The 72,089-nt window shown below is 28.5% G+C and overlaps 9 protein-coding genes across 10 annotated transcripts; 3 read left to right on the top strand and 6 right to left on the bottom strand.

The window, feature by feature from the left end:
* Positions 1 to 5,177: 5,177 nt before the first annotated feature.
* Positions 5,178 to 5,741, top strand: Phum_PHUM426130 (uncharacterized protein; the record flags this gene model as incomplete). The annotated part of the gene is made up of 2 exons (XM_002429231.1): positions 5,178 to 5,276; positions 5,520 to 5,741. The coding sequence occupies 2 exons, from the start codon at positions 5,178 to 5,180 to the stop codon at positions 5,739 to 5,741; spliced, it is 321 nt and encodes a 106-aa protein (XP_002429276.1).
* A 19,287-nt stretch (positions 5,742 to 25,028) lies between these two features.
* Positions 25,029 to 26,425, top strand: Phum_PHUM426120 (uncharacterized protein; the record flags this gene model as incomplete). Its single annotated transcript, XM_002429230.1, has 3 exons — positions 25,029 to 25,273; positions 25,346 to 25,513; positions 25,585 to 26,425. 3 exons carry the CDS (start codon positions 25,029 to 25,031, stop codon positions 26,423 to 26,425), a joined length of 1,254 nt encoding a protein of 417 aa, XP_002429275.1.
* A 1,334-nt stretch (positions 26,426 to 27,759) lies between these two features.
* Positions 27,760 to 30,532, bottom strand: Phum_PHUM426110 (uncharacterized protein; the record flags this gene model as incomplete). Its single annotated transcript, XM_002429229.1, has 6 exons — positions 27,760 to 27,814; positions 27,894 to 28,166; positions 28,365 to 28,602; positions 28,723 to 29,193; positions 29,261 to 30,118; positions 30,187 to 30,532. 6 exons carry the CDS (start codon positions 30,530 to 30,532, stop codon positions 27,760 to 27,762), a joined length of 2,241 nt encoding a protein of 746 aa, XP_002429274.1.
* Positions 30,533 to 33,553: 3,021 nt separating this feature from the next.
* Positions 33,554 to 38,710, bottom strand: Phum_PHUM426100 (uncharacterized protein; the record flags this gene model as incomplete). Its single annotated transcript, XM_002429228.1, has 17 exons — positions 33,554 to 33,813; positions 33,902 to 34,043; positions 34,128 to 34,296; positions 34,376 to 34,576; positions 34,660 to 34,901; positions 34,983 to 35,330; positions 35,396 to 35,583; positions 35,655 to 35,931; positions 36,010 to 36,143; positions 36,226 to 36,365; positions 36,449 to 36,907; positions 36,973 to 37,145; positions 37,216 to 37,377; positions 37,453 to 37,559; positions 38,157 to 38,305; positions 38,394 to 38,582; positions 38,661 to 38,710. 17 exons carry the CDS (start codon positions 38,708 to 38,710, stop codon positions 33,554 to 33,556), a joined length of 3,390 nt encoding a protein of 1,129 aa, XP_002429273.1.
* Positions 38,711 to 42,032: 3,322 nt separating this feature from the next.
* Phum_PHUM426090 (G-protein signaling modulator, putative) lies at positions 42,033 to 45,360 on the bottom strand (the record flags this gene model as incomplete). Its single annotated transcript, XM_002429227.1, has 9 exons — positions 42,033 to 42,275; positions 42,386 to 42,624; positions 42,763 to 42,964; positions 43,372 to 43,539; positions 43,624 to 43,888; positions 43,975 to 44,214; positions 44,310 to 44,452; positions 44,557 to 44,925; positions 45,310 to 45,360. 9 exons carry the CDS (start codon positions 45,358 to 45,360, stop codon positions 42,033 to 42,035), a joined length of 1,920 nt encoding a protein of 639 aa, XP_002429272.1.
* A 382-nt stretch (positions 45,361 to 45,742) lies between these two features.
* Positions 45,743 to 48,385, top strand: Phum_PHUM426080 (ubiquinone biosynthesis protein, putative; the record flags this gene model as incomplete). 2 transcript variants are annotated; one of them, XM_002429225.1, is made up of 3 exons in its annotated part: positions 45,743 to 46,162; positions 46,285 to 46,508; positions 48,229 to 48,385. In XM_002429225.1, the coding sequence occupies 3 exons, from the start codon at positions 45,743 to 45,745 to the stop codon at positions 48,383 to 48,385; spliced, it is 801 nt and encodes a 266-aa protein (XP_002429270.1). The 2 variants fall into 2 exon arrangements, with proteins under 2 accessions (XP_002429270.1, XP_002429271.1); XM_002429226.1 differs by lacking the exons at positions 45,743 to 46,162; positions 46,285 to 46,508; positions 48,229 to 48,385 and adding an exon at positions 46,725 to 48,068.
* Positions 48,386 to 48,455: 70 nt separating this feature from the next.
* Positions 48,456 to 49,655, bottom strand: Phum_PHUM426070 (Cyclin-B1-interacting protein, putative; the record flags this gene model as incomplete). Its single annotated transcript, XM_002429224.1, has 5 exons — positions 48,456 to 48,464; positions 48,704 to 48,847; positions 48,889 to 49,034; positions 49,121 to 49,331; positions 49,434 to 49,655. The coding sequence occupies 5 exons, from the start codon at positions 49,653 to 49,655 to the stop codon at positions 48,456 to 48,458; spliced, it is 732 nt and encodes a 243-aa protein (XP_002429269.1).
* A 2,324-nt stretch (positions 49,656 to 51,979) lies between these two features.
* Phum_PHUM426060 (uncharacterized protein) lies at positions 51,980 to 53,907 on the bottom strand (the record flags this gene model as incomplete). Its single annotated transcript, XM_002429223.1, has 2 exons — positions 51,980 to 53,320; positions 53,857 to 53,907. 2 exons carry the CDS (start codon positions 53,905 to 53,907, stop codon positions 51,980 to 51,982), a joined length of 1,392 nt encoding a protein of 463 aa, XP_002429268.1.
* A 13,020-nt stretch (positions 53,908 to 66,927) lies between these two features.
* Phum_PHUM426050 (uncharacterized protein) lies at positions 66,928 to 68,463 on the bottom strand (the record flags this gene model as incomplete). The annotated part of the gene is made up of 2 exons (XM_002429222.1): positions 66,928 to 68,134; positions 68,414 to 68,463. The coding sequence occupies 2 exons, from the start codon at positions 68,461 to 68,463 to the stop codon at positions 66,928 to 66,930; spliced, it is 1,257 nt and encodes a 418-aa protein (XP_002429267.1).
* Positions 68,464 to 72,089: the final 3,626 nt, after the last annotated feature.

The raw sequence follows: 72,089 nt of genomic DNA, 5'->3' as shown, positions 1-72,089 counted from the left end.
AAGAAAGAGAGGAGAAAAAGAAAGAGGAAAAGAGAGAGAGAGAGACAAGGTAATAAAAGTGAAACAAAAATCAAAAAAAATTTCGGATGCCATATTGTGATGACGTCACACGACAGGTATTGTTTAATTTTTAAAGAAAATATTAAAAAAAATTTTTTTTTTTTTAAGTACTTCCGAAACAAATTTTAAAAAAAAAATTCGAGACACGCACTCATCTCTCTCTCTCTCTCTCTCTCTCTCTGTCTTCAACGCCCTTAATTAATTATTATTATTATCATCATCATCATCATCATAGTCGTAATAATTATTAATTTAAAAAAAAAAGAGAAATTGAATTTCCTCCCTGTTTTGTTTTTCATGTTTTTCTTCATACTTGGTTTCCTTTTTTTCTTTTTTAAATTCTCCCCATGACGAAAATTTTTGCGTTAATGCGTGCATACGTACGTACGCCATTAAATAAAAAGTTTTTTCTATTGTTTCGTTGCCGATTTTCACTCTTTGTAATTTTGTTTGTTGTTATGCCCGTTGCGAAAGACAAAATATATAAAAATAATAATAATAATAATTAAGAGGAGATGGAGAAAATAAAAAGTCTTCTTTTATCTTTAATGATGGAAATACGTTGTTGTTACGTTTCCCGATCGATGATGATGATTTTTTTCATACGTTAAAACAAACAATGAATGTTTGAAACATTGTTGCGGCGAACAACATTGTTTGTTGTTTGTTTGTTTGTTTGTTTAATGGCTGTCGTAGAAATTTGTGACACACGTAAAATTTTTAATATTTTTTTTCGAATTCGTAAATATATACCCGTAATGCGGTTATTACGGTCAAGGAATAATTTAATCTTACGTACTCTCGTTGTAAATTATTATTATTATTGTTATTACTTTACGAAATGGCGGATATTACGATAATTATCTTGAAATTTTACGCGTTACGGTTTTATTTATTTATTTTTTTATTTGTTTGTTTGTTTGTTTGTTTGTTTTCTTGTTGTTAATTGGGACTCGTAATTAAAAAAAATAAAAACGGAAAATTTGATGGCGTTCATTTAATGTTAGGGCCGTTCGCCGCGAATTTTCCGAGGGAAATTTGAAAAAATTTTGTTTAAATTTGTTCTTCCCCCTCCGCCCCCCTTTTTTTTTGGCTCCCCCGGCGAGTTTTTCCATTTTGGGTTTCGTTCGATGTTTGTCGCGTTCGATATAGAATCGAAAAAATAAGTTTGTAGGGTTGATGGAAAATTAATAAAACGTATCGAAAGAATTCGTCGCACAATAGAGCGTAGTAATGAATGCAAACAAACAAACAAACAAACGAACAAACACGATAGTATTATGTTTATTCGGTTAAACGAATGAAATAATTATATAAATCAAAGGGTAACCACCGTTTGTTTAAAATATTTTTTTTTTTCCTAGGCGTTCTTGTTCGTTTTTAATGTCAAACCGCGGTGTTGTTCGTTTGTTCGTTTGTTTGTTTGTTAGGTTTGGGGTCAATATTGCTACTTACCTTCAAATTTTTTATTAATTCTCTCTTCTCTCATTTTTTGTTTTTTACTTCTCGTAATTGAATTTTTATTTTTAGCATGGATTATTTCCCACGGTTCGTCCGACAAGTCATTTTCATATTAGTCGTCCTCCATTTTTATTAACCTTCTCACAATTCGGTACATAAAACTCTTATGTATAAAAGAAGGTGTGAGAGAGAGAGAAAAAGAGAGAAAGATGAACGCGAATAATTAATAAGTATGACGATTATAATTAATATTAAAAATTATTATTATTTTGATTGAAAGAAAATTTAAAAATTCACTAACGAAAGATTTTCGATTAATGGTCGGCCATTTTGTTTTTTTTTGGTCGCAGGTGGAAATGAAAAAAATTTATATCGGAGACGTATTTGAATGAAAATGGAATCCATTTGTTTGTTCTATTTATAAAAAAAAAAAAAATTCTTTGTTTTATTTACGTAGAGAGAGAGAGAGAGAGAGAGAGAGAGAGAGAGAGAGAGACCAACAACCGCGTGCAGAATGGTAAACCCTAAAAAATGGCGACACTCCAACCGTATCTAACTTAATTCAGAAAACCGTGACGACAACGCCCAACAAAATCTCTTTGACCAAAATATTTTAAATATTCCCATTTTTTTTGTTTTGTTTCTTCCCTCCCCTCCCCTCCCCCCAAAAAATGATAACATCGATAGATGGATAGATGGGAATAGAGAGGGACGCGGTGCGAAAGGTTAAAAAAAAGAATTTTTTTCCTGTAAATTGAATGATAAAAACGTGTCAGCAGAAAATTTATTTTTCAGATACATTATTCGAATGTCATTTTAAAAAAAAAAACAAAAATCGTATTTTGAATTCGAATTCGAATTCGAACGTGGCGTCAGATATATAAATTTATTAAAACGTATCTTTTGAAAAAACAGAATATGAAAAGAATATCTTATTTAAATTATCTACTGACACGGCAATAAATTTATATTTAACGAAAAAAAAATAACAATTGAAAATGAGTTATTTATTTTCGTACGTGAATCACACGTGAAATCGTTATTAAGTTTGACTGTTTTTTTGAGTGACACGTCAAATTTTTTAGTTTTTCCCTCGGTGTGTTCTTACCACGCTGGAAAATCGTACGAAAAATTAATTTTTAAAAAATAAATTTTCACTCTTTTCACCTTTGACCTTTGTTGATTTTGATGAGTAATTAATTCGTTAGCAGACGACGTAGATTTCGCGTCTGAGAGATTTTTTTTTTTTAAATGAACGTTCGCATAGAATTAATCGAACCGTTACGACCTGGGAGCGGCCATTATAGTAATAATATTATTATTAATAATAATAATTGTTGAATTAAATGTCAGATAAAAACCGGAAGTTACATTATTAAAATAAAAAATTTATTATTATTATTATTATTAATCATTGTGAAAGGTTTGTTTTAAATTGACAGTAGTTGAAATGGAAAAAATTTAAAATCATAGAGTAATAAGTAATTCATTTGCGAGATTGTGAGAAAGGAATTTTTTTTTAAAAATGTTTTTATTATTATTATTATTATTATTATTATTATTATTATTATTATTATTATTATTATTATTATTAATACTTTTTGAAATTTAATTTAGTCGCTAATTAAATTTCATTAAATAAAATTTTAATAAATAAAAAAAAGAACGGCAAGTGCAGGGTCAATATAACTATAAACTCGAGGTCATAGAGTGTTAAATAAGTAAATTCCAATGAGTTAATTTTTCTTTTTATTTCGTTTCGAATTTATTATCATCATCATAATCATCATCATCGTCATCATCATCATCATCGAAGTCGGTATTGATTAACGTTTTTTTTTTTTTTGTTAAGTCACAGAGTAAAAGAAAATTTTTTTCACTTTTCATTTTAAAAATTGAACACGCACAATAAAAAAACATTAAAATTTTAATAATAAATATTTTGACGTCGTCGTGGTCGTAGACGAAGAAAAATCTAATCTAACGCCACGTTTGGTTTCGGGTACGAAAAAATTGATCGAAATGTAAAAATGAAATGATGATTCAAACGTCAATTAAGTTCAAAATCGCACGCTAATTTTTTTGTTTTTATTAACATAAGTCATAGAGTAATTAAACAATTTTCATATTATTATTATTATTTTGAAATTTCGATTCGTATTCGATTTAGTAGAGTAAAAGGGAATAAAAAGGAAAAAAAGTAAAACAGTAATTCAATTGTAACGAAATGAAATGTGTGCGTGTGCGTGTGTGTATGCGTGTGTGCGGGCGCGGGTGCTCTCTTGTGATCGTTACAATCGTGAGATTTTTTCTTTTGTTTTATTAAAATCGATTTAATAAAATGGTGGGAAAGCCGTCGGCAGATTTTATTACATTTTTTTATTTCATTTTCGCAATTAAATTTATTATTATTATTATTATTATTATTATTATTATTATTATTATTATTATTATTATTATTATTATTATTATTATTATTATTATTATTATTTAAAAGGGGATATATGGTTAACTTTCTTTTCGTAAGCGAAAGTAACGATCATAATAATAATAATAATTTTTCATTTGTTTATCCGTCACTTTTTTATTTGCGTCGCGTCGTCTGCCTTTGAATGACTTTTTTTTTTGTCAATTTTTTAAATGGGTCACGCACGCCAAAAAAAAAAAAAAAAGAAAATCGGTGGTTGTTGTTTTTGTCGTTGTTTGTTGTTTGTTTGATTGTTTTTGATGAGGTTTCATAGTCAGTTTGTTACAGATTTGATTTCTTTTGTTTCACGTGGTTATTCGATCTGAAATTTCCATGAAATTTTAAAAACCACAAAAAAAAGGAAGAATGAGAGGAATTGTAAAGTGGGAGGAGTAATAAATGCCATTTTTTTTTTTTTGTCTAGAGACACAACCGATCGTGATTATAATTTATTCAAGGCTAGAAGTAGTAGTAGGTTACATCCACGTAATTTTTTTTTTTTTTTTAAATTTACATTTACTTTATTTGCTTCAACATTGTTGGTGATTTTTTTTTTCTTTTTCTTCATCCCCGTAATAATTAAAATGAAAATAACAAACGTGTTTGTTTCGCGGTTGTTGTTGTTGTTAATCTTTTTTCCTTTTTCAGAAGGTTAAAAAAAAATCGATTAGCGCCCAAACTCATTTTTTTCATTTCAAAGGAAAAATGAATTAGTTAAATAGCTTCTTGTTAAATAGTTAGTTTTCTATCATTATTATCATCATCATCATCATTATTATTATTTGAAATCGTTGTAACAAGTTTACCTTAAATTTTTTTAACGAGAAAATAATTTCAGTTGTTTTAAAAAAAAAAAAAAAAAACCGCCATTTTTTTTTGTTTGTTTGTTTGTTTGCATACCTTATACATATGTATAATTTTGCATTTTTTGCAGTTTAGCTTCTTATTTTTTTTTGTTGTTGTTTGTTTGTTATACGTCCTTCAAAAATAATTTCGTAAGGTTTCGTTTGTTTGTTTCGCGGGTTTTTTTTTTAAATATGAAATTCGTAGACTGTTACAACCCCGAACGGCGGGGTCGCGTTTGTTAGGAGTTACTCTATTACGCCCATTCGTCGTCCTTCATCGAAATGAGACAAACGATTTCTAATTGTTAAAACAAACGCGTCGAATTAATGACAATTAAAAGAAAATGTTTAATTTATTCGGGTCGAAGGGTCAAGGTCGAAACATTTTATGTTTTAATATTAAGAAAAAATCAATCCGGGCTGGACTCGTTATGACGGCGAGGGTTTAAGGGAGAAGGTAGAAGGAGAAGGCGGCGACGTAAAAACAAAAAACATTTTTTTTCTCCAGGTTTGAAACCTTGAAAATTCCAAAAAAGAAAAGAAAAAATGTAATTTACACGTTTTTTTTGTCTGTGGGATAATAATATGTGTGTGTGCGTGTGTGCGGGTATAGGAAAAAATGTTTCTCTCATCATTCGTAACGTATTGTGTTTAAAAGGTTTAATTTTTTTTTTTTTCCGTGTCAGAAGAAAAAAACCAACGGACGAATCATTCATTCGAATGAAACTTCTTTTGATTGTTTTTTATTTATTTATCGGGTTTTTGTCGTGGTTTTAAATCCATCGAAATCGTATTTCAAACCGAATTCTTCATCTTACTCGTATTTATTTTTCATAACTTTTTTACCCTTCATAAATTCCATAGATTTATTTATGCGTATAGGCGGAGATTTTTTAAATAAAATTTAACCGATTTGGGGGGCGGGTATCGCTCCCCCCCCCCGAATAAATAACGCCCAAAATATTTGAAAACCTGTTACGTAATAAAATTTGCGGTTCTCTTTATTTATTTATTTATTTTTGTGTTCGAAATGTTTGAGAGTAGCAAATTTTCTTCGTACCAATTAAAACGACGGCAAAAATTTTGTTTGTTTTTTTTCTCTCTCACTACCGCACGTAATTTTTCATTCAACAGTTGGCAACAAACGAAAAAAATTTTTATTTAAATATGGCGGCGTAATAAAATTTAAACCTCAAATATTTAATTACTTGTTCGAGATAAAGGGAAAAAAAAATTATTATTAAATTACGTTGCGTAAATAGAAAAATTAAAGTTTTAAAAATTAATCATAGATAAAGTTCTAATTGATTAATAAATAAATAAATAAATAATTTAATTATTTTGTAACGGTTTTATTTACTCTATGAAAAACTTACACCTCGAGTACGTTCGTTCGTTTGTAATTTTACCGGGAAAATAAAAATGAAAAATTTTCCTCTTACCAACTTTACACGTTTAAATTAATTTATTATTACTATTATTATTATTATTCTTTTTGTTGTTGTTACAGGTAAGAATGATTTTCGTAATTGTCGACAAAATTTCAATGATAATTTATTACCGTAAATGAAAAAAAGTGCGTTCAGGCGTTCGTTCGTGCGTGCGGTCAATCGGAAATGATTCGAAAAAGGTAAAAAAAAAAATTTTTTATTTACTCTATGATATATTCCATAAATTCAAGGTTTCGAAATTTCTAATACGGTAAAAAAATTATTATTGTTATTATTATTATGATTATTATCATCATCGAATGATGACGATCACGTGCTATTTATTTCGTACCGGAAATCGATGACTGATAAAAAAACAAAAAAAAAATGAAAATTCAATTACCAAACGGTGATAAACGAAGGTAATTTTTAATGTTTTGTAATTTTGTATTTCGCGCCATTTTTTTGGAGTGAGAGAGAGAGAGAGAGAGTGATGCGATATTTCATAAATAATTGTGTAACCGAAGGATTTGTTTAAATAATTTTATATCCGATTTATATTTGCAAAACGGAAACGGGTTTTGTTATTAACTATATTTCGTCGACGCGAATTCAAACGTGGAAATTTCAAAACCGGAAGTACGTAAGCCGTTAAAATCCTTTTTAAACGACTAATATTTCATTAAAAGAAATTGTTTTTAATTTTTTTTTTTTTGTGGTTGGCAGTAATGTTTCACGCAATTTAAAAACAATCGATACGGAGGGCTTTATTATTTTCAATTTTTATTTCATTCGTTTTTTTGTTTATTGGGGAGGGGGCGGTACGGGAGGGGAGGGGAAATTTTATCGATTTATCGATCCAGTCTTGTAATCTTTTTATCGATTTCGACATGTTTCCACACCCCCTCCCCCCGATATTCGCAAAAAATGTTGTTGTTTCACAAACTTTGACCTTTTTTTTTTTCTTCATTTTCCTCCCGGTTTTCTTTCTTTTTTTTTTTTTTATAAATTTTTTCACGGTTTGATTATAAATAATTTTATTAATATTATTATTATTAAGAAATAAGTTTGGCGTTTATTTATATATTCAAACAAGTTGAATTTTTTTTTATTACGTCCCGGGGTTAAAAATCTTTAAAAAATTTCTATATTAATTTTTTCCATACCTTTTTTTTTTTTTTCATTACGCTTTGAGAGTGTAATTAAATACGCATTAACGGTTTTAAAGTTTTTTTTTCTTTTTTAAATGCGATTATGAGGATGGAGGAATTAAGTGGAAAAATAATTTTTTTTTTTTTTTATTAATCAGAATCTATAAATTTTTTTAAAAAGAAGTTTATGTACTCTATGGAAATCTTAGAGATTTTTTAGAATTTTTAACTTAATGATTGAGGGGGTTAAAAAAAAAAAAAAGTTTGGCTCTCTTTCCCCGATAGAAACGACTGAAATATTTTCTGTCTCTCTCTCTCTCTCTCTCTCTCTTTCTCTCTCTCTCTCTCTCTCTCTCTCTCTCTCTCTCCCCCCCCCATTGTCTTCTCTCTCTATTTTTTCTCCCTTCTCTCTCTCTCTCTCTCATTCACTGCCTTGTTCTTTTTGTAACTCTGTTTTTCCTCCATTCTTTTTCTCTCTCTCTCTCACTGTCTTGTTCTCTCTCTTATTCACTGTCTTGTTCTCTCTCTTATTCACTGTATTGTTCTTTCTGTCTCTCTCTCTCTTGTTCTCTCTCTCTCTCTCTTGTTTTCTCTCTCTCTCTCTCTCTCTCTCTCTTTCTCTCTCTCTCTCGCGCGCGCGTAGTCCTTCGAAATAAAAATAAAAAAAACAGTTTTAATGACTCAAAAATATTTTTTTTTTTTTCGTGATCTGTAAACAATGAGAATTTTTTTTTAAATTCTCTTCTCGGTATTATCTATCTTTTTCAAATCGATAGATCGATCGATTAATCGATAATTTATCAAATGATAAATCGAAAAAAAAAAATTTCCCAAATTTAATTCAAACATAAACAAAAATTTTGCGGTAAGAAAAAAAATTAAAAAAAAAAATAACGCTCGAAAATTTTCTAAACTGAATCATTCGTAATAATTCGGTTATGATAAAATTTACGAAAAAAAAAAAAAAAAAAACTAGATTATACAAACAAACAACATTTTACTTAATTTGTTACGTGTTTAAAAAAAAAAAAAGAACAACCGAAAATTCTAGAATGAACAAAAAAAAAAAAAAAAAAAAACGAGTTTATTTATATATATTTAACTATTTATCGTATCACATCTCGTAAATTTTTTACCTTTTTTTTTTTTTTTAAAGTCACATAACGAACCGTTATTAACGATGATGATGATAATCTTAATAATGTTAACGTTTAAAAATGACGAAAATAACGATCGACAACTGCAACGACGACAACGACAACAACAACAACAACAACCGACATCGTTTGTTTTCCACACAAAAAATAAATAAACGTGAAACGCGCGTGTTAGTTAAAACAAATTTAAAACGCCAGTAAAAAAAAAAAAATTATGTCACAGGAGGAGACTTTTTTAAATTAATTTTTTACACGACAAAATAATTTGTTTTCATAACAAAAAAAAAAAAAGTTATGAAATAAATAAAAACTAATTGATAATTTTTTTTCTAACGGAGAAAGTTACGATTGGGAAATGCGTAACCCGCGTGCGTGCGTGCGTGCGTGCGTTTTTCCTCGTGTCAGATAAGTATAGAGATTAGGGAGGGCGTGAAATCAATTGGGAATTGTGACGTTAAAAACCGTTAAGAAAATTGATAATTGGGTAATAAAAACGTAACGTTGCAGGGGGGCGTTGATAAAACGGTAATTTTTTCACATTCTGGAGAAAATCCTGAGCCTGGAAATTGTTATTATTATTGTCAATTTCGAACGCTACGAAATTCCAGAAAGTTTTATTTTGTAAAGTTTTCCAGATTTTATTCCAGGTTTACTTCCGATTCCTTAGAAACAAATTATTATTGTTATTATTGTTATTTATGATATTATTATTATTATTATTATTATTATTATTATTATTATTATTATTATTGTTGTTGTTGTTGTTGTTGTTGTTGTTTTTGTTGTTATTATTGTCAATCTCGAACGCGACGAAATTCCAGGAAGTTTTTTGTAACTTTTCCAAATTTTATTCGAGGTCTCTTTACTCGATTTCTTAGAAACAAATAATTATTATTATTAGTATTATTATTGTTGTTGTTGTTGTTCTTCTGATGACGTTTCCGTAATCGTAGCGGATATGATTTTAAAAGCAGACGACGATGAAATAATTTTTTTTTTTTTTTTTTTTGTTTGTTAAATTTATTCCCGCGTGTAATAATTTAAAAGAGCCCCTCGTCGGCCATTTTTTTTCGTTACACGAGAGATGTCGTTGTAATATTATTATTATTATTATTATTATTATTATTATCTTCATCATAATCATCATTGTTATTTTATTGTTCGCGAAGATTAAATTTAATTCTAATTACCGCGAAACGTGAAAAAAAAAAAAAAAAAATAAGCGACCTAAATTTTTTTTTTTTTTTTTTTTTTTTTAAAAAGAAAAAGTAAAAATGTAATTTTTTTTTGTTGTTGCGAAATTTTTCATTTTTATCATCATTATTATTACTAGTATTATTATTATTATTATTATTAATTTTTGAAAAATGGCGCGAGATAAAAATTAAAGCGAAAAGGAAAAGGAGGGAAAAGCAAAAGAAAAATTGTTAGAAATTTTTTTTATTTTCTATTTAAAATAGCACGCAATGAATTTTAATTAAATTAAATAAATCGATAATCGATATCGAAATAAATCGATATATCGTTTCGGTTAAAAATTTAAAATTTGTTTGATCGTTTACGTTGTTGTTTCATATACGTTTGCGACAACAAAGGGGGGGGGGAATGTTGTGACAAACAACGTGTGACTAAGGGAAAAAGAGTGCGCGTTAATGACACGGATAGAAATTATCTAACGTCCCGACAAAGTTGTTTTTTTTTTTTAAATATAAATGGGAGTGCCATTTTTTTTTTGGGATTTAAAATTTTTTTTTAAATAAATTTTTAGGAATTTTTGTCGACTTGACCTCGGGGATACCCGTTACCGTTATTAAAAAAAAAAAAAAAAATTTTTTTTTTCAAAAGAGGGCGTTTCCCCTTTTTTTCTCTATTATTAAATGAATGGGTTTAATCGGTTTTACAAAAAAAATATAAAAAAATATTCCGGGGATTCGTTTTGTGCAAATAAGTATATTAAAAAAACCGGCGTGATTGTGTGTTGTCGTGGTAGACTCGATATAACCAGGTTTCGATATATCGATTTACGAGTAATCGAAAAAAAAAAAATTTTAATAAAGTAGCGGATTTTATTCGGTTGAAAATATTTTCTCTCTCTCTCTCTCTCTTTTTCTTCATGCTTTCTTCTTTTTATATATTATTTTTTTAAATTTATTATTCATTTTTATCTTTTTTATTATTGTTGTTGTTCGCTTGTTTGTTTGTTGTTTGTTTTTATTTTTGAATAATTAAAACAAATAAACAAACAAACAAAACAAATTTAAATATTTTCGTGCTCTTAAAACAATAATAAATAATAAATTTTAGATTACAAAGAATGAAAAAAAAAAAAAAAACAAATGAAGGAATTACCTCGTTTGTTTTGTTTGTTTTGGCAGGATTGTTGAGAGAGAGAGAGAGAGAAAGAGAGGGAGAGGGGGAGTGATTTTTCTTCCCGGTTGTTTCTTAAGCGACGATTTTTCAAAAAACTTTTGGGTTTTATTCGTCTATTGCGCCTTTGTCATCTCCGCCATTTTGAAACATTTCGACTTGTCACGTGATTTAAAAAAAAGTTGTTTTTCGTAAAAGGTTTGTTATACGAAACAAACATAACTTCGGTCACGACAAACAAAAAAAAAGTCAGACGAAGAAGAAAACTTCTCACATTTTTTTTTTTTTTCAATCACGTTTGTCGGGTATGAAAAGTCCTTGAATACAAAATGAAAAACAAACCACGAATTGATTGGTCGGTTGGTCAGTCAGCGATGAATGTAATTTTTTTTTTTTTTTTTTTTCGTATACGGTTTTCTCTATCGTATTATTAGTATTATTATTATTTACCCTCGGGTCATAGAGTAATACAACAACACGTTTTTTGAATTCTCTAAAATAATTATCAAATATGGAGGTACTCGAATTCTTTTTTTTTCTTCTTTTTTATACATTTTCAATAACTTGTCTCTATGTTTGAATAAGGTTGTTCAGGATTTTAAAAGATCGATAACTAAAAAGAAGATAAAAAAAATTTATTACTCTATGAGATTAATTATTCTATGGAATTGAATAAATAAAAAATTTTTTGCCGTCGTCGTCGTTATATTTATATTATTATTCGTTATTAATTTATTATATCACCGTTAGACCGATGAAATCGATCTTGATCTTTTCTCTCTCTCTCTCTCTCTCTCTCTCTCTATTTCCTCCATTCTTTCTTTCTCTCTCTTTCTCTCTCTGTATTCCCTTCATGCTCTCTCTCTCTCTCTCTGTATTCATTTCATTCTCTCTCTCTCTCTGCATTACCTCCATTCTCTCTCTTTCTTTCTCTTTCTCATTACGTTTATAAAAAGAAAAGCCTTCGAGAAATAAAACTCGTCTAAAGGAAAAGACTTCCGTTAATTAGGTTCCATCATTTAAAAAAAAAATTATCTTCCGGCTGTCTTATTCTTCTTCTCTTTCTTGTTTTCTCTCTCTCTCTCTCTCTCTCTCTTTCTCTTCAGGTATATGTAGACGCAAACGTACAAACGGATTATTCGGTGGTTTGTATGAATCCACAATTAAATTTACGTTGGAATGTTGTGTGAAATTCTCCATTTTGGATTCGTTAAAGATTTTCTTTCAAACGTAATTCGGTTGTCGATTGTTGGTTGTTTGTCGTTGTTCGTCATATTTTTGCGGGTATTATATTAATTAGTAATTAGTAATGGAATCTCTCCAGTTTATTTTTTAATTGGGTTTCGTCCAATCCTTAAACGCGTAAAAAAAAAAAAAAAAAAATTTATATTTAAATATCCCTCCCCCGTTTTTGTTTTTTATTTTACTTTTTTTTTTTTTTTTTCAAAAAAGAAATTTTTGACTGAGAGCCAGACATTTTTATCTGTCGTTTTGTGACTTTTTTTCTTCTCCCACGTCTACAATTTTATTTTATTAATAATAATAATAATAATAAATTTGTTATCTTTTATTTTTTCGGTTGTTTCTCTCTCTCTCCCCCTCTCTCATAGGTTTTTAATCTAATCATTCAACCCATCATTAATGATGAGAATTTTTTTAATTCGTGTGTTTAGTTTTATTTTTGAAAATAAATCAAACGTGGAAAAAGAATAATAATAATAATAATAAAATGAGGAGTGGAAGGAGGTTTATTTTTTTGACATTTTGTAAATCGTGGAATTAGATTCTTTTTTTTTCTTTCTTTCTGTCAGCGTTTCGTTTGATTCGTAAAAAAAAAAAAAAAAAAAAATTTTTTCGTGATGCGTTTTGATAGAAAACTGACGTGGGACTAAATGAATCATTAAATTATAACAGAAAAGGGTTTTTACCGTAGATGCGTGTAAAAAAGAAAAGAAATGTCCAAATAATAAAGGGTGTTAAAAAATAATCTATTTACACGTCTTGGCAAAAGTTTTTTTTATTTTAACAAAAGAAAAAAAATTTTTGATTTATTTGATGAATGCCATGTGGAAACGCAACGAATTTCAATTCAAATAATCATTGGCGACGTCAAATTTTTTCTTTTTTTTTTTTTTTTTCTTTTTAATATGAGTGAATTGAACACGCGCACACACGCACGCACACGCACAAATTTCCAGTCGTGACTTTGTTTGCTTATTACAAAGAAAATAGTTAACAGGTGAATAAAGTAGAAATATTCGAAGCGTAAAGAACTAAAAACATTTACGTTAAATTGACCAAATGACTACGTTGAATAGTTTTATTTAGGAAAAAAAAATCGTGGAAGGAGAATTAAGGGGGAAAAAATCGTGATTTAAGTCTATCATTATTATCATTATTATTATTTAAATGGAATTCTGCGAATCACTTTTAAAATCGAAAATATTTTTATAACGTTGTGTGCGGAAAATCTTGTGCCACCACGACAAAAAAAAATAATAACTAAAGTAATAATGATAATGATGATGATTTTATTGTTTATTTTCTTTTTTCGTCCGCGCAATAAATATTGAAATTTATTCGTTTCGAACGTGTCATTAGATTCAAATCGTAATTATATCGTTTTTGCATTCAAAAAATAAAAATTCATTAATTTAATTTTTTTTTTTAAAATGACAGAAAAAATTTTTATTTAAAAAATTTTAAAAAAAAACATAAAATGGGGGGCGATGGGAGGGGGAAGGGATGGGGAGAGGAAGCGTTGAAAATGTTTCTTTATTAAACAAACAAACAAACAACAAACACGAAATTTAAAAAAAACAAAATAAAAAGCAGACGACAAATTTATTACATAAAAAAAGAAGAGTCCGAGTTGATAAATTTAAATTTTTTTATCATTTTCGCGCCAAATTTAAAAAATTACGGGAATTACTGATCATATAATTTTTCTTATCATGAGGAAGTGATTAAAAAAAGATTTGTTTTTAAGGAGGAGGGAGGGAGGGAGAGAGAGGGAGGAGCAGGAGGGAGAGGATTTACCGTTTAAAAAAGAAAAAATTTGTTTTTCTAACTGGAAAACTCCTGGAGCTCCTCCTCCTCTTTCTCTCGCTTCCCCTCCGGATGATAATTTCATACTTAGAAATATAATTTACCTTAATTGGAAAAAAAAAATAATAATAATCATTAAAAAATTTTATGTCATTGACGTGTCATTAGTATCGAAATTAAAAATTACTGCCACGATTAAATACCAGCATTCCTTACAAAAAAAAAGTTGTTTTTCGGTAAATGATTTTTAAAAAAAAAGAATGCGCGACGGTTTTTTTTTAAAATTAAAAATCGATCGATCTATCGATCGATTGATCGATATTTTCACCGTGAGTCGTGGAATTAATATTATTTTTTCGCGTGATGATTTTGCCACGTCAAAAAAAAAAACTTCGTATTTTATCGTAAACGAGCACGCTGACGTTTTTAACGTACTCGAATTCGTTTGAAGATTTGATTTATTGACACGACCTTGAATTTTTTCATATTTTTTGGTGACCCGTTCGATTGATTATCGCGCGGGGGGCTGGTGGGGAAGGAGGGAGGTATCCGAACGTGTTTTTTTCCCATTCGCACCATAAGTGCACGCGTTCGATAAGGAGTTTAAAAATACCTTCGTGTCACGATGAACAAAAATTATGTAAGCGTGTGTGTGTGTGGGTGCGAGCGTGTATTTTCGTGGAAGAAGAAAAGAAAAAGGGAGTAGAATATCCAATAAAAAGACGACGACGACGACGACCCTCTTATTAAATAGCGATAAATCCGCCATTTTTTTTCTTTTTCGAACGTTTGAATTTTTGTTTATAATAAAATTAAAAATGTGTCGACATTTTATTTTATTTAGAATGTGACGTAGCAGAAGCACACTTAAAAGGGGGGGGGGATCGCGTTGACGCCGTTTAATTTTAATTCGTTTCGATATAGTCTAATTCCACGTCGTTGTTTTAAACCTAGATAATTGTCATTTTAAAATAAGAACTTTTTTTTTTTTTTTTTAATTCTCATTCGCGGTATTTTATCGGCGGAAGTACAACTGCCAACCTTTGAAAAATTTGATGACGTCATTTTATTATTTTTACACTTTTTTCATTGCTTAGTACGAATTTTTCTTTTGTTCGTGGCAGTAAATAAATATTAAGCGTTATAATTTAAACAGAATGAATAAATAAACGAAATTATTAATTTAAAAAAATTTTTTTTTTGTCGTGTCATTGAGATCGTGTAAAAAAAAAGATGGTTGTCGTTTATTTGTTTTGCATACACGTCAAAATTTTCGACAGAATTCCCTGAATATTTATTTTTTTTTTTCTGACAATGAGTTTTTTGACGTTTTGTTTCGTTCGTTTCTTTTTAAATTCATATTTTTAACGGTTGACAGAATTTTCAACGTTTTTCTATTATACATGAATATATTTTTCAAAGATGGCGATGCGTATTGACATTTCCCGCTTTTATCCAAATTTCATAGAGAAAAAAAAAATAAGGAAGGAAGAAAGAAAAATAAATCTAACGTTTTTTTTTTACAAGGCGGTGAAAATAATTTGCATGTAATTATTAACATTTTGTCATATTTAATAATAAAGATGATAATAATAATTTGGCGCCGTTAACAGTAGTGCCAACTATTATTTATTATTATTATTATTATTATTATTATTATTATTATTATTAATATTATTATTATTATTATTCTGACAAACGACGTGTAATTTGTTTTTATGTAAATGTTTCTTAAATTATCATTTTAAAAAGGAAAAAAAGATTACGAAGGACGTTTTGTGAAATGTTTATTTTTTTTTTTTTGCAAATTCATATTCGTGTTTTAACGTGTTTGTTTGTTTGTTTGTTGTCTGTACGCCATTTTTTTTTTTTGCCTCGCTTTATGATTTTGCTTTCGTTAAACTTCTTTAATCTTATCATCGTTTGAAATTATGCGAGTCGTAATAAGAAAATATAAAAAAAAAAAAAAAAGTAAAAGTTTTAGATTATAAAGCTCGATGACGGTTTTTTTTTTTTTGCATAATATTTTATATTCTTAAAAGAAATATTTTGCTCATGTTTACCATATGTTGGAAATGGTTTTATTTAAATATTTTTTAAAAGTCGTTTATTGTGTGAATTTTCCGAGGGAATAACTTTTTTACTCTATGATTTTTTTTGTTTTGTTGTTGATTACGTCACATATTGATGAGAATATGTTTACTATTACCACTACTACTGCTGCCACGTCTCATTAACTTTTTTTTTTTTCGTAAAGTGTTTTTTTTTTTTTTTTTTACGAGTCATTAAATAAAAAAAAAAAAATTATTCGTAATTTGTGTTTTTTTCGCGACAAGCGAAGGGAGAGTGAGAGGGAGGGAGGAGGGAGAGAAAGGAAATGAATTTTGTGAAAATGATAAGAAACTAACGGCGGATACGCGTCGTACGTTAAACTACTGACACGATTTTTCTTCTTTTTTTTTCTTTCGCGGTTTTATTTTTTTTGTATAAAATCGAAACGGTCATTAAATCGTTTGTCGTAAAAAATGATTTTCCGGTTGAAAAATGTTCGAAAACTGTCGCAGTTTTGTAAATTTTTTTTTTTTTATCGTTAAAAAACAAACCGTAAAATAATAATAATAACTTAAGTTTTCTGAGAGAGAGAGAGAGAGAGAGAGAAAGAGAGAGAAAAAAACGGGTAAGAAGTCGTCGTGCACGAAGATAAAAGTAAAAAAAAAAAAAAAAAAAAATGCGGTTACGATTTGAAATTTTTGTTTTTTTTTTATCGGAATTACGAACAATTGTCGTAACCGAATTCCAACCGGTTTTTTTTTTCAAAACGGTTGTTTTTCGTTTGTTACTACAAAGTCGTCCCGACCGGACTCAATAATAATAATAATGATAATAATAATTACGGTCATGAGTGTAATTTTTTTATAATTTTTTGAATTTGAGACTAGAATCGTTTGAGTTATTTTGTTTTTCCTTTTCCCTATCGTAACAAACCGGAAGGGAAATTTTAAAAAAAAGGAAAATTATATTTCCGGTCAAAGTGGAAGAAGATCTTCTTAAATCCCCCGCCCCGCCCCCGGTTCGGGATCGCAATGGCAGGAAAATTAAAAATTCAAAGGGGAAAAATTTTTTTTTACGTAATGCCGTGTGATTTTCATCCCCTGTGACGTCACAATTTTTTAAAATCCGACAAATGTTTTTCTTCTGCTTCGTTTGTTCGTTCGGGGGGTGTGGGGTTGAATGTCGGGTAAAATCGTTGCGACAGAATACTTAAATATTTTTTTTTTTTTTTTTTTTTTTTTTTTTAACTTTTCGGACATTTTTCATGACGATTCGTTACACTTCGTTCTCCTTTTTTCCATTTTTTTTCGTTTACGCCATTTTTTTCTTTTCCTCCCCTCCCCTCCCCTCACCCCGTTTGGAGTATTTAAAAATTATTATACGTCATAAATTATATTTACGTAATTTTTGTTTTCTTTTTCTTCTTCTTATTATTCTTTGTCCGTTAATTACGGTAGTTTTCTTTCTTTCTTTTTTTTTTTTTTTCTTCCTTTGTACATTTTTAAATTTTACAGGATTCTCATTGAATCCGCGACTCATTTTTCTTTTTTCTTTTTTTCCTCTGTAGTTGCTTCATACCGAAAAAAAATTAAAACTCACGATTGACGACGTTCGTCGTTTTTTTCTCAACATCCGGGTGATGTTTTCTACTTTTTCTTTTTTTCATTGCTTATCTACTTTCTTTTCACTTATCTTAATAATAATTATTGTTTTTCTCGGGGCTAAAATTTTTTTTATATTCTGTGTATAGTATATTTTATTATTATTATCATTATTATTTAATTATTGTTAGTATTATTATTATTATTATTGTTTTGAACTTGTAATAAGTCCCTCATAAAAAAAAAAAAATTTTAATATGATTGTGCGTACGTAAAAATATTGTAATTTAAAAAATTATTAAAATCTTTTCTCTCTCTCTCTCTCTCTCTCTTTCTTTTACGTCTCTGTCTCTCTCTTTTTCTTCTACCTCCCCTCTATCTATCTCTCTCTCTTTTATTCTCTCTTTCTTTCCCTTTCTCCATCTCTTTCTTTCTTTCTTTCTTTTCTTTATACCTTTTTCTATCTCACTTTCTGACTTTTGGACTCCTTTTGGTTTTTCTATTTTTGTCTCTTTTTCTTTCTTCTACCCCTCTCTCACTCTTTCTGGCTCTCTCTTTCCTTTTCCGCTTTTATTTAACGATGCATTTAACACATCTTAATCGTTTCGTTTACATCGATTTAATTTTACGATGGAAAATTTAATTGAAAAGACGTTTTTGCGGTTCGAGTAATAATAATTATCCGGAATATTAAATTACGTAATAAAAAATATTAATCGATAAGTCGATATATATATATAATGCGTGCGGTCGATTAATTTATGCGACAAAGGAATTCAATATTTAACGGTTCGAAATAAAAGTGGCATCAGTTAAAAAAGATAAAATAAAATTTTCTTTCATTTTTTTTTTTTTGTAAAAACTTTTTTTTTTTTCTTCGTCTTCCGGTTTTATTTTGTTTTTTTTTCTCTTCTCATCTTTTCTCATTTCTTTTTCCTTTTTGGAGGAAATTGCGAGTCGAATTGAACCACGTGTGTGTGCGTGCGACTAACTTTTACTGTTTCCATTTAGGGAAAAATTATCATCATTATGCGGCACATATTTGAAATTTTTTACGGCTTTTTTTTTTTTTTTTTGAATTTCATACAGAAAATTTTAGTTCACGTACCTGATTTTAGCCTTGAGTGGGGGGAGAGGAAGGAGAGAGGAGGGAAACGGAGGAAGGGGAGGAGTAAGAATTCGTTGAAGTAAATTTTTTTGGAAAGTTTTTTCTTATTTTTTAAATTTTACATAAATATATATATTTTAATTGTACGAGTAAGATAGTACTTAACTGTAATTCAACCGACGTAATAATAATTTTTTGGCGCGAAAGTAAATTTATTAAAAAAATTAATTATTATTATTATTATTATTATTATTATTATTATTATTATTATTATTATTAAATTATTTCTTACTAGGGTAATTATTATATCGGAGTGATAGTAAACGTTTACGTGTGTGCGCGTTATCATCATCCATTTTTATTACCCTTGTTTAATTTCGTGTAATTAGGTGAAAAACTTGATTGTTAGGGTAATAATAATAAAATTCATAATTTTTTTTTTTTTTGTAACCTGGAGGTTATTAAACATCTAGTGACACGTAATCGAGTGGTTTTGTTTGTTCGTTCGATGGAGATTGGGATAATCGTTTGATTCCTTTCGGATTACAAAACGCTCATCCCCCTCCCCTCCCCCGAAGAGATAATTATTTTTTTTTTTTTAATTAAAAAAAGTGGGAGGAGAATCGTTGTTCGTGTAAATAGAAAAAAAAAACCAAAAAAAAAAAAAAAATTAAAAATCGTTTTAAAAATTTTTTTCTATAATAATACTACACATCTTTTCAATTTTTTTTTTTGTGTAGTTTTTATCGGTGGTATTTTTTGTTGTATTTATCTGAAATAATCGTGGTTTTAGAATTTAAAAAATCACTTTAACGTTTTTTTTTTTTTTATCCGCCAATTCAATTAAGTAATTTTTAATTAAATTTTTTATTTTTCGTTGGTTTTCATCATCACGGTTTAATAAAATAATAATTACCCGACCATGATGATGTTGATGATGATGATGATGATTCTAGTGACACGTATTTAACATTTCCGATGACCTTTCGTATTATTATTAATATTACGAAAAAATTTAACGACGATTTACGATGTTTTGTCGTAGCGAAAAATAGTAGCGATTTTCACTAAAAAAATTTTTTTTTTTTTGAACAACCAACTCATTAATTTCTATTATTATTATTATTATTATTTTTTATCAGTCATGGTTTTTAATATCGTTGAATTTTAGTAAGGTTTACGCCCCTTAAAAAAGGTCACAAAGATCACAAATTCAGAGACAACACTTTCCACCGGTTAAAAAAAAAAGAATGCGGAATCATAAAAGTAAAAACTTTATATATTTTAATTACGTACGAACTTTTCCCCCCTGCTACCACCATCACCGCCACCCCTGACCAAAAAACAACAACCGGAAATACGTCATCACGTAAAATAGAAATTACTAAAAGGCGTCGGTCTCTACGACGATATTAAAGTGAAAATAAATTTAAACAAAAAAAAAATTCCTACCGTGTTATTATTATTATCATCATTACTGTTACGATTATTATTATTATTATTATTATTATTATTATTATTATTATTATCATTATCATCATTATTTACATATGAGTGAGTGTCGCATGTATAAAAAAAAAAGTAGAAAATTTAAAATTTGTCGGGAAATTTTTTTCTTAACGTTTCGTATTTAATGGATTTATAATTATTATTAGGGAAAATATTAAACGCGGTGTTTTTTTTTTTGGCGCGAAAATGTGCGTTTAAATGTGTGATACCTGGATAATTGTCTGGAAAATTCGGGTCATGGAAATTATTATCGGTCGTAAATGAATTTAACGTGGAATTAGTTGTAGTTAATGAAATCACATCGGGATTCGACTTTTCGGCTTTTTATTATTATTATTTCGGATTCGTGAAAAAAAAAAAAAAAAAACCGTTGAAGAAAATTTTTTTTTTAGTCGTGTCAATTAGGAGGAAAATTACAAAAAAATAAATAAATAAATAAACGATGCGGTTATTACCACGTCATTTTAAATAATTTTAATTTCGAATGCCAAAAATAATTTTTATTTTGAGTTTGTTCGAATAACGAAAGGATTTTTCTCTATGGAAATCGTGGTTTTAGACTATATTACTCGATAAGTTTTGTATCTAATGTCACTTTTTCCCCCTACTTGATTTATTAAAAAAGAAAGAAGAATGAATTTTTAGTTTTTTAACCCTTCTTTTACAAAACTCTGCCAACACAAATTTAAAAATAAAAAAATTAACGTTTATAATTAGATTTTTATTGTTAATTAGTGTTTTAAATTTAAAAAAAAATCAATGGTATCGAATTACTCTCTCTCTCTCTCTCTCTTATTTTTACGTGGAAGAAGAATTTTTTTTTCTATTTTGTTATTTACACGCGAAACAACAGACAGAAACCGATAAAAATAAACCCGAAAAGTTTTTTTTAAAAATTAAATTTATTGTTTTTTTCGCGCCATTTTTTTTAAAAATAAATTTTACTTGGTTGTTTTTTTTTATTTGTATAATAAAAAACGAAAATTATTATTATTATTATTATTACTAATGTTGTTACGTAACGATTTAATATTAATTTAATTAATTTAATTAATTAATAAAGATGGTTTACGTAATCGTGTAATGAGTTTAAAATGACAATAGTAGTAAGGACAAAAAAAAAAAATTTTTTTCTGGTTTTTTTTTGTTGTTAAGTTGGTAGGTAGGTTGGTTGGTAGGTTGATGTAAGAACCTGAAATGACGGGTTTTGCATATTTCGGTTAAAATAAATTCTTTCGTTTTTGTTTTACTATATTTTTTTTTTTTTTTTTTTTTTTTTTGGAAATTTGTGTCGCGCACACACACAGAGACTTTTACGTAGTTTTTTTTGGTTGTGGCTTCTTCTGCTTCTTGCAAGTGCGGTCAACCACCAAATGGTTTTTAATTTTAGTCATTTTTGAGATATATTTCGTTAATTCTGATGTAATGTGCCCCGATAAAAAAAAAAAGTGTGATAATTCTTTTTTTATTTTTTTAATTTACCTTTTTCTCTCTCTCTCTCTCTCTCTCTCTACCTTTATTTTTTTCTCTCTTGTTTCTTTCTTTTGATTTCTTTCTCTGTTGTTTCTCTCTTTTTCTCTCGATTTCTTTCCTTCTCCCTTGTTTTCTCTCTCTTTATCTGTTGTTTCTCTCTCTTTTTTCCTCGTTTTCCTCTCTCTCTATTTCTTTCTTTATTTGTTTTTTTTTCTGTTTTTCTCTTTTTCCCTCTTTTTTTTGTTTTCTTTTATATCTGTCTCTCACTCTGTCTTTCTCCCTCGTTTTCTCTCTTCTTTTTCTTTTTTGTTCCTCTCTCTCTCTCTCTTTATCTGTTGTTTCTCTCTCTATTTTATTATTTCTCTGTTGATTTTCTCTTTCTTTTTTTGTCCGTTGTTTCCTTCTTCTTCCCATATTTTCTTTCTCTCTCTATTGCTTCCTCGTTTTCTTTCTTTTTCTTTCTTGCTTTCTCTCTTTCTCCAAAATTAAAATTTTTTTTTTTTTTTTTGGAAAACTCTTATCAAAATCTATCGAAAAAACCAATAATAAAAAAAAAAAGTAATAATAAATTTAAAAAATTTGACTCGGTTAACCGGAAACGCCGAGTAGATTGCCATCATTCGATTAATTTTTTTTTTTTTAAAAAGTTGTAATGAATTTTTCCTAATCTTAAAATTATTATTATTACCTACCCAAAAGGGGGTAATTTTTTTTTTTCCCTTTAATTTTTTGGCTTGATAGTCTTACGTTTAATAAATCATATTAAAGAATTACGTAAAAAAATTTTCGAGAACGATAACTCGTTAGAAAAAAAAAATCGACAAATACGACGATATAAATTTTTTTTTTTCATTTCCGGTAAATCGATATTAATTTTTCGGCAAATTTTCGACTGCGACAATTTTTTTTTTTTTTTTCGAGGTTTTCTATTTGTTAAAAAAAAAAAAATTGGTTAAATTACAAACGGGAAACGAATGAATTTCGTTACAGTTGATATTGATACATTTCCGGTTTCGTTTGATATTTTTTTAAGTTGGTATCACTCTCTTTGTTTTCACGGCTTGCATCTTTTTGTCGACTTAATAACGTTCACTTTTTTTTATTACGTCACAAATTTATAATAATTATAATTTTTACAAGTTGCAAATGCGGACTCTTCTATTTCGAAACTTTTCTTTTTTCTTTACACTTTTAATGTTCTCTCTCCCCCCTTTTTTTCCCCTCCCCACCCCTTCTCTCTCTCTTTCGTAAATAATAAACGCGCGTGTAAGTCAAATTTATTGAAATGACGTTGCAAAAGCGTAATTTTACATTTAAAAAAAAAATCGGTAGAAATCGGTTCGGTACATTTTTTTTTTTTATTACGGCCTCCATTATTATTATTATTATTATTATTATTATTATTATTATTATTATTACTATTATCATTATTATCATTGTTGTTGTTGAAATTTTTTTTCGCAATCGTCAAACAAAAAATTTTTTTTTATTATTACCAACCGTTAAACTCATAGAATAAATAATCTTTTATTAAATGCGTGAAAATTAAAAATGGCGGCCGCGGTCGCGAGTTACGATTAAAAAAAAAAACAAATTCGATAAAATTTTGTCGGCGGTGGTGGCGGTGGCGACGTCGCCGTCACCACCCTAGGGATAATATTAATAATAATAATAATAATTTTGCAACTTTTTATTTTATTACTCCGCCGATTCAATCAACAAATTAACAAACCCGAGGTAATTTTTTTTTAAATTTTTTTTATTCCGCCATATTTGATCGATATAATAATCGATATTGTTCGATTGCCTCGAGTTCGATATTAATAACTCTCAAAAAAAAAAAAAAAAATTTAAAAATTACTCGTTGTTGGAAAAAGTAATAATAATAATAAGTAATACGAGAAATTTTTACGTAACGCGAAAGTCATTAGTGTACGCGAAATAATAATAATAATAATAATAATAATAATTACTTTAAAAGTACGAATTTATTATTATTATTATTATTTTGAAGTGGCATTGATTTTTTACCCCGACGATGAAAAAAAAAAAGAAAAATGTTTTATGTTTTTTATGTTTCCTTCGTGATAACGACAACATGTCGTCGTCGTTCGTCGGACACAATAAAAAGTTTTTAAATTTTAATTTTCATTTATGAATATTCGTCGCCGTGCGTCGTCGTCTGATGCCACGTGAATTTAAAATACAAAAAAAATTTTATTATTTTTTTTTGTGGAAATAAAAACCCGACGACTATTTTTATTTTCAAAATTTTTAAATATTCATTTATCGTAAATAATGTTTTTTTTGTCGTTGTTGTTGTGTTTGTGGTGGTTGTTGTTGTTGTTGTTGTTGTCGTTGTCGTTTGTTGCAAAATATCGTGACTTGAAAAGAAAGAAAAAAAAAAATTAAAGTCGTAAAAATAAAAATGGCGGAAATTTAAATTTAAAAAAAAAAATCATCATTAAACTTTAAGGAATCGTTAAAATGATTTCGTGTCGTTATCATTATCATTATCATTATTATTATTATTATCAATATTTTTTTTTATAATGGAAAATTAATAAGATGGTGGGGGACTGGGGAAAAGGCGGGAAATAATTTTCAAAAAAATATTTTCTTAACTATAACAGTATTGTGTGATGATTTAAATCTCCACTAAGTAATTTTCCCGATGACGTCACAAAATGACAGAGAGAGAAAAAAAAACGCGGAAGTTGTTTGACACCGAAAAAAAAAAGAAAATTTAAATTTAATTTTTTTATTAATTAATAAATTTATTACGTAATCGTAAAAGGAAAAAACAAACAAACAAAAATTACCCAAGTAATAATGGGTGGTAGTTTTTTTTCGGGGGGGAAAAAAGGGGAAGAAAAGAGAGGGGTGTGTGAACTCAACCCTGATTATATTAATATTATCATTATTATTATCAAAAATAATCCATGCGTGAATTAATGGAAAGAAAAAAGAAAAAAGTTTCTGTCGTGCGTGCGTGCGTCGTTTTTTTCTGTTTGTCGGTTGTTGTTGTTGTTGTTGTTTTCTTGCGTCCATTACGAATTGTGTTTGATTTTTTTTTTTTTGTCCGTTTCAGACGTCGGAAATAATTGAAGAAAATTACAACATTCAACCGGTTTCAAGTGATAGGCCGACGTCACGAAACAGTACCTTCGCGTATCAAAGGTACCTATCAGGAGGATGTAACGAAAGGAGGTTCGATGAAATACGTTTAAGGTCGCCTTTGTCTTGCCGGTATGTGACGTCATTCATCATTTTATTTAAGGTTTCCTTGAAATAAACTAATGAACGAACCTGTCATCAGATCTAGTTTTCACAGATCGTATTCATCCGCAAGTGATGTTGATTCTGTGATGCTTCAATCACAAGTGACAACCTTGCAATGGCAGCTTCGCCAAGCGGAAGCTTCACGTCAAATGTACAGGGCTGTCATGGAGCAAGTACTTTCCTTTTTACAAAAAACCCATAAAAATTTAGACGTTTTACAAAATCAAATGGAGTACAAAAACAGCGTCGACAACGTCTCAAGGTTGGTTGTTGTTGTTGTACAAATAAAAAATTTTTTTCCCCACGTTTGTCGTCATTTTATGTTTGTTTGTAGAGTTCCGAGATCTAGAAGCGTTCACGCCGTCGACACGTCTCCATCAAGATTTTTATCGTCACCGAGATTGGAAACAAATTTATTAACATTTCAAAAAGCAAAAAGTTTCGTACAAATCGCGGATCCGGATTGTCCGAAACACGGAAGCATGTTTAAAGAAATGTCTTGGTAAAAAAATTATTTGTTTAACGGAAATTGAAAACAACCGGAAAAAGAATGATAATGATATTGTTTTACAGGCGAAAACCGCGAAAACAACAGCATCATCATCATCACCAGTTGGAAGATTTCGAAGAAGTTAACGTGAGCAAATTATCAGAAGAAGCATTTCGTTTACTTCGAACCGTTAAATCACTTTTAAGCACGAGAGAACCGGATTTAACATCGAGATTAAACAACGGAGGAGGAACATCGATGACGACAGCAACAGGAGGAGGAGGAGGAGGAACGACGACGACAACTTGTTCACCGTCACCTTCGAACATTGCCGACGTATCTTCAGCAAGCAGCACGATATCGGCAACGTTAGAAAGCGACACGAGCGAAAATTATCGAATGAGAGACGCGAATAATCCAATGTTAGAAATATCATCATCATCATCATCGACGCCGCCGCCGCCACCACTTCCGCCACCGCCACCACTTCCGCCACCGCAGCCGCAGCAGCAGCAGCAGCAATCTTCGACGAGATGCAACGGGAGAAGAAGAAGATCATCGAGAGATGATATTACGAAAGGTTCATCGCCGCCACAGATGAGCATAATAAGTTCTTCGGCTGATGACGAAAGCGGATTTTCATCTCTCAATTCGTTTCAAGAAATCGGAATCCCAATAGCGAATTCGACATATTACAACACTAATCAAAACGTTAAAAACAAAATGGACGATAGTAGTAGTAATAATAATAATAATAATAAATACAATCGAGAAATGATCGGTTTGCCACAAATCGATAATTACGGTTGTAAAGTTCACAGGAGATGGAGTTCGACACCCGTTGACAATCACAATTTGTCTAAATTAAGGCCGGCATCTTTTTGTACGACTAATGGCGAATCAATCGGCGTTCTTTGGGTTTAATACCAACACCACCTTCGGACTTACGTGCACACACACGTGTATGCATCACATTAATTATTAACTTTTTTTTTTTAAAAAAAAAAATAAAAATTTTGTGGTTCCATTATTTTTTTTTTTTTTTTTTTTTTTTTATCGTCGAAATATTTTGATAAAGATTAAGAGAGGGGAGGAAGGAAGGAGAGAGAGAGAGAAAGAAAAAAAATTTTTTTTAAAATTGTCATTAACGCGCCATAACGCCGGACGGAGAATGTTGTTGTTATTGTTGTTGTTGTTGTTTGTAAACACGAAATAATTAAATTGTTGGGTTTATGTTATTTAAAATAATAAGGGCATATGTGAAAAATGACATTTAGTAATGTTAAAAAGGCATATGTGTCATTTTGTTTAACTAACATAACGGCACGAAGTGGGAGGAGAATTGAATGCAATAAGGGTTTATGAAGCTATCTCTCGTATTAGTTTTCAGTACAATCCGGATATGGAAAGAACACACCACGTGGTGTTGAAATTTTATCTCGTGTTTTTTTTTTTTTTTTTTTTTTGAAACTGTTAATCGAAATTTCGAGAAGGTTTTTATAGATTTTTTTTAGTGTGTGGGAAAGATTATAATAAAATAAGTTTGACCCCCTCCCCCCGCAATGTAATTAATTTTTTTCTTATTTAAGGGTGGGGGGAGTTAAAGAAAACTTATTTGAATTTTCCCCCAGTAGTTTTATAATAAATTTAACGGTCGTTTTACCAATTTACATTTTTTACGATTGTGCAAATAAATTAACAAACGTTTAATATCTTAAACAAACAAAAAAAAAAAAAAAAAGCAGACGAAAAATAATAATGGAAACGTTAACAATTTAAAAAAGTAAACAAAAAAATAAATTAGGCGCGGTTGATAGATTTTTTTGTTTTAAAAAAGCAAATTTTTCCGCCAAAAAAATTTAACCAATCAAAAAATTTCTTTCACATACGTGCCAAAAAGATTTAAAATCAACGCTAAACCCGTGCAGTAAAGCCAAATAGTTGTTATTGATTCAATGTAAAAAGGGCATATTTGTATTGAAAACATGTGAGTGCAAAAAGGTATTAACCGTATTTTAAATTAAATAAAATTTCTTTTTATTATTTTCTCGCTAATAATGATAATTATAACACTTTAAAGAACGTAATAATAATAAATTTTAAAAGGAGGAAACGGGATGTGAGGGGAGAAGGAAGGAAGGAGGGGGGAAAAGGTTGTAGGGATAAAGACAACAACAACAACAACAACAATAAAAATAACAATAACAACAACAGGACCGTAGATAGGAATCGATAATTTTTTTTCTCTCTCTCTCCCATCAACGTTTTAACGGATTTTTTCTTAAGCGATATTCCGTTGGCGTCATCATTCCTCTGTAAAAAAAAAAAAAAAATTAAGTGATTAAGTGATAAGATGATGATAAGATAACTACTGATAAGAAACGTGAAAAACCTTAAAACGGTATCGAACGTAACGGTGACTCCATTTTCAATCATTTTCTTATATAAAATCCAACATTCTTTTTCTTTAGGATTTTTAAATTCGGGTTCGTTGACCTTATTTTTATCATCATCATCACGATAAAAATCGGTTTCTTTATCATTATTATTATTATTATGACTTGTTTTTTTAATGTAATTATTATTATTATTTATATCGAACGAACACGTTGTAGTTGGAGTTGTCGTTGTTTTTGTTGTTTTATCATTATCGTAAATGTTATCACTGGAACGAAAATGGAGAAAAAAAAAAAAAAAAAAATTTATTTTTTGCATGCAAAAATTTTTAGCAATCAAATAATTTATATAAAATTATTATTATTATTATTATTATTATTCATTAATCACGAAATAAAGAAACGATATCTCTACATTTCTCCAGTAATCAAAAAAAAAAAAAAATTTATCGATAAGGTAAACATACTCTTTAACGGTTTCGCTCGTGGGTGATCTTATCAATCTTCTTTTCGTTCCTCTATTATCAGTTCCAGTAAAATAAATTGATGATAACCTTTTATCTCTATCTTTTAACTGTGCTGGAGTTAATGCCGGATTATTTATTACAGGTGATGGTATTATTATCGGAGTACCCGCTGGAACTCTTCTCGATGGAAAACTCGTTAAATAATTTTTCGTTAAATTCGTTTGATGTTGAAAAGACACTGAAAGAAAGACAAAGACAGAAAAAAGAAAGACAGGAAAAAAGAAAAAAAGAAAGATAGAAAACGTTCCAGAGAAATTTCCAGTAACGTGACGACATTTTTTTTTAAAAATCCAGGTACCTGATTTATTTGTTTTTCTTAACGTTATTAATTTTTGTACTATGAATGATGATGATGATGCGTTTTCATTCGTTACGTTTAAACAATCATTTCCGGTTTTGATATCCCCCGTCGTCGTTTCCTTTTTTTCAACTTCTTCTTGGGTTGTAAAAGTCGATGATTCCATGGGTAGAGTAGCAATTACCGAATCATCGGTATCACTTTCTGCCGGTGACACGAGTGATACCATCGTTATCACGTTGTTATCATTCTTATTTTTCTTATCACGTTTTGTTTTTTTCTTTTTCATTTCTCCGTTTTTCGATTCTTTTCCATCGTCATTCTCGTCATTTTCGTCATCGTCATCTGATGACGTCAATAATTCAGGTTTCGATTTATTTTTACGTCTCGCTGCTGCCGATTTTAATTTTCTTCTTATCGGTGCGGATTTTATACGTTCTCTTATTGCTATTATTTCATCGGGAGAAACTTCTGGAAAAAAAAAAATTCAATCGTTTAACAATTTTCATTTTTTTATCATCATTATCATTATTATTACCTGTCGGATCGTAATGTTTTTGTGGCATGAATTTAACGGTTTTTTGTATCGTGGCAATTGGTTTCTGATCGTGATTGGGTGCCGATAACGCTCGTACCAATATTTTTTTAGGTTCTTTTTTTTTTTTAACGTTATCATCATCATTATCATCGTAATCATTGACGTCATCACTTTTTATTTTTCCTTCCATTTCCAATGAAAAACTTTCCGTTATTGTTTTATTTAATATTCCTCCGTTACGAAAATTTCCTCTTCTATCTTTTGCCGTTAATGCCGTCGCTGTCGTTGCTGTCGTTTGTTGTCGTGGTTGTTGCGTTTGTTGCGTTTGTTGCGTTGTTTTAACGTTTCCATTATCATTTTCTTTATTCGAATCCATCGTATTAACTCTTATTTCGATTTTATTTAATTCACGTAGCGATGATGCGAATGTTGATTTTTCATCATCGTTTACTTCCGTTATTATTATTGACGCGTTTTCTTCTGCCACGTCATTCACGTCTTTTTTCTCTCCACTTCCTGGTAAACTTTTAGTTGATAAAACGTCATCGTTTGAATAAAATCTCATTTGTAGTAAAGATCTTTGTTTTGTTATTGTCGTATCCGAAAGTGTGGATACGTTATCCGGTTGTTGTTGTTGTTGTTGTTCTGGTTGTTCAGATCCCTGTGCTAAAAAAATATTCAAATTCGGTTTTGTTTTATCACGTTCGCTCCATGCGTTACGCAATCTTTCTGCTAATTCTAATCTCGAATATACCAAACTATCTTTATTTCCTTTTATCAATGGATTTTTAAACCTTTGAATTTTATTCGATAAGGGTCTCGGTTGTCCCTGACATTTCGTCGCTATTATTTCAACCCCTGGAAAAAAAAACAACCCCCCGAGTTATCGCAATAATAATGGTAATTCGTAACATTTTTAATTTTACCTTTTGGATAATAATCGTTGTTATCATCATCATCGACAACATCATCTTGTTTCTTATCAATCCAAGCGACTTTAGCAGGTTTAGGTTTGACATTACATCCGTTTAATTTTTTACCACCCCCGACATTGGATTTACCATTCAAACCGGATGTTAGGGTTGTTTTTCCTTTATTCCATCCTTGTCCGGTTATTTCCACGGAATCCAGACATCTTCCGTCATCTTCGGAAAATTGTTTTTTCAATTTATCCCGAGCTTTTATCGACGTTATCGAACTTGTTTGATTTTGTAATGAAAATTGACGGACTAATAAAGTTTTACGATTTTTCGATAATGTGTTTACGGGCATTTTCAAAACGACAAACAAACAAACAAACAAACGATTCTTCCACTTCTTCTTCCTATTATTATTATTATTATTATTATTCTCTGTTAGGAAGAGAAAACAATAAAAAAACTTTTTTTTTAAAAGCGAAATTAAATATAATTAATTGAATTAAAAACAAATTAAAAAAAAAAAATTTATGTTTCGAATGATAACTCACGAGAGAGAGAACATAAAAAAAAAAAGAAAATGTTTTTCCACAAAAAAAAATTTTCTTCTCTCTCTCTCTCTCTTTCTCTTTCTCTTTCTCTCTCTCTCTCTCTCTTTCTCTTTCTCTCTTCAACTCTTAATAACATTTAAACATGCGATGATTTTCTTAGTTAGTCGTTACTACCATAATATGTTGTTACACGAACGAACGAACACAAAAAATTTGTTTGTTTGATCGATTGAATTTCAATTATTATTATTATTATTATTATTATTATTATTATTACTATTATTATTATTATTATTATCATTATTATTATTATCGTTTTAGTTTTTCGCATTTGAAAAAAAAAAAAAAAAAAAAAAAACAATTAAAAGGATTCGAAAAAAAATTTTTTTCTTTTTTTTCTTTTTTGTGTAAATTTTTTTTTTTTTTTGTTAATTAGAATCAACAGTTAATTAATTACGAATAATAATAATAATAATAATAATAATAATAATAATAATAATAATAATTTAATAAGTAATTTAAATTTAAATTTAAAAAAAAGGGGGGGGGAGGGAAAAACGGGAAAAAAATCTTTTAATTAAATTTATTTAGAAAAAAAAAAAAAAATTTTTTTTCTCTTTTCTTTTAATTATTATTATTATTAATTGTTTGTTTGTTGTTGTTTGTTGTTATTGTTGTCGTAATTTGTTTCGTGTTTATTACAAAAAAAAAAAAAAAATTATCATCATTTGTCGTACATTTGACAGACGTTTATTTATTATTATTATTAGTATTATTTAGGATTGTTTTTTTCCGTATGTTTTCCTCGTTTCGAAATTAAATTTTTCTCTTGTTTGTTTGTGGTTGTCGTTGTTTGTGATGGAGAATCGTAAAAGGAAGGATTTTTTGTATGGGGAGGAGGGTAAGAGAGAGAGAAAGGTTTATCGTTTGATAAGAGAGAGAGGAGAAGGAACTATGATAAGAAAGGAATTATTAATTTGTGACGTCACTTATTTAAATCTCCCCCGTATGAGAGACGTTGAGGTACTGATGATGATAATGGGTATGTAAGTGCGTAATAATTTCGGCAATTTTTTTTTTTTTTTAATAAAGGTTATTAATTTAAATAAAATCGTACCAATTATGACACAATAATAATAATAATAATAATTAATAAATAAGTTTAATAAAAAAGAAAAAGAAAAAAAGAAAGAGAAAAACTTACGTGTTGTTGTTGTTGTTAAACAAAGACAAAATAATATGTAACGTCTCAGGTAGAAAGACGGTGAATGACTGACTGACTGACTGACTGTCTAACTGAGTGAGTGAATGGTTTGTTAGTTGGTTGGTTGACGACGACGACAAAATTTTTTTTTTTTTTTTTTTATTGTTGTATTCGGAATATCGATTAAAATTTTAGTAAAAAAAAAAAAAAAAGGAAAAAAACGATTAAAAGTCATGGCAACGTTTTCTTGTTTGCAATTTAATTTAACAACTGAATAAATAATTTTACAACCGGATATTATTATTTCCCCCTCCCCTTCCCCCTTCCCCCGCCATGATAAATTGTTCTGGAGAAATTTTTCGTAAATTTTTTTTTTTATTCCAAAAATCATTCCAGAAAGTGAAACGAGCGCGTGTGAGTTCAAACGTTTTTCCTGTTTTTTTCCCTTCCGTTTATGTTTTCTTGTTGTTTGTACGAAAGGTGGAGAGGGGGGCGGGGTGGTAAACAAAAAACAAATTTCCGGATATGGTTTCTCTTAGGAGGGGGACGGGGGGAGGGGGAAATCCTGGAGAAAAAAAATTTACGTTTTCAATTAAATTTAAAATTTTTATTTTTATTTTTTAAAAACAAAAAAAACTTTTTTTAGGGCAGTGTGAAGTTTCTTACAACTGGTCATTCATTATTAATTATTATTATTATTATTATTATTATTATTATTATTATTATTATTTTTATTATTATTATCATTATCATTAATAATATAATTATTACGTATACGTGTTATTAACAGAGTGCGAATTAATGAGAAAAAATTTTTTTTATTTTTTTTTGGCGCGAATTTCAAAACATTTTATCGTACACGATTTTCTAATGACCCGACGGAAAAATGAATATATATAATAATCACGTAAGCTAAGTATATGCGCTCTTAAATTATTTAATTAATTTTTCATTTCGTGTAATTTTTTTTCTTTCTGAAAATTCTATTACGTCATCAACAACAACAAACATAAAAAAAAAAATTAACGGTTTTTTTTATTTTTTTTCTTATGCCACGTCTAAAATATCTAAAAACACTTTACGTAAAGCCTTTTTTTTTTTTAACAATTATCTCTCTTTCACATGAGATTTCTTTTAATAATAATAATAATAACGGAATCAAATTTAAATTTAAATTTTTTTTTGGTTAAATCTACAATTTGAAGAAATAGAATATTTTTGTTTATAACATTTAATTATTATTATTATTTTTTAAATCGATAAATATTTATTAGAACGAAGAAAAGTTAATAAATATATATACATAAATAATCGATAATAATAATAATAATAATAATAATTGAAATCTACTTTTAGCATAAGTCGAACATGTATATACGATTTTAACAATTAAAAATTCGAGAATAATAATAATAACAAGAACAAGAACAACAACAACATTACATACGATAGGAAAACGTAATTAATTATTATTATTATTAACGCACTTACGACGGTTCGAAATAATAATAATAATAATACAAACGAATTAAATGAGTGTGGGTGTGTGAGTGAGAAACCCTGTTTCGTATTTTTTTTTTTTATTAATAATAATAATAATAATAATTTTTTTTGTTGTTGTTTAATTGCTCACGTGACCACCGGAAGTTTTTGATTTTCTACTCTGTTGTAATTTATGAGATCTCGTTTGATGAACGGCAGCAACCAAAGTTCTCACGGCTTCTTCGTGTCCTTCGAAACTATCAGCTTTTCTTAGGGGTCCTTCCGGCGGACTCTCGCGATTTTTATCTCTTGTTTTTGTTGTTCTTTCCAACGAACGTCTTCTTTCTTGAACGGAATAACCACGACTGTTGTAACCCGTCGAATGTCTATGCGAACGCCCTTAAAAAAAAACAAAAAAATGGTTAAATGAACGCGTTCTTCCATTTTTTTTTGATATTGTTTTAAAGAAGGTTTTTGGTTTTACTACCATCGTAATAATCCGAACCGTTTTTCTTTTTCGGTGGAAAAGTTTCCCACGATCTTTGTTTAAGGGATCCCTGCCTTTGTTTCGATTGCGATTTGTGATTTCCTATAACCAAAACTAACGTTTTCCGATCTTCTAAATCACCCTGGAAAATAATACGTTCACCCTTTCGATTTCGTTTTCATACAAAAAAATGACTTTTGATCTAAAGGTCAAAGGTTAAACTCACAGATGATTTCCTACTACCCACTGATACCGGGCTAAGTGTTAAACTATCGAACGAATTTTGTTTTTTGTTAAAATTTCCGCTGCGGTAAAATACGTTATCTTCGGTATCGCTTGCCGGATAATACCTTCCATATTTATCACGTCTCAACCGTCTTTCTCTCGATCTTTCCCTAAAAAAAAAAAAAATTTTCTTGTCAAAAATTCCCGGATTTCAATTTCCCAAACCTTTTCATTTTTCTTTTCCCAAACCTTCCTTCCTTTTGTCTTATCCTATCTCTTTCCTCACGTGATCCATCTCTCGATTCACCGGAACCTCTTGAATCTCTCGATCTATCTCTTGTTTTTTCAACTTTTTCACGTCTTTCTCTCGTTCTTTCCTTATCGATTGATCGATCTCTCGATTTTCTTTCCTGACGTCGAGGTGAAGTTGACGTCATACCCGTTTTGCTACTGCGGAAAATTTTTAATGATTTACTACTACAAACTCCATGTTTTATGTTTAACTTTAAACCTTAAACCTTAAACCTTCTCACTTTTGAGATTCGCGATGTATTAGAGATCTCGAGGGTTTTATGTCATTCGGACCGTACGACATGGCATCGGATATTCTTTGATAATCGTCTGTTATTTTACCATCTAAACTATGAGATTTATCCATTTTCGATACGTGATGATGTCTTGTCATGGATTTTCCACCACGTGATCCCATTTCTTGTAATTTTTCTTTTAAATGTATTTCTAATTTTTCTCTTATGTCCGTTCCTTGTTGATGTTCCTGTCGCGACAAACGAAAAGTGTTAACTCATCATCATCATCATCATCATTTTTTATCATTTATTTTATTTATCATTTAAACCTGAGAAGATGATGTCGTCCTTCTCGCGGGTGGCGGTGGCGGTGGTAAACGAGATTCCGTTTTCATATCATCCATTTCCGTTTCCGTTTTCGTACCTAAAACTTTACCGCTAAGACTTTGATAAACGGAAGCAACAACTTTTCCATCTTTAATACATTTCGTTTCTTTTTTATTATGTTTCGTTTTATTCGTTAGTCCCGTCGATTGTTTTTGATTGTTTTGAAAATCATCGACGAGTCTCTCTTTCGAACGACTTATTATTATTTCACCCGATTTACTTTTATCTTTGTTAAGTTGGCACCTCTCTCTATCATCTACGGATTTTTTCCTATCATCTTTAGATCTTACCTTGAAAATACCTCTTATTAATTATAATTTATATTGTCTTGGGTGATGGAAAATATAATACTTACCTTATCGATGAGTTGTGAAAAAACTCCTCTCTGTTTATCACCGCTCCCCCCGCCACTCGTTTCACCCGATATTTGCTGTTGAATTTTTTGACATTCGTATACGAATGCGCATCCTTGATCTAATGATGGACCCGCAGAAGCACCAGGAGAATGAGAAGGTGTTTTAGATCTCGGCCTTTCTTTACCATCTAATAAAATTAGTAGTAATAAAATACCCGATGGAAATTCTAATATTATTATTATTATTTGTCGTGAGTACCTTTCGCGGATGTTTTCGAACTCGCAGACGAAATATTCGATTGGGAATGAAATTTATTCCTGTCGAGTTGTAATGAATTTATGTGATCTAATAACGTTTGAAGTTGCTGACTGTGCAAATTGGTAAATTCTTGATTTTGCTGTAGCGATTTTGATTCTTGGATTTTGTTCGATGACGTCATTTGTGCGGCGGAAAATGATTTTATGTAGGGTTCTAATTGATGAGCAACAGCAGTTAAATGTTTGACTTCGGCCCTTAGAGAAATTATTTCGTTAGCCTGAAAAGTAAAATAATAAAAAAATGAGAAACCGCGAGGCCATTTCAGGAAAACGGCAAAAAAAATACAGGATCGAACCTGTGATTGAAAAATATCTTGCTCCACGTGTATCCTACATAATTGTTCTTCCCACAATGTGTCGAAAACATTTTTCATGCGATTTAATTCGACTTGATGTTTTTCAAGTTGTTCTTCCAGGAGCGAACAATCACCTGCGGGGAGGGGGGAAGGAAGGGGAAAAAATTATTTGTTGTTAATTTGTAAGCAGACGATAAAAACATTTAAATTAATCACCGTTGATTCTCTGATATCTGTTTATAAGCGGCGGCGTTTGAACTCTTCTCAATAAAGAAACATCTCTGTGTAGGTCATTTAAACGTTCTTTTACCATTGATAATTGTTGACTTAATTCTTTGACTTGCGTGTCAAAACTTCTGTAAAGTTTTAAATAAAAAAACTTTAGCTTTTTTTGTTTGAATTAAAACAAAAAATGTAACGTTTTCGTAAACAAACCAACCTGCAATGATTTGAAAAAGGACCTTCTCCTTCCATTGCTTTCGTTCTGAGTACCGTTTGTTGCCTTTTAGAAGGTTGCTGAGCATGAATTCCAAGTCCCGGTTGTTGTGGCAGTAAAATAGCATTAAAATGATCAATAGAACCGAGAGGTTCTTGAGTTGTAGGTCCCGACCTGGGAATCGATTGAGCCGTTTTACCTATCCAAGGTTCCAAACATTGAGCAAATTCATTCCTATAATTTGTTCTTATCTGACTTGATTGAATGGGTCTTTGGGGTTGAGTTAATTGAGTTACGGCTGATAATCTATCGATCATTGAATTTGCCATATCGAGAAATTGAAATTTATTTGCTATGTTTGTAAAACTTTGACAAAGAAGAAGATGGAGTTGAATGACGGGTAGTATGATTCCCAAATGAACCAACTGTCCTCGAAACGAACGCTCTTTAGTTTCATATTGTCTAAAAATTATTTAAAATTATTTATAATTCCAAAAACAAATCCTTGGAAATAATAATAATAATACCTTTGAACTTCCATCATCATGTTCGAATGAGTTTTTGCAATTGATTCTTGCATTCCTTGACAAAACGTATTGATGGTATGTTTTTCACAATCCATATTATGTCTCAACTCTTCCAAATGTGTTTTAAACATTAGCAAACCCTCTCGAACCGAATTTTGTACTTCGCAGAGCGTCTGAAAAACGAAAATAATTACGTTGTTGGTCAAAACGTGACCGTTATTACCCCCCCCGAAAAAAACATACGATAACAGCTCGATCTAATTTTTTTGATGTTTGAGTGTATGCAGCATCAATATCAACACAATGTAATCTCGTTTCGTGTGGTGCATCTTTAAAACACGTGACGCATAACATTGAATTTTGAGCATTGTTAAACATGATAAATAATTCGCCATGAGTGGGACACTAAAAATTAAATTTATGCCATTAATTTTAAATTCGATTAATTCGATTTAAAAAAAATTATTTGTTCCTTTTTACCCTTTTTTGCGAATCTTTCATGCATTTAGACATGTGGAAAATATCGTGAGTTGAAAACATTTTGGCACGATGAGTATTTTCTCTGCATTGATTACACAAGGATTGCCCTAGAAAAAAAAAAAATCGATAAACGTCGGGATAAATAAATTCCCGCCAAAAAAACAAAACAAATTCCAGGTTTCCATGTATATAAAAAAAATCATGCAAATTTAAAATAATACAAAACATGAAAGATTTGTTTTATATGAAAAATGTGTGTTTAAAATCATTTATTTACAATAAAAGTTACTCCTCCTCCTCCTACTCTCTCTCTCCTCCTTTTCCCTCCCCCCCGTTTTCAACACACAAATCACAATTATCACCTTCTTAATATACTGACATCCAAGAGAAGTAAATTAAACTTAAAAAAAAAAAAAAAAAATCAATAAAAAAGCATAACGTTCGAACAAACAAAATAAAAATGTACGAGCAAACAAACAAACAAACAAACAAACAAAATGGCAAACCATTTGAAATTTCCCACCTCTCCGCCCCCCACCTCCCACTCCCTAATTTCCTTTTTAACCGTCATTTCTTGGCGTTTTATACAAACAAATGCAAATAACAACGTTCAAATGATAAAAAAAAATTCTAATTTTTAACAACATTCTCTAATGCAATTGTTTCATTCCAGTTTTTTTTTTCCAGAAAGATTTTCCACTGACCGCACGTGCTGCAGAAAAACATTGAATTTTTATCACGTTTGTCACAGTTGGCACAAGGAGGATTTTCTGCATTGACTAATTCCATCAATTGTTTCATTAAATTATCAGGCGGTGGAAGAACAGAATTATCTCTCAAACTGGTAAGTGTTCTAAAATTAATCAATCAATCAATCAATCAATCAATCATTCGCGTTTGATTTTCAACCAATTAAAAAAAAAAATTATTGTTGTATTCACCCGCAAACGGGACAAGATATTCTTCCCTCTACTTCTCTTCCCCTTAAACATTTTAAACAAAATGTGTGGTAACATTGCAAAAGGCAAGGATTTGAATAATAATCATTACATAAATAACAAATCAATGGATTTCTTGTTTGTGATGATGATAGTTCTCCACCAACAAGTCCACCACTGTCATTTTCAATCCTAAAAAAAAAAAAAAAAAAACGGTTATAAGTAAAAAACAAATTATTTGAACAAAAATCAAATTTAATAACAAATTACCCATCTGGTGGTGGATAAAGTGACCCCATTTGTGACCCCGGGGCCGGCATATCTTTTTTGTTAGGTTTTGTAGGTATTAAAGGCAATAAAGCATCGTCATCTTTGATGGTAAGAAAACCATTTTCGTCTTCCGGTTTCAAGTCATCCAGGCGATTCAGACAATGAACTGGTATAAAACAAAAAGCACATTAAAAATAACGTTTAGGAAGCCATTTTAACTATAAAAAAAAGCTACTTAAAATGTAAGTTTTGACTTTCTCGTATGGAAACCATTATTATTATTATTATTATTACTTTCATTTGTTATTAATTAGTCGCTGTATTGAACATCATCATATACGACACAATGACCTAGTTATGCATATATTGTTCAACCCTTAACAGAAAAAATGTTACAACATATATATATATATTCTCACCTTCGCATGAACCACACGTTCATAGAGAATTGGTTGATTTTTCCAAACAATCACACAATAAACGTTGCATTACATTTACTAAATGTCGACAGACAAAAGATAACAAATTTTTAACTTATTATTATTACTTTTAATCAATCGAAGAGCGATTGAAAAGTGAATAAAACACAAAAACCGTCCACTGCACAGAATTTTTTTAAAATTAATCACGTGACTCCCCCAACGTCCCTAGCAACCGCGCAAACACTTGAATATTTTTCCCTACTACCACGATCACCAAGACGCTTATACGTCACTATGACGTCACAACATCGTCCCCTTCCTTAAAGTTAAAAAATTAAATTTATTTTCAACTTTATTATTAATTATTAAAATTGCTTTTTTTTTTTTTTTCTACTAAAAGGGATTCTTTTCCTCCCTCCCATCCCCTCTTTCCCTCCTCCCACCCCCTCTCCCATTTCAAATCGATTATATGAAAAATCCCCGGTTGCAAAAAAAAAAAAAAAAAAAAAAATTCGAGTATATAATTAAAGTATATTTGAAAACATTTAAACATAAATATTTCATTTTCGCTAAATATTTTTTCTTTTATTATTATTATTATCATCATTTTAAATAATAATAATAATAAAATTATTTATTTAACACACGATGAGGGATCGTGTTAAAAAAAATATAATTATAAAAAAATATTTTCATTAAATTAAATCATCATCGATTCGACTATTATTATTATTTTTTATTAAAAATCCAACGTTGTAATAATAATAATAATAATCAATTTAATACATGTATATGTATATAAAACAAATTTGTATAAATGTTTGTTTGTTTGTTTGTTTGTTTGTCACATACGGTTGTTACAATAAATAAATATAAAACCCGTACAAAAAAAAAAATTACACATTCATAAAAATTCTTATAAGATTTTTTTAATAAAAAGAGACAGAAAAAGGGAAAGAGGGGAAGAAAAAGAGAGAGAGAGAGAAAGAGAGAGAGAGAGAGAGAGATAGAGAGAGATTCAATAGGTCTGATCAATGTATATATGCTTCATTGCTTAGAAAACAATTCTCTTGGTAGTACATTCAACGCAATATTTTTTCCCTACCGCTTTAAAACTATTATTATTATTATTATTATTACTATTTTGTATATTTGAAAAAATATTACGCTTTCCACTCTCTCTCTCTCTCTTTCTCTCTTTCTCTCTCCCTCCTCTCCCCCTTTTAAAAAAATCCAATAAAAAAATTGATTTTTTTTTTTTTTTACAAGAGTATAAATTTCATTTACAAATAATATTAATAATAATAATTACGGTAATAAATAAATAAATCCATACATACAATAGTACGTAAAGAAAAAAAATACATAATATAATAATAATGATGATAATAATAATAATAATAATCATTTTAAAAAAATTTTTGAAATTGTTTCAATTACGTAATTGACATGTCAAAAATTTAAATTTACCTCGTTTTATAAAAAAAAAAAAAAAATTTATTATAATAAAAAACGTACATAATAATAATAATAATAATAATAATAGTAATTAAGTTGATGATGATGATGATGATGATAATAATGATAAAAATTCATGACTGGAATGATTGAACTCGAAAAATAATCTATTTAACCTATTCTACTACGTCAAAACGAATACAAAAAAAAAACAAAAAAAAAAACTTTTAAAAAAATATTTTTTTATTATTTTATTTTATTTTAAGTGGTCCGAAAAAAGTCTATATTAATTATTATCATTATCTTATCGTAACGTTAATATCATTATTATTATTACTTAATAATAATTCGCATAAAAGTCAATAAATAATACATATATTTAAAAACACGATAAAATTTATGGAATCGTAAAACTCTACCCCGATTCCCCGTTTAAAAAAAATATTAATATCAACAACAATAATAATAATAATAATAATAATAATAATAATAATAATGATAATAATAATAATAATAATTTCTAAAATAAAAAATCTCAAGTCTTATTATTATTATTATTATTTTTAATAATAAAAAAAATTTTTTTTTTGTAAAACGTTTTCAAAAGAGTATTTTTTTTTTTTTAGTTTTATAAAATAATTTTAATAATATGATAATAAAAACAGTAGCAATAGTATTATGTTAGTAACAATAACAATAATAATAATAATAATAATAATAATAATAATAATTTTTTTTTTTTCAGTAATGTTCCTTCTTCTTTTCTTTTTATACAATTCCAATGATATTTTATTTTCTCTCTCTCTCTCTCTCTCTCTCACCGAAGAAGAAGAATCAAACATTGCTAAATTACAAGTCTTTAAGGAGTGTCAATCAATCAATCAATCAATCAATCAATGCTTCTTTTTTTTTGTAAGTACGTTAAAACTTCTCGTCTCGTTTCTATTCAACTCATTTCGATAAATCGATCGATCGATCGATCGATATATTACGTACGTCATGCATCGCAGTAATTTTTTTTTTTTTTTAAATAATTAAAATATTGTATAATAATAATAATAATAATAAATAATAATAATAATAATAATAGTAATAGTAATAATATTAATGTAACTAACTACGACGTCGATAAATGCATCTAAAAAAATAAAATTTAAAAATTTATATATATGTACACATTTTGAAAAATACGTTCGGATGATTGATTTATGGAACGGTTCGGAAAATCGATATCGAATCGATAAATCGATAATAAATAACTGATTCGCACGATTCTCGAAAATAATTTTCGCGAGTTTTTCGAAAAATAAAATTCCTCGCGATAGGGGGGGGGGGGGGAGAAACACGTATGTCGGAAAAATATGTGAGGGGACGACGTGGGGGGCGGATGGGCGGATGGGGAGGGGGGAAAATTCATATCAAGGCGTTTATTTTGTAAATTTTTTCTTCTCGAGAGAAATAATTAACCTTGATACGAATACTGTCGAAAATATCATTTTTTCTTTTCTTTTCTAGGTTCTTCCGAGTTTTGTCTTTGTCCCGCTCCCGCGTTCGGAACGGAACCGTTTCTGATTTGTTCGGGAGGAGGAACGGCAGCTCTTTGATCTTCCATACGTCCCGATTGAAGTCTTAAAATTAACGAAAAAAAATCTTCGTCTGGTACCGTCGGCGCTTTTCTTTGATCCGTGTTACTTTCTTCCGGAAGCGAACTTCTCTGATCTTCCAATCTGGAACCCTTCAAAAAAAAAAAAAAAAACAAAAAATTAAAGGTTATTTTATTTTATTTTTTTTTTGGGGGGGGGGGTTTCCCGGTTTTCCCGGTTGAAAAAAAAAAAAATGAATTACCTGACATCTCATGAGCATTTCTAAAAATGCATCGTCTGGAGCTGTATTTTTAGAATCCGCCAGAGACAACCTTTGTATTACGGGATTTTGAGAAGGAACGGATGGAGGGCAAAGGCCCGGAAGATGTGGCAAAGCCACCCGTTGTTCGTCCATTCTTTTACTTTGCATTCCGACAATAAGATCGAGAAGATCATCCTTCGTTTCGCCATTGTTGGGCAAAGGACCCAAAGGATTTGATCCTCTTAAATTATTACTTCCCTTTTGTTTTCCCATTTCCGAATTCGTCTGAAAAAAAAAAAAAAAAAAAAAACCGTCAACAAAAACATTTCGTTGAATTTTTTTTTTTTTTTTTTTTTTAAAAGAATATGCATATAAACTAACAGATTTATTTTCTTTGTCGGCAACACTCAGTGAACATCTTTGATCGTCCATTCTCTCCGACTGGAACCTTGACAACAAATCAAAAAACGATTCTTCATCTTCTAACCGTTCCCCTTTATTTGAAGCATCGGATTTGAATGGCATTGATGGAGGACTCATTTCGGAAGCACTTGGTTTTTGTTTTCCATCAGGAGTTAACTGGAAAAAAAAAGGTAACGTTCATTTTTTCTTTTTCTTTTTAAACAACCACCATGTTTTAAAATATTATAAAGTGATAATAACGATAACAACAAAAATTTAAATTCGAAATGAAAAATCTAAGCCGTGTGTGTGTGTGTGTGCAAGCAACCGTAAAACAACTTAACTAAACATTTACAAACAGCATTTAAAAACAAGCGAATTGAATTTTGCAAAAAAAAAACTTATCGATATCTGACAATTTAAAAACGATAAAGCAAAAAAAAAAAAAAAAAAAAAAAAATTAAGCGTCACTGATAATAATCAAATTGAAAAGATAACAAAATGTTTAAATTAAAACGAGCATAGTTAAAAAATTTTTTTCCCTTTTATCCACGAGCCACGAGCATAGTTAAAAGCAATCAAACCTTAATCAAATTAAGTTGTTCCATGCTTTGCCTTCTCACCCTGTTTCTCCTGGTCGATTGGACAGATGATTGAGAATCTGGTGAAATTTCAGTCGTTGAAATCCCTAAAACTTTTTTCAAATCGGCCACGTTCATTTGAGCCGTGTTTTGCCCCATCGTATCACCGAGCTAAAAAAAAAAAAAAATTCAAATAATTAAATTAAATTAAGTTGAAAAGGGTCACCAAAGTCTCGATCATTAATCACAACTCACTTCTTTCGATATATCGAGATGTTTCGTGGCAAAGTACAAAGCCTTTTCGTGATTACCCATTGCCGAATGAGCATTGCCGAGTGACCAACAAGCTCTGCCCTCACCCACGCGATCCATTAATTGTTGAGCAATTATTAGATGACGTAAGTGATATTCTATTGCTGTTGGATAATCTCTAAGGAGTGTGTATGTATTACCGAGAGAATAACATGCTTGAGCTTCTACGGCCCGGTCCCCCAATTCTTGAGCCAACACTAACGTCCGCCTATTTTATAATTAATAAAAATTAATCGTTAATAACTCGTAATTTTTTTTTTTTATTAAACTGATTTTTTTATATTTTAACTTCACTTGTAATATTCAGCAGCCGATTCAAATTCCCCAAGGAATATATGAGAATTTCCTAAATTACTATTGGCTCTCCTTTCAGCAGCTTTGTCTCCGAATTCTCTCGCTATTCTTAATCTTTCTTGATGGTATTTGATTGCTTGTTGAAAATCGCCTAACAGATAATATGTGTTACCTAGATTTCCACATGCTCTTCCTTGGGCTGCAGAATCATTTAGCTCTTTCATCAATTCTAAATTTTCCCTGAATAAATAATTAAAATTAGTGTGACAAAATTTCATTTGTGTTCGGCTTTGACGAGTTGAACAATTAATATGTGCAATATGATAAAAACATACTCGTAATATTTAACAGCTTGTTGCAAACATTCTTTGACTTCTTCTGGAAATTCTCCAGGGTCTTGCTGACCTACCCTTCCGATATGCTTTCCCTTAGCGTGATAAACATTACCAAGATTGTATAATGCTCTGCCTTCGCTCAGCTAAAATTTATTAATTCAATTAGCAACTGCTACAGTTATAAACTAATTTCAATGATATATAAAAAAAAAAAGGTGCTAATCGTTCAAATGGATGAAAAACATACTTTGTCGTTTAGTTCTCTGGAAATATCTAAATGTCGTTTACAACAAACCATGGCTTCATCGAATTTTCCCATAACTTTTAATGTGTTTCCTAAATTTCCACTTGATTTAGCTTCTCCTAAAATGTCTCCCATTGTTCTAGCAAGTGTTAAATCATGTTTGTGATACATCATGGCTTTATTGTAATCACCAAGATAAAAATATGCATTTCCTAATTGGGAATAAATAGCACTCAACGTTCTCAAATCATCTGTTCCTGCTTGTATGGCTGCTTGAAAGAAGGCAACGCCAGAACGACAATCTCCAGCTTTGCATAACCTTTCACCTTCCAGAGCTAATTCTAAACACATATTACCATTTTCACCAGAGCCCTAAAACAAAAAGAAATCAATTCATAACAATTATTAATCAATATTAAAACTTTATATAAAAATAATACACGTAGATGACAAAATTGTTTCAAGTTGATTCCTTATCAAAACATCAAATGTCAAAATTTATTTTTCATTTATTATTTGAGTAATTAAAGGTTTTAGATATTTTTAGTTATGTAATACGTTGCGATGAAAATTTTTTAAAGCCTCGAAAAACTAATTAAATTACCAAAAGTGACAGCAAAAAATTTAATTTAAAAAAAAAAGGAAATTTTTTTTTTTTAAATTTTAGGTGGTTATTTATTTATTATATAAACAACAGGAGAGAGAGAGAGAGAGAGTAAATATAGACAATTTGAATAAGTTTAATTATATTATTACCTGATTATCGCATTGAGTGGATAAATTTTCAACGCTCGCGCTAAGAGACATTTTAAAAAACTGAAATTTAATTTAATCAATTAATATATATATATATTACAAAAATATAAATTGGATTACATAGGAATGTGTAAATGTAATGACTTCGGACGCGCCTTCAATGAAATATTCCACGAAAACTGCGCGCGCATTTAGGCCATTTTCTTAAACTTTCATAACGATGTATTAAGTGATTATTGGCTCATATAAAAAATAATTTTCTACGAAATTAACGATTATTTTGTTTTTAAAAAAAAATTAATTAATTGATTAATTTATGATAGGATTTTTACAAAAAAAAAAAAAAAAAATTTATCTGTTTTGACGATTTGGTAATTATTCAGTAATTATTTTTTTATTATAAGTATCAATGAACCAGTCATGGTTAGTAAAAATGAAACCTAGATTCATTTTATCGAAAAACAAATCGTTATTGAAAAAAATCGAAAGATTTAACAGTCGATCGAATGCGAAATACGTGAATCAAGCCAAAAGCGGAGTTAATAATTTTATTGAAGAATATGAAAAATGTCACGTTCAAACGACTCTCTTTCAAAAATGTCTCCTGGGTTTGGGTTCTGGCGCGATATCATTAGCAAGTCCGAATCGTGGAGATATGGTGGCCGTTATGGGAGAAATAACCGGTCCCAAAGCATTGGAATACATAAGGGAAAAAATGTGCGAATCCGAAGAGGGAAAAAATATATTAGAAGAAAAACCTAGAATCAGTTCTGGCTCTGTTGATTTAGTAAAATTAAAAAATTATCCAGAAGGAACTTTAGGAAAAGCATATAGCAATTTTCTAGAAAAATATGTTAGTTTTTATGTATATATTGGAGTTATCGTTTTAAAATTTGCTTTTTACTTTTCATTTTTGTGTGTGTGTGTGTGTGTGTCTATATCAGTTTAACATTTCTTTTTTATATTTTACTATAGGGATACAGTCCTGATGCAAGACCAGCAGTTAGATTTGTAGACGATATAGAATTAGCATATGTTGCACAAAGGTACAGAGAAGCTCATGATTTGTTTCACACATTGCTCAATATGCCGACAAACATGTTAGGTGAAGTTACTGTTAAATGGGTTGAAGCCATTCAAACAAAATTACCAATGTGTGCTACAGGAGCTTTATTTGGGTCAGTCAGACTTGCACCTAAGTAAGTACAAGAGGTAACTTAAATAATAATAAATTAATAACATTATCGATATTTTAAATGAATTGCATAGTATTTTTTCATTTTCTTGAAATTTATGAATTTATTTAAATTCCTGGTGAATTTTACTAATGTTATTCAATACTTGAAAATGGTTTATTGTTATATTAATATCGAATGAAATCGATTGAATAATAAAAGGAGTAACATAATGATACAATGACTTGTAGGTTCACAAGATCATATTCGACTAAAGTGACTTGTAATATAGATTCAGCATTTGATGAAAAAATAAAGGAAAATTATAGCAATTCAAAAAAACATTCTGGAATAATGAGTTTAAAATGCACATCAATTCCAGAACCCATTTTAAAAGGGATATATTCAGTTTTGGAAAAAAAAGATGTTAAGACATTGGTATCGGATGGTGAAATTTTATCAAGGTATTTAACACAGAGACTTCCACCGCCTGAAAAAAGTGAAAAAAGGAAAAAAAAAGAAGAAATAATTGATTCGATGAAAAACAATACAAATTTTCAAACGTTGAGTAATGATGTCATAACGAAATATGCGAAGAAAATATTAAAAAATCAATTGTACAATTGGAAACCTATAACTTACAATAAAAATTTAGCTCTCCAGTATTTGGTAATGAGATCCCCGGCAGAATTTGGAGTTTTATGCAGAGTTTTCAACGAAATTTATTTGAGAGATAAAAATTTTGCTCCGAAAAGACTTTTCGATTTTGGATCCGGCGTTGGAACTACCGTTTGGGCCGCAAACGAATACTGGAAAGAATCCATGAAAGAATATTATTGCGTGGATTCATCCATGGAAATGCACAAGTTGGCTGAGCTCGTACTTCAAAACAACGATCCATATTCATTACCCATGATAAAAAATGTCTACTATCGTCAGTTTTTACCAGCGACGTGCATACCCTCGGACATTGTTGTCAGTTCTTTTTCACTTTTCGAATCGAGCAGTTGTTTGGAACGTTTAAAACTTTTAACGACACTTTGGAACAATACTTTGGAATATTTAGTTTTAATTGAAAACGGTTCTTTTGCCGGTTACAGTTTATTAAACGAAGCAAGAACATTTATATTGGAAATAAGCGAAAAATTCAACGTCAAATGTTACATATTCGCTCCTTGTCCTCACGAATTAACGTGTCCGAGATTCGAAGCAACGGAAAAATCGATACCGTGTAATTTTTCAATCAAATACAAACATTTGAACGTGTACAAATATAGGAATTCCACGGAAAATCATAAATTTTCTTTTTTAATATTTAAAAAAGGAGAGGATTCGCCTATGGAAAATCGATCTCCCAGAATAGTTAAAGAAGTTTTACTGAGACGAAATCACGTCGTTTGTAATGTTTGCACGTCGAAGGGACAGTTGAAAACTTTGGTGTCGACGAAAAATCAACATGGAAGTTCCGCGTACAAATGTTTAAAACATTCAAAATGGGGCGATTTGATTCCCGAAGGAATATCCTTTGATTTTATTGAAGAGGAAAAATTAAATGAAGAAAATTACGAAGAAAAGGATGAATAAGAACATTTTTTTATCGTTTCCGCTTTAAATTTTATACGTTAGAAAAAGTTAATAAATTTTATTTAGAATAATAGTTAAAAGAAAAAAAAATTTTTTTTAAATGTTTTTCCATTTGTTTGTTCGTTCTAGAGAAAAGATAATATATTTTGATTTTTTTCAGGCAAAGGAAAAAATTTATTAATTCGTATCTTCCTTGGGCCATTGAAACCGGATACGGAAGCGAATTTCTTATGAATATGTATTTCGAAAAACGATGGGATCAAAAACTCGAAGACATATATAAAGAATTTAAAATAAAACCCTTGGCTGTGACGTAAATTTAATAACCACGTGTTATAATAATAATAATACATATATTTATTTATTTTAATTAACGGTAAGGGAATTTTATGTAAGCTTAAAGAAAAAAAATACACATATATATTTATTTATTTATACATATTTATTTAAATTTTTTTAAGATTTGGAAATAGAAAATTTTCGCCGGTACGAAAAATATTTTTAGGCGAACAAGATGATGATGATGAATTCATGGCTCTCGGTTGAAAAATGAAATTGTCGTTAAAAAGAAAATCATTATTAAAAAAATTTTTTTTCGTTTCTCCGTCTTTATGGACGTTCGATTGTAATTTTACTCGTCTTCCTTTAATTAAATCGTCGACGCTTTGAGGTCCGATTTCAAAAGCCATAGGAGGATTATTTCGAAAAGCTTTATTTGTTTCGTTTTGTTGTAATGTAGCCGATAATAATTCTTTTCTTTTTAGGGATTCACACGTCATCTGTTTGTTGAACAAAAAAAAAAAAAGAAAAATTATTTTACTTTTGTACGCCATTTTGAATTTGTCGTCAAAACGATTACTCGATATGTACTCGCCTGCCATTTTTGTATTTCTCTATTTTTTTGCGTTATTTTTTCGGATAATTCGTTACATTTTTGTATGTATTTTTTCATGTCTTTTTCCAAATCTGAAAAATTATTTTATTTTACAAAATATTTATTTTTAAATGAATTTTGTTAGTTTGAATTTTTTTTGTGTCGTTTATGTAAAAACCTTCTTGTTTTTTTTTCATGTTATTAATTTCAGTTTTTAAGAAAGTCACTTCGACTTCGGAATCCGATTTTGTTTGACTTATGAATTCTTTTAAGCTTTTTGTAACCATTGAAAGATGTAATTGTTCCTGATGCTGTTGATAATTCCAAAACATGATGGCTCTCGTTGCGACATCCATTACAATTTCAGGTCTCAAACCAGCTAACACCATCTGATTAAATAAAAATTAATTATTTATTTTTAATTAAGGGGATCGGAGATTTCATTTAAAACTTTTATAGGTTTTCAGATCGAGAAAAAATTCATTTTTTACCGATTTAAATTGATCGTTTGGATTTAATGTAACTTTAACCAAATCGTAATTTTTAACCAAAGGCGATTGACACGCGGGACATTTTTTATCGTAATTTTGATTTTCTATTTGTCTCAAACCGTCTTCTTCGCAAAATGCATGCGAGCATCGTGTGATATAAGCCGTTCCAGTTAATATTTTTCTACACTTTTTAAAATTACAAATCAAATCACCATCGGACATTTTTCCCGCAAGTTAAGGTATGCGTTTTGTTTTTTTAAAAAAGGAAAAAATCGTTAAATTTGAATTTGCGGATTTTTTCGGAACTATTAGTTTTAAAAAACGTCGCTTGAGAGCGCTGTAATAGAAATTCGAATTTGTTCTAGAACTTTTCATCAAGGTAAAAAAAATTTTATATTTCTATTTTTACAAATTTTATTTTATTTAATTGTTATTTACGTTTACAAAAATGTTTATTTGTATTTTACAAAAGTCAGTAAGTTTAATTTCGTGTTATGTTCGTATGCGTTTTGTTTTTTTTTAAAAAAAAGAAAAAGTCGTTAAATTTGAATTTACGGATTTTTTCGGAACTATTAGTTTTAAAAAACGTCGCTTGAAGCGCTGTAACAGAAATTTGAATTTGTTCCAGAACTTTCCTTCAAGGTAAGGTCCTTTTGATTTTTGCAAATTTTATTTTATTTAATTGTTATTTACGTTTATAAAAATGTTTATTTGTATTTTACAAAACTCAGTAAGTTTAATTTCGTGAGGTTTTGATAAGTTTTTCAATGGTTAAACCAAAAAAATCGCAAACAAAAATTTTTTTACATTTGATAGAGTGACAAAAGAACGTCAAACACGAAATTGACATAATTATAAAACAATTCTTATAAAATATAATAAATTAAATAAATATATTTATATGTAACGCCTAAATATATTCATTTGTACTTATATTATTGCACAAATCGTTAAATTTTTGAATTTGCAGATTTTTTCGGAATCATTAGTTTTAAAAAACGTCGCTTGGGAGCGCTGTAATAGAAATTTGAATTTGTTCTAGAACTTTCCATCAAGGTAAAAAAAATTTTATATTTCATTTTTTTCAAATTTTATTTTATTTAATTGTTATTTTCGTTTATAAAAATGTTTATTTGTATTTAACAAAAGTCAGTAAGTTTAATTTCGTGTTATGTTCGTATGCCTTTTGTTTTTTTAAAAAAAGAAAAAGTCGTTAAATTTGAATTTGCGGATTTTTTCGGAACTATTAGTTTTAAAAAACGTCGCTTGAGAGCGCTGTATTATAAATTTGAATTTGTTCTAGAACTTTCCATCAAGGTAAAAAAAATTTTATACTTCTATTTTTTCAAATTTTATTTTATTTCATTGTTATTTTCGTTTATAAAAAAGTTTATTTGTATTTTAAAAAATTCAGTAAGTTTAATTTCGTGTGGTTTTGATAAGTTTTTCAATGGTTAAACCAAAAAAATCGATAACAAAAATTTTTTTTGAATTTGATACAGCGACAAAAGAACGTCAAACACGAAATTGACATAATTATAAAACAATTCTTATAAAATATAATAAATTAAATAAATATATTTATATATAACGCATAAATATATTTATATGTAACGCATAAATATATTCATTTATACTTATATTATTGCACAAATCGTTAAATTTGAATTTGCAGATTTTTTCGGAACCATTAGTTTTAAAAAACGTCGCTTGGGAGCGCTGTAATAGAAATTTGAATTTGTTCTAGAACTTTCCATCAAGGTAAAAAAAATTTTGCTTTTGATTTTTTCAAATATTATTTTATTTAATTGTTACTTACGTTTATAAAAATATTTATTTGTGTTTTACAAAACTCAGTAAGTTTAATTTCGTGTGGTTTTAATAAGTTTTTCAATGGTTAAACTAAAAAAATCGCAAACAAAAGTTTTTCTTAAATTTGATAGAGTGACAAAAGAACGCCAAACACGAAATTGACATTATTTGAATTTTTTTATAAAATATAATAAATTAAATAAGTATATTTATATGTAACGCATAAATATATTTATTTATATTTATATTATTGCACACAATTATGCTATTATGACCGTGATAGGTTATAATTTTAATTTTTTTTGGCATCGAAACGGTTGTTAATATATATAAGTCTATGGGTATAGATAATCAGCTCAAAGCTTTTACATATATATGTACATAATTGAGTATTTGAACATTGTAAAGTAAAATATTATCATTATTATTAAACTTTACAGCACAAAGATTCTTATTCTCATCTCATTTTGGAGCAAGCACTTTCAAGAAACAACCCTCCCAGGTTGAAAATTTCATAGATGCTGCTAATGCATAAATCTTGTAATGGCGGATGGGATTATTAAGATTAAATAAAAATTTTGTTCTGTTTGATTTTAAACGAATATAAATCATCATCGTTTCGTTGTAAGTATCTGCAATTATAATTGCAGACGTTACATTATTTATATTCAGTCGTAGAAAATTAAATTTCTCTCATTAATTATCCATTTTTTTATTGATTGATTGATTGACTTTCATTGTGATGGAAAACTCCAACTTTTTTGAATATTTTGACCGTTATTTTTATTTGTAGAGTAATTGACATCAAAACGTATTCCTCTGCCATAATTAGAATTTAAATTTTGCGTCTGAGTACGAGAATAAATACGTCTTTGGGAATCTGGTAAAGCTTTGAATTCTGGAACGTTTGAATTTCCATTCCAGTTTTGATTTTGGTTGAAAACTCTGCCGTTACGTTTCCAATCATGTTCTGGAGGATGATGGTCATGTTGAACGATGATCCATTCGGATATCCAAACAGGTTTCCAAACTTTTTTCCAACCGGGGACCCAAATTTTTTTCCAGGTTGGATATGGTACGGGTTTCCAGTATGGTTTCCACGCTAGTTTTTTATCAGGTACCCAAACTAATTTCTGACTTGTTCTCCAAATTTTTTTCCATGCCGGTTTCCAATCTAATTTTTTTTTAGGTATCCAAATTTTTTTCGGCACGTATTTCCATACTTTTTTCCAACCCGTTTTCCAAACTAATTTTTTACTCCACGCCCATGTTTCTTTTTTAACCGTTCTCCAAACTTGTTTCCATGCTTGTTTCCAAACTAATTTTTTATCAGGTACCCAAAATTCTTTCTGTACTGTTTTCCAATATTTTTTCCAAACGGGTTTCCACACGAGTTTTTTTTTCCACAAATCGTGAGCGATTATTTCATAATCGTGTCCTTTATCTACGGTTGCAGAGCCTGGAATCGGAACTTTTATCCATTTCGGAGTCCAGTATTGTTTCCAGTAAGGGACGTAAACGGGTTTCCAAACTTTTACTTCAATGTGCTTCCACACGGGTTTATAATATTTTTTCCATTCGGGTACCGGAACTTCTTTCCAAGAGGGGACTTTCACGGGAACCCAAACCGGTTTCCATATTTTCTTCCAATCCGGCACTGGTACGTCTTTCCAAGCTGGTACTTCAATCGTTGTCCAAATAGGTTTCCACGTTTGTTTCCAATCGGGGACGGATATAGGTTTCCAAACGGGTTTTTTAGTCGGTATCCAATAAGGTTTATAAAATTGTTTCCATGTCGTTTTCCAAACTTTTTTCGTACCCGGTTTCCATATTTTTATCCAATCCGGTTTCCATATTAATTTTTTCTTCCAGTAACCGTCATGATGTTCGTGTTCGTAACCGACTCTTTTATCTACTACTGATTTTTCATTGTAGGATTTCGAATTCGATAATACTAATTCACGTGCTGGAGAATTGTTTATGATTTTAGTATCTGGAAAATGTACTGTACGCGATGCTGAATTATCTGAAGCTTTTACTAAAACTATTCCACCGATGACCAGACAATAAACAATCTGAAACAATTTAAAAAAAGGACATATTACTAATCTTTAACTATTAATTACTTAATTACAAAAAAAAAATTATCGACAAACATCAAACAAACGACGGTGAAACTTAATTAGATGATAAAATATAATAACGAGACTTAATTAATAATTTTATTTATTTATATATATTAAATAATTATTAATTCAAGAGTTTGAAAAATAGTTGTAACATTAGAAAGCTGACAATTATTGTTACGAACCTAAAACAAGCAAACAAACAAACAAACAAACAAACGTAGGCAGCAGGCGATCGTATACAATAAAAAAAAAAAAAAGAAAATTTTAAATAAAGAAACAAGACTTTTTTTTTTTTCAAATCGAAATGGAAAATGTACGCTCACGCACTTACGCACACGCACGCACACACTTACCTTTCGCTTTCACCTTTGTCATTATACACGCACGTAAAATAATTTAATTAATTAATATTTTCATTTATGAAACAAAAAAAAAAGATTATTAGTATTATTATTATTATTATTTAAAAAATTTCATTTTACGTTTGGCGTAGGTAATATATTAGATAACTCTATGACAATGGTTTGGAACATTACCGAAATTTAAGAATTTTTTTTTTGTTGTTGCGAAAATGATAATAATGATAATAATAGTAGTAGTAATAACGACGGAGAGCCACATATAAGGGAATTTGTCTGGGAATTCAAAACGTTAACGAACTTTTACGTAATAACTAAAAAAAAAATTATGATAATAATAATATATTTTTTTCAAATAGGTTTCCGGAAAAATCCGTTCGCGATCGATTTTTTATCATTTTAAAAACCGGAAGTTTAAATCGTTGTCGAATTACCGTAAAAAAAGTTATCGTTCGGTTTTTACGCGGGAACGTACGTATAATAGTGATAATAATGATATATTTTTTTCTAATAGGTTTCCGGAAAAATCCGTTCGCGATCGATTTTTTATCGTTTTAAAAACCGGAAGTTGAAATCGTTGTCGAATTACCGTAAAAAAAATTATTGTTCGGTTTTTACGCGGGAACGTACGTATATCGCGCGGATGTGATGTGTAGTTTAATTAATGATATGTTTTTTTCAAATAGGTTTCCGGAAAAATCCGTTCGCGATCGATTTTTTTATCGTTTTAAAAACCGGAAGTTGAAATCGTTGTCGAATTACCGTAAAAAAAATTATCGTACGGTTTTTACGCGGGAACGTACGTATATCGCGCGGATGTGATGTGTAGTTTAATTAAGTGAAAAGTTTATGTAAAATCGTGATAAAAAAAAAAGTAGTAGTAGTGGTAGTAGTTTTTTTATCTCTGTGAAAATTTTTTTATTAAATAGTGTAATGTAATTATGTTTAAGTGATTTTTGTTCAATGTGATAAATTAAAAAAAAAAAAAAAAGTTTGTGTGAATTGTTTCAAATCAAATCTGGACACGAGTTCGAGTAAGTAAGTAAAAAAATTTTAATTTTTTTTTTTTTTTTTTCGAAAAACTAATTTCGTCATTATTATCGTAAAAAAAATTTTTAATTACGTAATTATGAAAGTAACTTTTACCGCGATAAAATCAATTCGTGTACGTTAAAAATATTTTCGCTATAAAACCAAAAAAAAAAAAAAAATTGTTTCCAAGTTTTGTCAATCAATCGTTATAAAAAAATTAATCGTATCAAATTAAATTCCATATATATAAACGAACTCGTTAATAATAATAATAATAATAATAATAATAATAGTTTTTTTTAACGAACACGAGGAAGTTCAACTCGTTTATTAATAATAATAATAATAATAATAATAAAAACTGGATTGATAATGATAGTAAATTTAAAAAAAAAAAAAAAAAAAATGTCGCAAGACTCATCCGCTCTCTACGACAACAACAACAACAACAACCGTTTGTTATATAACATTAATAGGAAATGCCAAAAAGTCGGATTGTTTATAATAATAATAATAATAAAATTTCAGTTTCCTTAATAATAATAATAATAATAATAATAATAATCGGGGGGGAGGGGGGGAAAAGAAAATTTCCGCCATTGAAAAGTTTTTTTTTTTAAGTCACGCAAGATTAATGAACTGATGCAAACAAAAAAAAAAAACATTTCAATAATAAAACGTTTATCATTTTGTCTTATTACACGTTCGAAATGAAATTGTTCTAGAAAAAGAAAATAAAAAATGTTTATATGAACCGTAGCAAATTATGAAATTTTACGAATCGTTTTATATAAAAATGTCGACGGTCGATAAGTCGCAACAAAAAAAAAGTTGCGACAAAAAAAAAAAATTTCTAATTATTATTTATCATTTTTTTCCTGTGCGAAAAATCTCATTATTATTATTATTATTTGTTAATTTATAAACAATTTTATTAAAAAATTAAGTTTCAGTTAGTGTCGTTTTGGCGCCAAAACCGGTTAAAAGAAATATTATAAATAATAATAATAGGATATGACTTAATTGTTGGTAAATTTTCTCATTTCGGTCTTTTTTATTAAAAACTATTTAAATAAATTCTCACGAAACTATTCGAAATATAAAAAAGAAAATAATAATAATAAATGAAAATTAGGGTGAGAACATAAGAAAAAAAAAAAAAGTTGCGAAAAAAAAAAACAATTTTTTTCCCCGTTTGTTTCTCGTTTGTTTTGAAAAATTAAATAGAAAAATTATTCGAAGAAAAAAAAATTTAAACTTTCACCAGATGATTGAAAAATTATATTTGACGTCACATTTCGAAGTCATCATTAATAAATTTTTACTACGATGACGTCATTCATTTAATTAATAAATTACAAATTTCATCGAGTTTTCAACACTTTTTTTTTTTTTTTGTCTCGAACGTATTGTTTTATATGTTTCCGATAATATTTCGTGAAAATTATAATAAACTTTCATTTGATATAACAAACAAAACGTTTGTTTGCTTGTTGTTGTTGTAGTGTCACGTTGTTAATTTTCTTTTATTTTTTTTTTTTTCCTCTTTTCAAATTTTTTTTCACACGTGAAAGTTTCATTCTAAACTATTCGTATTGGGAAATCCATTCAAAAAATACACTTCCTAAAGTCAAGTTTAATATCAAGTTGTTGTTTGTTATCACTTCGGGGAAACATCAATCGTGTTTGTTATATAACAACCAGTCACCGGTACCCGACTTTATACAAACAGTAATTTTTTTTTTTTTTTTTTTTACGATTCGACTGAATTTCGAAAAGTTTTCTATCGGTTTTTCTTCTTAAATAATTTTCAATTAACGTTTTCAATAATAATAATAATGGATCGATAATAAATTTAAATTTTTAAAAAAAGCGCGAAAAAAATTTGCGAAAATTTAAAAATAAAATAAAATAAAAGAAAATAAAAAAACAACTTTTGATAGCCCAGAGGTTAAAAATCCTGTTTTTTTAAAGAAAATTATTATTATTATTATTATAAGTTGCCTAAACAACAATGTAAATGACTTTCGCCGGTCAAATTTTGACCCATTTCACTTTCTATAATAATAATAATAATAGGAAACGGATGAATTTTTTTTTTTTTTTTAAACGTAAAATAAATTACTACCGGTATAATAATGATAATGATAATAAATCGATTATCCTCTTCTAAAACCGTTGAAAATATATCGATGACGTCATTTAAAAAAAAAAAAAACAAATTTGATTTTTTAAAATAAGTTCTCACGTTTAGCAAAACGTTTACAATTTATAATTTATTAAAAAAAAAAAATTAAACGACCGAAAAATTAATTCAAATTAATTCTAAACCGTAGCAAAACAATTCAATTTGATTATAAACCGCAGCAAAAAAAAAAAGAAAATTCGAGATGTTTTAACGTTTTAAATCGAATGAAAATTTTTGTTTCCTTCCACTACGTATTAAATTTAGGCACGTGAAATTTACGAGAGTAAAAGTTAATTAATATTACGGTAATAATAAAAAAAAAGAAAAACAAATAATAATAATAATAAAAATACTAACCAGAATGTTTCGCGAAGGTAACATGACCGATCCTCGAAGGTCGAGGACAAAATCCTCCGTTCCTCGCGGTGTTTAACAAACTTAAACTTGTGATAAGAAAACGAAAGAGTTTTATATATTCCCCTACCACTAGAAACGATAGTCTTGAATGTGGATGGATTCGCATTAACCGCCATTTTGTTATTAAATTTTTTTTTTCTTTTTTTTTTTTTCAAACGTAAAGACCGGATGATTATTTTGGCTACTTCCTCGTGTTGTCGGTACCTTCCGTCATTTTCTACAAAAATATGTAAAAAAAATTTTAAAAACGTATTTTTAAATAGAATCAAATAGATCGATCGATCGATCGATATTATCGATAAAGTATTGCTATATAAACAATGAATATTTTTCATTCCTTATATGGTCGTTACCTTTTGCTTTTTTAGAAGGTGAAATTTGTTTTTTTTAAAGAAAATGGAAAGTACGTGGGCTCAATGAAAGGGAGAGTTTTCCAAAAGTTTTATTTTAACGTGGCATTAAACATCCGAAAATTTATTTTTAGAAATAATAATAATAATTAAACGAAATTAAATTATGTTAGAGCCTTATACAAATTTAATTTTTATATTTTTACGTGATTTAAGTTGGCACGCTTGTCGATGATGATGATTTTAATTTTAAATTGAAATTGATATTTCTTGTTTTGAAGTTAACATTTAAACAGCAGAGGTACCAACAGAAAATGGTTAAAACCGTTAACATAAAAATATTACTCGGGTAACGTAAAACAACCGCGGAAAAAAAAAAAAAATTAAGCTTATTTATTTTTAGGGGTATCGTTTAATATTTAGGTCGTTATCTGCGGACACGCCTGACATTTTTTAATAAACATTATTCAATGGTGATTACGTGTCACTAGAACACGCCAACCGTCACCATACAAACTAATAAATTAAAAGTAATAAATAATAATTTGATGAAAGGTAAATCACGATTTAAAAACTGATTACCGATTCTCAATTTTTTTTTTTTTTTAAACTCCGTTCTTTATATATTCGTAATAAAAAATCAATAATTATTATTAATTAATATTATTAATTATAATTATTATTATTATTATCATTTTTATTGTTACATTATTGTGTTTTTGAACGGAAAAGAAAGGAATTTGAATAAACACACACACCGATTGTAAATAATAATAATAAATAAAATATTAATTAATTTACTACTCTCGTAAAAAATATTAACGGTTTTAATAATTTTTAATAATTAATAATTTTTTTTTTTTTAATAAATGAATTTTAAATTAAAAATGAAATCGGAAAAAAAAACTTTGTACGTGGCAGTAAACTTATAATATTTGATGACGTAAGAAAAAAGTAAAAAATCATTATTTCATTTGTTAGAACCAACTTGTTTCGTATTGTTCTATGTTTTTTTTTATTGTTTTTATTAATATAGCAGACGACAATATGGAAAAATAATTATTACGTAACTAACTGAATTTTTTAAAATATTTTTTTTAACCGTAGAGTGTGTTATATTTATTTTTTATAAAAATTAAAAAGGGTTTTGAATTTAAAAAGTTTTTCTATTATCATTATTATTGTTATTATTATTTTATAAAAAAGTTTGAAAGATTCTTACGTAAAACGTTTTTTTTAAAAAAAAACAAAAATTGTTTTTAATTATGTTTTAAAGATCCGTTTAAAAAAAACACGTGGGGGTACAATAAAATTTCGAATGTCAACGAACTACTTTCCCCGTTTAACTATTTTAGGTTCGGTTTAATCGTAAGCACGCAATCCGGAATTTCCCTTCGACCCCCCCCCCTTTTCGCCCCCTTCCTTCCCTCCCGCCCCCCCGAATAAAATGACAACTTTGCCTTTATTTGTTTTTTTTTTTTTTTTTTTTTTTTCAAAGTAAAATTATTAATAATTATTTGCAACTTTTTTTTTTCCGTAATATTTGATAGATAGAAAAATGTTATCGTCATTTACGCGTCATTCGAATTTGTAAATTTTAAAATTTTAATCCACCGCGTAAAAACGCGCGTTTTTTTCTCTCATATGTGTAATACTCTTATCGATAAAAAAAAAAAAATAATGAAAGAAATAAAAAAAATTTTACTTCCTGCTGTACTTAAAAAAAAAAAAATTTCACGGGAATTTTCATTAGAGATTTCGCAAAAAAAAAGATTAATTAAGGACAGGAATAAAAATAATAATAATAATAATAATAGTGATGATGATGATAATAAAGATTTTGATTCATTAAAAAAATATATACGTTCGTTTATTATTATTATTATTTTCACGCTCATCAGATTTGATGATTCTGAGACGTTTGTTTGATAAATTTTCTTTTTTTATTTTTTTCGTGATTTTAAATTTCGCGCCAAAATTTTTCGCCAAGTTAAACAAAAATCCCGAATGGAAACAAAAAACATTTGTATTATTTGGTTTTTTTTGCTTAGTTAATAAAAAATTATAGGATTACTAATTAATGTAATTGTTTTATTATCACGACGGATAACAAACAACAAATAACAAACAACAAACGGATTTCGCATTATTATTATTATTATTAGTAATTTTTTATTCTTCCTCATGGCAGATTGATTTTATTTGACCTTAAAGAATTTGACCACGAACGCCACCGCCTTTTTTTTTTTTTTGTTAAAAAAAGAAAGTAACGAAAGCAATTTTTTTTTTATATATCTTCTCCCCTTCATAAAAATGGCGTTGAACTTTCTCATTCGCATGCATAAAATTTTTTTTTTTTTTTTTTACCAATTATAATAATAATAATAAATTTTTTTTTTAATTTACCAATTATTATAATAATAATAATATTAACGGTTATTCCGCGTTTGGTCACACCGGTTTTCATCCGATCTGTATTCTCGGGGGGGAAGGGGGTAATCCTCGGACAAAGAAAGAACCAGAACAATTCTCATTCGATTTTAGGTAGTTTGATGAGAAGGTGTTTTCACTCCAGAGATTTTTATACACCGGTATATTCTATAAAAACCTGGAATAAATTTCTGGAATCAGTTCAAAAACGTGTAATTCGTATCGTTATTAAAGGCATAACGCAATAATAATAATAATTTTTTTCGATATGATGATTTTATTACGCGTTAAATTAAGTAAATTTATTTAAAGGTGATATAAAATTAATATCAATATTATTATTATTATTATTGTTATTATTATTATTATTTCGAAACGTCAAAAAAAATATGATTCGAATAAACATTTTATCGTGATAAAAAGTAAAAAAAAAAAGGAAAATTATTATTATTATTTACGATATCGTCGATAAAAAGTAAAAAAGAAAATTATGCATCATTTTAATATCATCTTCCGGTACTTCCAACTGATTTGATTTTTTTTTTTTTACTTTCTCCACTAAATAAAATAAAACGTAATTTATTTATTTATTTATTTTTTTGTAAATATGAGTGAGATTAATAAATTTAACTTTCATTTATTAATATATAACAAAATTTACAAATTAAATTTTTATTATAAAAAAAAAAATGAATTGTATTGTGTGAAACGATCGATGCCTTGAGGTTGTCTGAACTTAAATGTATTTAAAGTTGAAAGTTTGAACTTTTGAGCCCCTTAAATGTTCGGTACGGTGAAAGGTTGAAAAAATTTTGCACTGATATTCAAAAGGCACGCGAGCGCTACCAACATAACAAACGTTGTACGGTTTTTCTGTATTTTAAAAAATGGCCACTGAAATTTTTTTATCATTCGAAATTAGTTTAATCGAGTGTGATTTATCGTTAAAAGAATCGTTATGATAAGAACAGGGGGGGGGCTTGTTTTGAGAAAAAAAAATTTTCCAATCGTGTGAAGTCTTAAGAAATCAAATTTACCAAAAATGTATTATCAAAGATGGGGGGGGGGGGTTTCCTCGAGTTGTACTCCGGATGCGGATAGAGGGATTTTGTTTGCAAAACATTAACTAATAAAACGAAACTAAGAGAAACTAAGATTGAAAATGTCAATGATGAATGATAACACATCATCCAACCGTGACGAAGATGAGTGATTGTTCAAAACAAGGTTCTGGCTCTTTCTCTCGAAGATGATGGGAGGGGGGAGGGAGGGGAAGAAGTAGAGTCGAAATGTAGGTGAAACTTTCGCGAAAATTCTTTTTTTTTTAACTACTGGTCTCGAAAATTCAAGTTCAAAAGGTCATTATTTAAAAAAATTTGAATTTTTCCTTTTCCCCATTGTGAAAACTTTTGTGCATGCATGAATGCATTTATTCAATGAGGTTTTCAAAATGAAAAAAATGTTAACGAGTAAAAAAAGACCCGAAAACCTGATTTTGAAAGTAAATAAGAATTCGGAAGTTATTAATATTCTTCTTTATCATTCGTTTGTAACAAAAAAAAAAAAAAAAAATTTCGAGTGTCCAAAAATTTTTTTTGATGGTTTTTTTTTTTTGGCTAATAAACAAACGATATATAATTTTTTTTTTATTACGGTAATTTTAAATACTCTATGAATTTTAAAATATTTTTTTTTATATTACGTCACAAATCAAAGTGATGATGAGTGTACGCGTATGACTGACATCGATGACGATTTCAAACGTTTTTTAATTTTTTTGGTAAAAATTGTAATTAATAAAATAAGTGGTAATAAATATATTTTACATTTTATTAATTATTATTAATAAAATTAATTTAACGCGATTATTTTTATTTTTATTTTATTAATGCGTGACGATTTGAAAAATTTTATTCGTTAAAAAAAAAAAAATTCGTTATTTTAAATATTACAGCGCTATCAGGCGATTAAAAATAAAACTAATAAGTTAATGATTTTAACGAAAGGCGACGCTAGCATCGCAGCCATGTGTTTAGTTTAAGTGATCTAAAAATTAAAGTGGAGAAAAGAAAATATATAAAAAAAAAAAAATTTTCCAGGTGATATATATATATATATTTTTTTTAAATTTAAAATTATTATTATTATTATTATTATTATTATTATTATTACGAGAGTTTTATTTATTATTATAAAATTATCACCACGCGGTTTACTGTAGGAGGAAAAAAGTTTTACGAGAGAGCATATATATTTTAAGTGTTTAAAATGTTTGAATTAAAACAGGAAAAATGTAAATTTTCTTTTTTTTTCTTATTTGTTTCGCGAAACGTAAAAAATTTTCCAGGTATACTATTAAATAACGAATCAAAATTTTCTTTGTTCCATAGAATTTCCAGTTTTCAAAAAAAAAAAATTCGTTTTGAATGAATCAACTTTAAAAAATAATTATTATTATAATTTTTTTTTTTCTTTTGAATTATTATTTACGCAACGTTTGTTAAGTTTTTTTTATTTTTAAAAAACATCAAATTCCGACGAAGTTTACGAAATAATAACAAACGAACAAACAACAACGAAATAAAAACTAACGTCGTGAATATTACGTTACTTTTAACCTGGAATTAATGAGACAAATGACTAAAACGTAATCAAGGTCGATTATTCGGGTAGTTTAAAACCTTTCCCTTTATTACATAACATAAAATTTTACGTATCAAAAAATATTTTCACGTTTAATTTAATTCTAGTAATTTCTACGTCTCTGATTAACCCTCTCACCTCCCTCCCTTCTTTAATTTCAACTCATCAATAACAAATTTGTCAAAATTATTATTTTTTTTCCGAGTGCGTGTAAATACGTGTGGTGATTTCCACAGAAATTTCTAGAAAAATGTATTCATTCATGCAAGTTTAACCTCGGAACGTTTGAAATATTTGTTTAAAGTGTCAAATTATTCAATTAAAAACGAGTTTACTCTAGTATAAGGCAAAGAATAATAATAATAATACTAAACTTTTTCAACAAAGAAAAATAATAAAAAAAAAAAAAAGATGGGAAAGACCGATGATTAATTTTTTTTTTTTTTTTTTTTTTTAAATTTCAGGTTTGTCATTGACTAATTTGTCACGTGAGAGGTTTACAAAGGCGGTAAATACGAAATTTTTTTTTATAAAAAAATAGTTTACAAGGTACCGGAGATTACGCAATTTTTAAATTTTAAAAATACCCCCACGATATTTCGATAGAATATTCTCGATTTCACCGGGAGTAGTAGTAATAACAAAATTGTTATCAATCGTTTTGATAATAATACTTATCACGATTATGGTATTTTTTTAATTAATTTAAACGGTTACCAACCTTTTTTTTTTCTTTCTTTCTCTAGACCTTGACGTTGTTCTAGAAAAAGAAAGAAATAAATGAAAGTGTTTTTTGTTTTGTTTTGATCAGTCACGTGGGTAATAACCGGAAGGGAGATTTTTTTTTGACGATACAGAAAAGTGACAAATCAAATAAAATATGATTCGACGTGGTTTTTATTTTTTATTTTAAATTCATTTTCGACATTTTTAAAGGATGTGATGATAATAATAATAACGAACGAAAAAAAAAAAAAAATTCATCTCATTACAATTGTTAATTTTTTATTTATATGGTTCGCGGCGTTTCGCGACCGGATTTCATTACCCGTCGTAACGCGGTCGATAAATTCGAATATAATTATTATTATTATTACTACTATCATTTGTTTTTCGTTTCGGTGTAGATAAAAAATTTTTCGGAAAAATCCTGGGGAGGGGGAGGATCTTTGTGATTTCGTGATTTAAAAAATACGTCACATTGTAATTTTACAATTTCGATGTGTGACGTAATTACAAATGATTTTTGTTATTACTTTCTAAAAAATTTTTTTAAAGTTCGAACGTACGAGCGATTTAAATTTTTTTTCTTTCTTCTGCCACGTCCTTTCGTTCGTCCGTCGTTTTAAATAAATCAAAATTTCACTCGGATGAAAAATAACAAACAAAAAAAAAAACAACAACAACAAACTATGTAATTGCATTGTAAGGCGTAATTTCGGTTTTAAAAAAAAATTTATTTTTTTTAATTAATCATTTTAATAATAATAATAATAATGATAATGATACGTATTATTAAATAATTATTATTATTAATTTCGACGTATAATTTTACCATCAATCATTTTACGAGAAATTATATATTAATAATTTTTCACCTTAAAATCTAAACGAAACAATGAGAGCAATGGCTTTCTTGGCTATTATTATTATTATTGTTTTTTACTTTTACGCGTGAGTCCTGTGGGCTTAAGACGACACAATTCTTTGTTTTTTTTTTTTTTTGGGGGGGGAGGGGGATTAAAAAAAAAAAATTTGATTTAATCATAAATTATTTTTTTTTTTTAACCGAGAGTTTTCGATCGTACGAATCGTGCACATGGGTTCGAGATTCAAATCGAACTCGTCGATCACTTCCGGTTTGTAATATTTCCGGTACGAAATTTCATTTTTGCGACCTTGAGAAAATAATCCTTTTTATTATTATTATTATTATTCGAACATTCGAAAGCGTACATTTTTTTGTTTTTGCCCAAATTTATTTCTCATCAATACGATTATCATTATTATCATAATTGTTATTTATTATTGAGTATTCTTTTTAGACGCGCACGCACTCACGCACGCACTCTTTCGTCCTTAATTTTCAGAAGAAAGAATTTTTTTTCCTTTTCTTTTCTTTTCTTTCGTACCTAAAAAAAAAAAAACTTTCGCTTTTTTAATTAGTGACGTGAAATCTTACATATATATTGAAATAAGATCGCGTTAATATCCAATAATCGAAACATGTCGAAACATTTAAGAAAAAAAAATTTTTTTTTTTTCACTCGTTTTATTATTATTATTATTATCAATTTTTTTTTTTTTTTTCGAATACCATTTGTCATCATCGATTGTTTTGCTTTTTTTTTTTTTGGCACACGACCCGTTCGATTCGAGTAAATAATCAATCGTGATAGGAAAATTAAATTTTCACGGATTTTTAATTAATGTCTTATTAACGAAGAAAGAAAGCGAAAAAAATTTTTATTTATTTATTTATTTATTTTTTTCCCTCGTAATCATTTGAAAGTTATTAAAAATAAAAATTCTCGCGAGTGATAAAAGAAAAAAAAATATGACGACGATGATAACAAATGTTATAATTTATAAATTAAACTTTCCATATATATATATATATATATTATATAATTATTACATTAAAACGCGTGACGAACTGACGTCGTTATCATCACATATAAATACTATAATCGATTTATTTTCTATTGACACGTTCGTTATTTACTTGACGCGTTCGTAAAAGGTTTAATAATAATATTAACGTATAAAAATTTTATTTATTTATTTATTATATTATATTATATATATTTATATATGTACAATTAAAAAAAAAAAAACATTATAACATAAAAAAACATTCATTCATGATTGACATAAACAAAAAAAAAAAAAGAAAACATTCTCTAATCAGACGTAAATAAATTGATAAAAACAAGTGTAAGAAGAATAAAAAAAATCTGCTACACTCAGTTTTCTTTTTCTATTATTATTATTATTATCATCGTATAGAACGCTATAGAGAAATGTAAGAAATTATAGATAAAAGACATTCTGAATAGAAACAGATTTTTTTTTTTTTTTCGTCTGCTAATGATGTGCTAGTAGCATCTGATACCGTACGTACGTTTATTAGTAAGATTATTCGAATTTAATATTAAAAAAAAAATAGCCCGAAACAAACAAACAACAGACGGACGCAAACAACAAACAGGTAGTACGATGTGAAAATTAATAATATTAAAAAAAAATTCAATTTACGCCATTTTTTCTTTCTCGAAATTTTCTCTCTTTATCTCACGACTTGACCTTTTAAAATTTTCGTTTTTATTATTATTATTATGGAGGCACGACAACAAAATACAAAACCGGTCAGTTTTTATTATTATTATTAAAAGTTTTGATTTTTTGCCCGGAAGTGAAATTTTTAACGCGTTAAATGTGTCTTTTGTTATACACAAAGGGGCGTCGTGCCTTTAGAAAAAAAAAAAAAAATTTCTCCGATTTTATTGTTTGTAATTATTAAAAATGATGATGATGATGATAATAATAATAATAATAATTCATTCGTGAGTTTGTATCGATGGACAAAAAAAATTTTATTTATTTATTATTATTTACGACGCGAGTAATAAAAAAAAAAAAAAAAAGAATTTGAAATGGAGAGTATTAATAGTAATAATTATTATTAATCGCGCCTATGCAATGGAGAAATTAAAAAAATTACGCGGGAATCTTTACTACTTTTACTTTTATCACTATTACGATAATGATAATGATAACTACGGTATCAGATGCTTAGCGAATTATATATAGTATTTAATAAAACCTAACTAATTAATTAATTTTTTTGTACCGAGTGTATTTTATAACCGAAACGTTGAAAAAAAAAAGGGGGGAGGGGGAAAATGCTGTGTTGACGATTTGTTATCGATAACGCGACAGCTTTTTTTTTTTTTTTTTTTATAAAAAAAATTATTTTAACCGTTAATTTTCAACATTATCGGAATTTAAACAAAAACAAAAAAAGTCAAAATTCCAATCTGAAAAATCGAGATTGGTTATCATTGAGCGTAGTAGAATAAATTCACAATTGAATAATAATAATTATTTAAAAAAAAAAAAAATGTAAAAAAACTAATCCCATCCGTGGTGAATGGGCACCCAAACCTTTTCCCAAACGGGTTTCCATACCTTTTTCCAGTCTGGAACTTGAATTTCTTTCCACGCGGGGACCCATACGGTTTTCCATTCGTCTTTCCAAACTAATTTCTTATCCGGAACCCATTCTTGTTTCTTTTCGGTTCTCCATATTTGAACTTTTTCTTCTTTCCAGACTAGTTTTTTGCTCGGGACCCATATTTGTTTCTTTTCCGTTCTCCAGATTTGTTTGTATTCGGTTTTCCATATCAATTTCTTACTCGGAACCCAAATTTGTTTTTTCTCAGTTCTCCAAATTTGTTTTTTCTCAGTTCTCCAGACTTGTTTCTTTTCGACTTTCCAGATTAATTTTTTATCGGGTCTCCAGATTTGTTTCTTTTCAGTTCTCCAGATTTGTTTTTTCTCAGTTCTCCATATTTGTACTTTTTCCGTTCTCCAGACTTGTTTCTTTTCCGTTCTCCATATCTGTTTCTTTTCCGTTCTCCAGTATTTTTTCCATTCCGGTTTCCATATTAATTTTTTCTTCCAGAGATCGTGCGCCGTGACTTCGTAATCGTGTCCCTTTTCGATCGTTTTGTGACCCGGAACGTGTTCCTTAACCCATACGGGAACCCATATCTTTTTGTAATCGACGACTTGTATTTCTTTCCAATCTGGAACTTGTATTTCTTTCCATGCCGGCACTTGGATTTCTTTCCAAGCGGGCACTTTAACTTCAACCCAATCTGGCACTTGATGTTCTACCCAATCCGGAACTTGAATCTCTTTCCAAACGGGTACCTTAACTTCGACCCAATCTGGAACTTGGTGCTCTACCCAATCGGGAACTTGAATTTCTTTCCAAGCGGGCACTTGAATTTCTTTCCAAACGGGAATGTTGATCTTTTTCCAATCGGGCACTTGTATTTCTTTCCAGGCTGGCACTTTTGTTTCTACCCATATCGGTTTCTGTACAGTTTTCCAGTCTGGAACTTGAATTTCTTTCCAAACGGGTACTTGAATTTCTTTCCACACGGGAACTTGTACTTTTTTCTGTACGGGTTTCCAAATTTGTTTTTTAACCGTTTTCCACACTTGTTTCCATTCTTCTTTCCAAACTAATTTTTTCTTCCAAACTCCTTCGGGTTCGTGATGATGATGATCGTGATGAAACGATGCTGGAGGACCGTAATGAGGATCAGGACTGTAAAACGAAACAAAAAACAAAACGATTACAAATTTGTCATACGCGCAATATTTAAATTTTAATTAGACGTGATAAAAACTTATTGAACGATTAAAAAAAATTTATTTTTCCAGTAAGAAAAAATTAACAGCGACGAGTCAAAAGGTCACCATAAATAACTTTATTTTTATTATTTCATCATCTCATATATTTTTCACAAAAGATTTAAAATTTCATAAAATATGCTTTTACGATTGCTACTGACGATATTAATGCACGAGTCACGCTTTCGAGTACCGGTTAAATTTGCTACCTGCAGTTTTTTTTGCTATTAAATTTTTCCTCATTAGAAAATAATTAACGAACTACTCACACGCACACGCACACGCACACACACGCACAAATCGGTCACAAAATTCTCATTTAAATAAATTTAAAAAAAAAAAAAAAAAACTATTTAGCAGTGAGAATGACAAATCGTTAGTGGGCATTTTTCGACCACCCGTTTTACTAAATATTCATCAACAACGGTTAATTTCTATGCGATGATAATAATAATAATAATTAAAAAAAAAAAAATCTATTTTGTTTCGAGTGAAACTTAAACATATGCGGAAATAATAATAATAACAATAATAATAATGATAATAAAACTCGTTTAATACATCAAAAACATTAAGTCACTTTTTTTGAAAGAAAAAAAAAAAAAAAAAAAAAATGGCGTTGCAAATTTTAGGAGGTAATTAACAAATGGAAATAAGTTTCCGGTTTTATTTTATTTTATTTTTTTTATCATTATTATTATTATAAAAATTAATAATAATAATGATAATGATAATAAAATTTCAAAAAAAAACCAACGGGGAAAATTTTATTTTATTTTTTTTTTTTTTACGCGTACGATGATGATGATGTAAATTATTATTATTATTATTCGGGAAAAGTAAAAAAAAAATTTTTTTTTAAATTCTCCAGTGTGTATAGAGTCTCCAGGATATATTTACGAGCTTCCAGTAGCATAAAAAAAAAAAAAAATTTCTAATCGCGTCAAAACTTTCATTTTTCGTAGTAGCAATTCTTTTTTTCACAATTAAAAAAGATTCATTGTTTTTAACGCGGTCAAAAAAAAAAAAAAAAAACGTGCTGAAAAACCCAATAATGATAATAATAATGATAAAATCCGCGCGAATGAATATTTAGAAAAGCCGCGAACTTGAAATTATCGTCTGTAATAATAATAATAATAATGATACAGGCTTGTCAAGGTTATTTTCAAGCGTTAAGGTTACTACAGATGAATGATTTGAATGAAAAAAAAAAAAAAAAAATTTTTTTTGTTGTTGTTGCATTATAGAAATCGGCCTTGCCCGAGGATGCAGAGTATTTTTTTTTTTTTTAACTACTCTTGATTAATGCATTATTATTATCATTATCATTATTATTTACTTGAAAAATCAACGTTCGTTAGCTTGAGGGTCACAAACGGTTTTGAATAGTCGTAACCGATTCGGTCGTCAAAAAAAAGAAGCGAAAATAATTGTTTTTTTTTTTTTTGCACATTTTTCTAGAAAAAAAATTTGAGATGTAAGCGAAGGACGGACGGTACAACCGACCGACTAACTAATTACTCTTTAATTCCCAAAATAATAATAATAATAATAATAATGAATAATTTAAAAATGTATATATAAAAATATTCTTCCGTAATTATTTTTTTTTTTTTTTGCCTAAATTAAAGTATATTAACCGAGTGTAAAAAATTACATGTAAAATTTTAATTGGTCGAAGCAAAAAATTAAAAAAAAATTTTAAATTTCACTCCGGGTTTTACCTTCTTCGTTACGTTTAAATCCTGCGTGCGTGCGTGCGTGCGCGTATGCGTAAGTGAAAAAAAAAATTAAAAAAAAAAAAAAAAAATGACTGACGTAAATTTTTTAACTAGAACGTTACATAACAAAAATCAGACTTGGACGAATATAATAAAACAACATCTTCGGTTAAAATAATAATAAAAAAAAGGAAAAGTTTATAATTTTATGTGACGTCATTACGAAATCACGAATTTTTACGAATGAAAAAAAAAAAAAAAAAATGGAGGAACTAGTCATTAATTTTTTTTTTTTTTTCAAAACAAAAAAAAAAATGGCTCGTAAAATAAAGAGAAATTTATTTTTTATTGACCCTAAAATTTTTATAAAAAAAAAAAGTTGAAATTGACCTTTTGATATATACTTACGCACTCACGCACTCACTTGTAATCGTGCGTAAAAAAAAACCCGTTGAGAAATTTATGACGTCATTAAAAAATTAAAAGGTAATAATTCGAAAAAAAAAAAAAAAAAGATGATGTTACCGAGAGGGGAAAAAATTAATCGCGAGGGGGGAGGGAAAGGGAGGGAAAAGGTAAAATTATTATCATTGTTCGTGAAAGTAAAGTCGGGGTAATAGAAAAAATTACGACGGAAATCGTACGATGATAAAATAAAAAAAATGTATACGAACCTTTTTTTCACTCTTATTGGATCGGCGAAAGTGCAGGCCAAAAGCCAAAGCCCTAGGACCTAAAACAAAAAAAATTACGTCATAATTACTAAAAATTTTTAAATTAAAAGGTGTTAATTAATAACGAAAAAAAAAAAAAAAATTGAAAAGTTTCTTTCCCGTCGGTACGTTGTTACGTCTGATTCTAATTCCCCGATACAAATTTCTTTTTGTTTTTTTTTTTTTTTTCATTTCGTTTCGAGTTAAATGTAAAAAAAAAAAATAAATTGTTAGCAATGGGGTCGTAATTATTAATTTCGCACGGAATCGTGTTTTAAAATAAACGTGGAAGCAGAAAAAATTATATTTTATACGAAAATGAAATTATAATCGTATAACGACGTCCGATAATTTCTCACATATATGAAATAAAAAATTTTTTTTTTTTTTATAAAAAATCGTCGTGAGTAAAATAATAATAATAATAATAATAAAACTGAAAGTTTTTCTTCTCGTTTAGGCAGCCATTTTGTTTTTTTTTTTATATAACAATAAAAAGAAAAATGATTTGAAAAATTAAATTAAATAAATTTTTTTTTTTTTTTTTTTGTTAAATAATCGGGGATCTTGATAAAACAATAAAAAAAAAAAGTGAGAGAGAGAGTTATGCCCCCAAAATAAAAAAAAAAGAAAAAACCGCAAGGGTTAAATAATAATAATAATAATAATTGTAATTTAAGTTTGTTAAACAACAACAACAACAACCGTTAATTGCAAGCAAATGTCAAAATGAATTATTAAATTAAATCGTGGTAGAATTATTATTATTATTATTATAAAGAAAGAAGGACTCAATTTTTCGTAATGTTGTTATCTAACACTTAAAAAAAAAAAAACGTGATTACGACGACGACGATCCGGAGAAAAAATCTGGAAATTTCCAGTTGAGAAAGAAAAAAAAAATTTTTACTAAGAAAAACGACAGGGAAAAAAAAATCTTTTTTTTTTTTGCGAAAAAATTCCATTAATGGTTATAATAATAATGATAATAATTGTAATTTGTTTTTTTTTTTTTTTTACGGAGATGGTAACAAACAAAATGTTGTTCGTTCATCTTATTAAAGCGTTTCTTTTGTTTGTCGGTTGTTATAAATTGTGTAAAAAAAAAAGAAAAATGAACGCGTTTCACGTGTTAACGTTCACCCGTAACCCGGAGAAATTTCGAATTTATCACGTGACTTTACAAAAAAAAAAAAATTTTTTTTTTTAAACCGTTAAAAATTATAAACGAGAAAAAAAAGCGTAGAAGCTTTTTGTAAAAATCGCAAAACCGGAAGTGATTCGCACCGATTAAAACGAATTTTTAAAATTGACCGATTTTCCCCTTTTTCTATTTTTTTACCTTTTTCTTTTCGATTTTGATCGTTTGTCGGTGGACATTTTTAAAAGTTTGTTAGAAAGTAAAAAGCGGATGATTTAAATAAACTTAAAA

Source organism: Pediculus humanus, genomic scaffold, assembly GCF_000006295.1.
Source record: "Pediculus humanus corporis 1103172108194 genomic scaffold, whole genome shotgun sequence".
Classification (NCBI taxonomy): Eukaryota; Metazoa; Arthropoda; class Insecta; order Psocodea; family Pediculidae; genus Pediculus; species Pediculus humanus.
This window is presented reverse-complemented; position numbering and strand designations above follow the sequence as displayed.